This window comes from Homalodisca vitripennis, chromosome 2 (assembly GCF_021130785.1).
Source record: "Homalodisca vitripennis isolate AUS2020 chromosome 2, UT_GWSS_2.1, whole genome shotgun sequence".
NCBI lineage: Eukaryota > Metazoa > Arthropoda > Insecta > Hemiptera > Cicadellidae > Homalodisca > Homalodisca vitripennis.
Window position 1 is genome coordinate 211510691 of NC_060208.1, and position 72089 is coordinate 211582779.

Below are 72089 nucleotides of genomic sequence, written 5' to 3' on the forward strand. Positions count from 1 at the left end.
GAGAAATACATTTAACAAGCTTCTGAAGCTTGTCTCGGCCTCGTTTCAGTTGCCAAACAACTTAAATTGCTTTCCAAGTTTTTGCGTACTCCTTTTGTACATTTGTCCCAAATTTAAACTAATAAATATTTACTCCTTATAATAAAATACCTAAAACAAAACGCTAGTTCATTATTATACTCAATATATATTTTTTTTATTTTTTAATAATTCATAAATACGTAAAAAATAATTAAATGGTAAAAGTACTTCCTTTGGGTACACCTATGGTCTAAAAAATTAGTATTGCTGTGACTACATCTGTAATAAGTAAATTAGCAATTCATATCCACTATAGTATGTGAACGTTGCAAAAGTACATAATACTATATGCATAGAAATCGGGCGTAACACACAGTTACATAAACAAACATGGAACAGATACAAAGATCTGAAGCACTTTCAAACATAACGTATTATTATCCGAAGCGGTTTATAAATAGCCATGAAATAAAATTACAAGGAGATAGAATTATATTATCACACAGTTGGCAACTTGAAATACAAATCGCGTATTGTTCATATTGATTGAGCTTTACTTAACAAGCTTAAGCTCTGCAAAAGCTACCTCCTACAAAAGGAACAAGAGTAAAAATGTTATTGTTATTAATTTAATATTTGTTCATATAAACTTAAAACATTTAATATATTTGCATACTAGTTTAGTCGGTCTGTACAGATTTTATTGTTGCAGAAGTGAAGAATGAATCAATTGTAAGATCATTGCTAATTTATGAGAAAGTCTGTTTTAATAAGCAGAAGAAATATCATAGTGACGTAAGTAATGAATTACCTGTCTCTTATTAATTATTAAAATATGTTTACTTTGCAATTACTATAAATAAGTATCACTGAACTAAATCCTAGAATTTGGTCACTGATTGAGAAATAATTATTGATGGATTATCTAAATTGAAAATAGCTTATATTTAATGAAACCCATTGTTTTAGAATAAAAAATTTTAAAATGTGTTTTTTAATTGGTCTGAAACGTTTTCTACAAAATAATCTCCAATGTTAATGTTTCAGTGTGTGGCAGCAGCAATGGAAATGCTAGAGGCTAACGTGATAAATACTGAATGAAGGTATGATTGAATCAAGGTATTGATTGCAGCCCACAAGCTGTGGTAAATACACTTGTTTTCTGCTTTATTTTTATGTTTACGAATTGAATACATTTATTGCAATATCTTATGAATGAATATCAATATGAAAACTTGTTGCTAAGCGCTGATTTTGAGAAGGAGTAAAGAAGTTACCTGGACAAGTTTGGAATTCTGAGAAAATGGTAGTATTTATGTTTCATAATCCAAATTTATCTGACACTATATTGCTGTTGACACTTTCACCGGAAGTTTTACAAGTTGGCTCTTCCCAATTTAACATTTGTTTACATTGAAATATTATAGAACATCGGTTGAACAGACCTATGCAGTATTGTAATGCAGTTAGCAAATACAATGTTAATACCTAACTTACTCGACAATGCACCAAATGACGCATTAAATAAATATAATGCGTTGTAAATTGTATTTAAAAACTGTTATAAAACCAACAACAATGAATGCAGTGAATATTTTCATATACTGTACTCCAAACTGATGGGCTTACTTGAAATTGGAATATATTATTTTCATTGTGGCATAAGGGAAAACATAGAAATATTCACAAGTCCCAACGATATGTTTTCCCAGATTACACTCAGAGAAATAAGACTGAACAGTGCAAAACCGTATAATTTTGGAAAAGTTGTATGAATTTAATAAAGATTTTCCCTTATATCGGATGTAGATAGGAAGTAGGTAGGATTTCCTTCTAGATAATAATAGATTTCTCAGTGTTATGTTTGTCTTGTACGAGACAAATTAGACAAACCTTAGACCGAAAGTAGTTTAAAGGAGTCTGAAATAGTCGATTTATGACCGAAATAGTTTTTAGTAAGTAGAATAAGAAATTATATTTAGAAAATTGTCTAAAGCCAAGAGTAACAGCTATAAGAATCCAAAACGCGTGTAAGGTTAACGATTAGAGCTATAACAAAGAAAGAAAATGTAAAACTTTTAAATCATACATAGGGAGGTTATTTCAAACACTTTCTTCAAATTTAAGAAACAAGATGTGCCAACACTGAAGGCCCTGGGGACTAATCACAACATTTTCTAATGTAAATCCGCGATTCATGTCATATTTTGGGGAAGTATCTTTTCAACAATGTATTAACGTTTCAACATGGCGGACTTACACGTATCAAATTGGGATTTATGTAAATCCCACTATTTTCTACATAGATTGAACGAAATTAGTGAAACCAACAAATACTTTACACACGTTTTAAAATTAAAAAACCCTTTTAAGAGTGGTTCAATTTATCACTTGTGATAAAATTCTGCACAATCGTACAAAATTAGTGGTGTTTCATAAGGTTTTACACATACTGTATGTAGAATATTATTAGTTAATAAACCATTACTGACAAATCCTAAACGTTTTGATATGTGAATTTGAGGGAAAGTATGTACAATTTTGAATTTTTATAGGCTCATATATATATATATATATATTTTTATATTTATTATATTTATTTATTTTATTTATTTTTTTTATTTTTTTTATTTTTTTTATTTTTTTATATATATATATATATATTTTTTTTATATATATATATTCATATATTTCTACTCGTAATGCAAGAAACTTATTCTGAAACGCATTTCCTTAGGCCGGTTTCATGAAAGAGGTTTCTCCCATGAGCACTCTCACTTAGGTTTTATCATCAGGCTACTTGTCGACTGATTGGCTGAGCTTTACCTGTTATAGATCCTAAAGATAATATGAGAAATATAATAAGCTATGTGTTTTATATATTGGAATGGAACTTTAGCACCTGTTACGCGACCCTTGGTCTGAGATGCGAATATAACCAGAAATGTGTTCAATGAAGGTACGCCACAGTAGAGAGATATTAGAGAGAATTCAGGAGTAATTCCAAATACTGGAGAAATAAACGAAATTATATAACCGTAGTAAATATCTGACAGTTGAGCTAACTTGTACTGCAGGCTATGTAGAATTCATAAGGTAGCCCGACTGTGCAAACTTGTGCTTACATAATATAACAGTAAAAGGTAAGGTTTCCGGAACTAGAGCAAAAGACGTCGATCATCTTGTATGCACAAGTTCTTCAATCTTAAATGTTAATACTAAAGTTATGCAGGTTAGAGGTGTTTAAAATTTGTACGTGTTCTTTAATTATACTCTATGGAATCTCTACATTTATCTACGTGTAAAAGAATGCTTTTTACCTTATATGGAAACGGAAACTTTTTTGTAACGTAGTAAACAGTTTAAAAATGACACTGCAACTTTTGTAATTATAAATAAAACGAAAATATATAATTAGAAACGTCCAAAACTTCTCAAACGGAAAATAAAAGTCTTCAATGAAAAAACTAAACACAGCACTAATTATTTAAAATGAACTAGAGAATACAGATTACGATAGGTCTGCATTCGCCGGCCAACAACCCACGACTGACTGTTTTTTATTAAGCGCATGTTTTACAATTAGTAAAGTTGACACACAACATGGTTGTTGTGATTTTGTGACAGCGTGTCATAACGCTCTGGTTTTTTTGTTTATTTTAATCTAGTTTCTAATTATGTGTTAGGTTATTTATTTACCTGAAGAAAATGTTTTTCTTTGTATAACCTAAACATTGCACTTTTTGATTTCGGGTGGAACTAATTATTCATTTAGTATTTTATTAATCAATAAACGTTTAATCTTTCAGGTATGCAAACTGATAGAGTTATTTAATAAACACTACTTTTGTTATGGAATGAAACACTCTTTGGTATTTAAAAAAACCGTTCTTTAAATTACGAACCTGACATTCTATAATATGTTTATCCTTTATCTTGCTGAAGTCAAATTATCTCCTAGATCATTATCCTTTTAGTCGCCAGTTATCTGCTCGCCCTGTATATACAGCCAGTTTCACGAAATTGATATACAGCCATGACCTACTTTTATATAACACAAGGTTAAACGCAGGGCAGATTACTCATGCAAATAAGTAAACACTTTATCACCCAGTGACAAACTCTTTTTATATTCAGGCACTAAAAGAATTTTTTCTGTTTTAAATTCATTATCTATGTAATATTAAAAATACTCATATGAGTATAAGCAAGTGTTGATCTTGTAAATATCCAACTGCGTATTATAGCACTGTTTTCCAATTATGAGCTAAGATACAAATTTTACAATCGTAGGTATTCTCAAAATAAATTTAAAATAGACTCCTTGGTCACACCTTGGCACCAGTACCAATTAATTCATCAATATGGTTGGTCTATAAGAAGATATCTGGAGATAGTAATAGAAGTTGGGATAATTCCAGTAATTCTATCATGATTTGAAAGGATCATGAATGTCAAGGTTACTTGAAATGGAAAATAAAAACTGCAAAACATTGTAGTTTCGGGGTCAAAATTAGGTTTCCCCGGAGTTTTCAGGAGAATGAGTTAGCGCCTGATAGCCAGAAATCTGTGAGAACCATGACCCGTGTAAGAGGGAGGGGGGTCAAGAGATCAATCCCTACCCTGAAATGTTTAAAATACAAACATCAATATTTCATCATGTAGGTTGCTCTATACTAGAAAACATTTATAAGGCCTTACAGATCAATAATTTCTCGGAGGAAGATTCCCTAGCTCCGGTTTTTGGATGGTATTTTATACCTCCTAACCAAACAATGTATCAGCCCTCTCCGAACTCTGTATACGCCACCGGTGAAAACGGGTGAGTTTCGCTGAGGAGAAGATGGTGATATGAATTATAGGAATGTGTTAAATTCCAATATAGTTTGTTTTTATTGTTTCGTTATAACATGTAAGATTCACTTTAAAAGTAATAAACATAAAATATGTGCACTAGTTAAAACTAGTTTCATTGTTTACCTTTCATTCCTTGAACGCATTTTTTTTGTTAACAAACAAAGAAAATGAACTAACGAACGACAGATAAAAATGTAACGTCTGATAAAAACACTTAGAGGACAATTTGGAGTGTTCGCAGCTAAACGAGAGGCCGGAACCGGAGATGTCTGTTAAATGTTTTTACTTGACATCATTCTACTCACGCGCGGCTTTGTGCGTTATTGTCGTGTTTCCGGTGACCAAATATTAATTCTTTACACGTGAAACACAACCAAATTATGAATAACTTCGCCTCAGCAGTCTCCACCAACATTAGATATTAAGTAAAATTTCGTATGTTATTGATGATTCTAAAATAACAGGAACAGGTATTTGATTTAAAAAATGTATATAACCCTGTGAGCCTCAAGGCTTGTATTGTACAGATATAGTCGAGGAGCCTAAAATCAATTTGTAGTGTGTGAGAACCTCGTCATTTTTACCATTATACCCGACTGTAAACCCTCAGCGGATTATTGTAAATAATGAACTAATGAATTTAGTAATTGGTGAACAATTTTCGATAACCTGTCTTCTGCGCGTAGACGCGTAAACGCGTTGCCGTTAACAATGGCGTATCAAGCGTACGAACATTTGGTAAAACAAAAATAAATGTACAATTTCCTAGTTTTTTACTGTGGTTGCGCACCTATACTTATACTGTATTAAATGAAACAAAATGAGTTATAGAATTAATGGAAACTAATTTTAACATATACACATATAAAGCCTATTGTGCATTTTTTGCCAAGAGATTAAAGTTGGTGATATTATTTTTATAATAAACAGTTTTTAAATACCTCACTAATAACAGCTGGTTTTGATACAAATAGGTGCGTGAAGTCTTTTTTTATCTTATAACAAATATCTGAAAAATAATCTGGCACACAATCATGTTTTTCAGTACGCTTACTAAAAACTTTGTTATTGTTTCTGTTAACGTTACAAAAGTTACAACTGTTACAGTGAACTTGTAACGTGTAAATTTTAATTTTTCTTTCGGTATTTTAAAAACAGTTGTTCACCACGTGGAGAAAAAGTGTCTAAAGACGCTTTACCGTATTTCAGACCTCGGCTTTCTCTTGTTTGTAAAACAAAATTACGCACCGCAAACAACTACTTTTCCTCCTAAGGATTAAAACTACTATTTGCTAAACATAGAATTTATTTTTATTTCTTTATTACAAATTACAAATTAGCTCTTCAATGATGTTACTGGAGGCTTTCTTTCTTATTGGAAGCAAGGGACAAAACTAGCAACAATAGTTATATACCGACAACCATCTACGGTTTGCAGATGGACCTTTGTTCTTATTTAAGTCTCAGCGTCTTAGCTATGCTGGCTTCGATGTTCACTGGTTTTTATTGTCATGATACCAAAGTCAAAACAACATAATTTATGTGATATGATCTTATGTGATTAGCTGAAAGTTACTCTCTAACCACCGAGAGAGTAATTAGTCGAGTGTTAACGCGGGTCTTATCACCATTACTCAACAGGCTAGTCAAATTTATCTTCTCTCAGTCTGGCCGCAGGATAACTTGAGAATGAAGTTTCGCTAGAAATTGCAGTTCTGCTTGGACACATAATTTTAGATGTTCATAAATGCCTCTAATAAAGCGTGTTACACCAATAGCAGTCTAAATTACTGTTTCATTTTCTTGACATATGTATCTAATTGTTTGAAACTATATTATTTCGGTAAAAGTTTTTCTAGTAAAGAATAAACATTGAACCTGTATTTTGTTTAAAAATAAAGTATACGAATGTATGTATTCAAAATATTACTTAATTAGATAATAACATGATGATTAATTGTGAAAACGGATGTTGTTGGATATTCATTATGTATGACTTATTTTAAATATGTTATTTATTTTAGTTTGAATGTTAATATGAAGCAGTAAACCGCTTTAGTTCATGAATACTGAAGGAAAAACCAACAATTTTAAATTCTCAACTAAACCTTGTCAACAAGATTCCAAACTATTCACTATGTTGTATTGCTGGGAGTCCATAACGTAATTACGTTTATTAGCCTAATGGAACCGGAATGCGACAAGCACTCCACAGGTACAGTATGCCAGCAATGATACAACACAATGGCGCAACACTCGCATTCATTAATCAGAGCCGCTATTTGTGAAACACAGTTAGAGAACAGTATTACACAAGTACATGTAATGGAACCGGAATGTAGCACGTTGCGACAGGCACTCCACAGGTACAGTGTGCCAGCAATGATACAACACAATGGCGCAACACTCACATTCATTAATCAGAGCCGCTATTTATGAAGCGAGTGATAGAACAGTATTACACAAGTACATGTAATGGAACCGGAATGTAGCGCGTTGCGACAGGCACTCCGCAGGTACAGTGTGCCAGCAATGATACAACACAATGGCGCAACACTCGCATTCATTAATCAGAGCCGCTATTTGTGAAACACAGTTAGAGAACAGTATTACACAAGTACATGTAATGGAACCGGAATGTAGCACGTTGCGACAGGCACTCCACAGGTACAGAGTGCCAGCAATGATACAACACAATCCTCCCCTGCTATCTAAGATCTATTCAAGTGGATATCATTTTCTAAAGTAACAAAAAATCAATCTTATTTTGAGGGTAATGTGAAGACTGATTCAAGAAAGAGGGGACTTACTCCATCAGCTCGATATCGAGAGATTTCAATATTAATACCAACAGCTATCTTTAAAATCTCCATTTAACAGACGTATAAAATTAGTCGTAGTAATAAGTCTTATAGCAAGTGTATTCTTCTATAGATTCTGTAATCCTGAATTATTTTTACCTTTCGATTCATTAACCAAATGGTGATTTAAAATTATGTTCCTTAATTAATCCTAATTTTCAACCTGTAATTACAAATTTTATCCAAATACGGTTTCTAAAGCTCACAATTTATCGCAAAAATTGTCTTTCTGTATTTTGGTATAGGTAAGTCGCGAACATGATGACTGCTACCTCGGGCATTGATGCCTCGGGGGTGGGTCCTGTGATCTCTGTAACTTCGGTGCCAATCGATAATTTCACGGTTCGAGCTATCTAACTGAGCGCAGTAAGGCAAGGTCGAGTGAGGAAATGGCAATTGCTCCTAATGATCATTGATTTATCGGGGGTAAGTCTTATGATCATTGTATTATCAGTATCAATCGATAATGTCCCGCTTGGATCTGTATTATTTATTTTCTTTCAGAACAAGGAGTTGCGAAATTTGTGGGTAGGGGCCGCCTCCTCCCGAGATACGTGAAGAAGGATTTTGATCATGTCTCCTTTGAAGAAGGTGAGGCCAGCTCTGTACTAACTTCTTCAGCCAAGGGGTAAAGGGGCAGACCCAAATGTATAGGATATCAACTTGTACCCCCATATCTAAACATTTACGGTTAATGATGTGCCACTCCGGGACATCCATGGGGTTGCCCAGATTTAAGTAACACATCGTTTTTGCTGAATCCAGTGTAGGTTCGACTGGAAGGTATATAGTGAAGTGAATCCTTCTGGATTTGGAGCTGGCTTACTGAGCAGAGAGACAAGGTCGTGTGCAGGAATGGTGTTTTTTTTTATTTAACTTAACTTTAAATTTTGATTTTTAGTAAAACTCTGTAATTATAACAGTGCCAGTCTCTATTATTACACAAATTTAAAATAATAAATTTAAGAAATATGAATTAGAATACTACATTTAGGCTCTACAATTACTACGAAAACGGGCTATAAAACATGTTTTTGTTTACAATTGCTTGAATAGGATATAGATGGTGCCTTCAAGAACAAAATATAATAAAATATTGCCTTCTTTACATTAAACACTTGATCTTAATTTTTTTATCACATTTGGTATGTATTAATTTTTGGGTCAATAACTTACTAATATTAAATTTACTGCTTTCTCTATTAAAGCTCCTTGATTACTAGTGAATGACTGAATGACAATTTCCTTAATTCAAACTTACATAACAGTGAAAAGCTGTAATAATGTGAGATACACTGTATATCACAAAGCGCTGATCACGAGATCGTCTCTTGAGATCTGTAGTGCTCTGTCTGAGTTCAGAAATGGCCGCAAAACGTTTCCGCTTCTAGCGCTGTGTCAATAGCGGGAATCTTCTATATTAAGCGCTGCTTCTGTCAGCTCTCTCTATGTCCCCACATTCTTACCACATAAAACTTCCCTTGAGAGTTATCATGTGAAGGTAGGTACTCTGTGTATTAAATTCTCATTTGAATTTGTGTTTATTTGTTCTTTGAAAGAAACGTATAAATATTTACTTTGTAATAATTTCTGTTTACTCTAAATAATTACTTCTATACACTATCAACAATATAAAATGATTTTTTTCAAAAGTAATACTAACATAATAAGTACTGTGTCAAAAATACAACTGTTTATACGTAAAAATTGGATAAAAGAGATTTAATTAAAGAATGAAATTAACGTAGGGTAGGTGTTTTTCCAATGACCAATATTTATTATATATAGCAAACATAAAGTTTAAACAATTATTTTTTACAGTCTTTCCCTCAATTTATCTAAGTTCTTCAAATATATAAAAATAAGTTGAATATTTTAAGGTTCATAAATGCATATCGTCAGAGTTTTGTAAAGGACCTTATAGTTTTTTTATGAATATGCGTGCAATTCGAAAAAATGTTTTTCATATAAAATGCAAAACATGGTTTTCATTCGTTTCCTACAGTTTATTTCTATAAAATTAAAAAATTTCATTTCATTTACAATATACTTTTAATAGGTAAACTATTTATAACCAGTACAATCCACTCTAGCTTGTTTTAATGTATTGTTCTAACGGTAACTTAAATTTTTATTCAAAACTTTCCTAAAACAGGAATCATATTCATAATTAGGAATCAGGAAACTTCAGGGCTTTTCCGCTCTTTTTAAGGGAAGTTAATTAAAAGTTTTCGGAGAACAGAGTTTCGCTGTTGAAAAGCTTGCCATTAAAAAGTGTGATAATGTTTGCATCCCATCAAATAAAGTTTGTCTCTGATTTCAATTATGTTAACGTCACACACAATAATGACATTCTAATTAATTCCATAATGAAGTTGCTGCAAAAAAAATTACTTGGGAACTTTTAAAATTAAAAATCTGTAATATTCATTAACCAAATACATGTTTATTTTATGTTTAATGCGGTACCAATGGATGCTAAATGACATTTAGTGCCTTATAAGTTCTAATTGTTGTGAATTTGCTAAGTACATCAAATAATATTCAAAGTATTTTAAACGTAACTACATTTGAGTCATATTTAAAACTTCTGTCCATTACATGGAACAATAACTGTTACGAAAAAATCTTGTTTAGTACTATATATATATATATATATATAGTACACATATATATATATATATATATATATATATATATATATGTATATTAGTATAATGAAAATTCAACTAAAACTCTATATATAGCTAGTAATGGAAAATTGTAAAAATGGAAACCTACACCATTATATTTAAAATAATTTTTAAGATTATTGCAGTCAAAAATGTGTGTAATGTAAAAATACGTGGCACCAGTTTTAATTTACCGTTTACAGTTAAAATAGAATAGTTCACATATTGCTAATTACAGGTAAGTTAAATATATGTTATTTATTATAAATAAGTTATATATACTTAATAAAAAATTTTTTTTAGATACTATATAAGTATTTATTAACACAGGTCTATTTAAGTAAAATATTTAGAATTTCAAAGCCTAAAATTATGCAAATATCTAAACCAAAATTATTTGTCACAACATCCTAGGCTTTGGAAAAACTTATAAATAATATCAACAGTGATGGCTTGATCAAAACTGTGATAATCGCAACTGTATCACCAGAGAAGTTGGAAGGATACCGGCCCGGCGATCTTGTTCTGTGTTCATAACCTCACGGCATGAGGGGATTAAATGTTGTCTTGATTTTAGAATTATTGATGATAACTTGTAAAAGATAAACGAACGGTACTATCAAAACATAAATCCGAGGCACTTTGAGTTTTTTAAATTAGTGAAAATGAAATTAGTCTAGCTTGATGTACTTGTTCATCTTTGTCTTCAGCTGTAGAAACTTCACCGTTACAGAAAAACAAGTCAATGAGTTCTCAGTCAGTGTAATATTTTTATTATTTGAAGACAAAAATTATGTATTCAGGTAAGGCGCATACAACTTAAAATTAAAAAATCATAATTTCAGAATTTCCTTTATATTTTTTTCATAAATTTTGGAACTAAAATTTCTACATATAGAGTTTTCTTACTGTTGTTTGGTTTCACTGCATGTTCCTGCACCGAGAGTAGACCAGTGAAATCCAATAACTTCCATTGAAATATTGTTTGTGTGTATTTTTACCCCTGTAAGTTCAAAACTTTTGTCTGTCGATCAGTGAAGAATGTTGAGGGTAAACTAAAAATGATTTTGACCAAAGATTGCCACTTCTCTTACTCTGGCAGAAAACATTCGCCAATTGGTAATTTCAAATTCTGAAATATTCAATATACCTGTTTTTAAAACCCGTGTTCGTTTAAACCTAGTGCGTCAGGATGAAGTTTTTCGCACATTACGGAAACTGTATCCCCCTTATTTGTAGACAAATGAGCATTTTCATACACAAATGACACGTGTTTAAATGTGTTTTTCTAATTAGAACTTTTTTATTCTGAGTTAGGTACACTTAATGGTTAAATCAGTTATGCACTTTACGAAAAACTTGTATCTAAAATTATTAGTTCCCTTTTGTTTTTATCTACATTATATTTCTAAAAGTCACTAAAAATCTATATCTATCTATATGCAATATTAGTCGGATCTTTTAATACACTTTATGATTCATACCACCTTATGAAAAGTAACAAATGAGGATGTATTAGGAAAAATGTTTAACGTAACCTTAAAAATGTACCAAAAGATCCAAGGTAAATTTATCGTACAAAATAGTGAAGTAGTACAAAATGTCATCTACAGACGAAATAGTTTATGCAACTTTTACGTGTAGGTATATTGCTATTTTAGAGTATATCTGAACCTAAAGTATTACTGAACACAGCCCGCACTCGTATATATACTCTCATCTCTCGTTCACATTCATTTCCATATTCATACGTATTTCATGAGCAAAGTGAAGTGTTAGCGGAACTTTCAATGTGTATCATTCATAATGAAGATGGACGTGGCCAACCCACGTACGGGGAGTTCACACACAACTCACACGTTACTGGGATCCCTGTGAGTTTTGTGATTTTTAATATGGTGAAATACGGCTTTAAATGGACTTGGCTTTTCAAGAGCACATTTACAATATAGTGGCAGCATTCGCAATCATGGTATCATCAACGTATTTGAGAATATACGTGGTAATGGGAATATGAAACTGATTCAAGAGCCACCTCAGAATCAATCAGTGAGTAATTTGAAACCCGAGTATCGAATTTCTGAAATTACCTAGTAAATATTAAAAGACTACATCAATATTTGCAAAAAATCACATCGAGTTATTTTCTAATTATTTCCTTGAAATAGTTTATAGATACTAAGTTAATTGAGGCACACCCTGAAATATAAGAATACTGATGCAGTATGATTTGAAAGAGTAATTTTGTGGGTCTATGGTCGTTTTGTGTAATTTTAATCAAAGCGAAGCGGTTAATTTAGTCGATGTGCAGCACAAAACTGCACGTAATCCAATGCAATGTTAACACAAGACTGGCATTGGACTATTCTATCCCATCGGATAACGTTTATCTGTGCCTATCACGTTCTCTGACAAAGGTTACAGTAACGTACAATCGGTATTGCGTATCACTGAATTAGTCCCAACGCGTTTCGCAGTCAAATCGTGAAGGAAAATTGTAAAGCCCTAAACTGCATTGTTTAATTTCGAAATGATTTAAAAAAATAAAACACACAAATTATTAGTTTGTCTGCACGATATTTCAAGAACGAACTGATCTATAGACTTGAAATGTTAACTAAGCTTTATTTCTATACAGGCAACCTTGAATTCGATGATGGCGAATATCACTCACATGAGATTTGGCTGAGCCTTAGTGAAAACTTCTACATTGTTTTTATTACTAAAGCACTGATGATAAAACCTAAAAATTAATAAATTTGTACAAAATGAGTATAGTCGTATGACATTTTAATATATGACATTTCGACAGGCACATGTAGCCTAACCACGAAATATGTGGAGAAATAAATATCAGTGCAAGTCTACAGGATTGTAATTTATTATGAAACTTTATTTCTAAATAGAAAAGAATTAATTCTATGGCAACGCATCTCCATCCTTGAGATTTGGCTAATAATCATTAAAGCTTATAATTCAGTATGCAGTATAATTTCTTTTTTATCTGTTGGAGAAAGAAGAAGTATATTTTAATCAGTATCCGTCTGTCTATTTATAGGCGAGAAATTTCAAAACATTAATGAGCTATAGATCGGATGATTTTTCACATGCAACCTCAGTGAAACCTGTTACGTGATCCGAGATGAGGTGTATGGATAGGTAAAAAGGGCCAAATGTATATTAAAACTGAAAAATATAGTTTAAAAAAAATTAACCTACTAAGGGTACCGTTTTTTGAATCCTCCTTTATGCAGTGGATTAATTTCACCAACCCCAAACATTGTTAGATATTTCTAAAACCTTTACAAATATTATAAACACCTATACCACGTATTATCTTAAATTGTATCAATGTATCTAAATTGTTTAATATGATTTAAAAACTTATATTTGCACCAAGCAGGCAAATATGCTATTTTGATGAGCCAAGCCTATTACGTATAAAACGGCTCATCACTAAAAACTAGTTTCTGCTTGGTATCCAATATGCAAAAACTGAGCAGAGATTTAATGCACACGCGCATACACTTACAGCGAGGGTTGGTGTTTGCTATAAAATTTGGTATTTAATCACCTTTACAATGATCATTTCTGATACAGGCAAATCTATCAGAATTATAGAATATACAGAGCAACATCTAAATTCTCATAATCCACTTAGAAAAATGCGGAAATTCGGAAAACAGAAGTGTGGGTAATTGCAATAAAAGTACATAACAATATAACAACTATTTAAAATGACATACTTTAGTCGAGAAATTATTGTTTCAATATATATTTACTATTATCGTTGGTTATATTAAAATTAGTAACTTTGTGACCTCTATTGTGTTGATAGAAATCCTGATACCAAAATCCCAATTTTATGACCGATACAACCTTGTTTACCATCCGAGAACAAAGGTCAAGTTAACGAAATAAGCCTGGGTTGTCAGTAACCTCAGATCTAGCTGGAAGGCTTCACTTGGTATCACGAATGAAAATAATATTAGTTGAATATTAAAGGTTCAAGTACTTAAAAACAAATAAGCCGCTTTTCATATTTTTAATGCGATATATTGTCTGTCTTTAAGTACAAAACTAATCTTTTTTCAATTAAGTTCACATAAGTTTGTAAATGTATGATAAACTTTTACACAAATAAATAGAATTTAGATATTGATAGATAGAATTGTGATAACTGTCCATTTTCCATGGGTTGGTCGTTAAAACGCTATGCAGTCGTGAATTTCCCAACCGTAAGCAAATCTCGAATCGTATAAGGGTTTGTCCAGGAGAGCAGTACATAAAGCTGATTACAAAATAATTACTCGGTTAGAAATTACAACATTTCAATTTTAAAGAACGCGCTAATCTGAGATCTCTGCAGTCACGACAGGAATTAATGTAATACACAGTTAAACGAGGAGTAAACGTTGATGAAGAAATGTGCTATAAATTATTAATGTGTTTTTCCCTTGTTATCGTGCAGAGAATAAAGAATTTACGAAGGATTTCTTCAATCATCATTTCTTTCACAGCTTCGAGAGCAAACGTTAACATGCAACCTTCTTAATGAGTCAGTACCCTATGTTTCTCTATTGTTCTCTGTTCTTGTCAACTTCGAAATCTGTTTAAGTTGTTAAATTCTTATGGGAGTTTTCAAGCTGTGTCTTTACCAATTTCTTACTTAATATCATCAATCTTATTTTATTTGTTCCAGGGTACGGAATTCGTTGATAAAAAGTCATTAAAAGAAATAGAGCACACGGTCCTTTCTTTTCATCAAAGTCTTTACAGATAAGATAATAGAAAATTAGTCACCTTTTCATTAATTAAGAGTCAAAAAATATATTGTTATTAAAAGTCTGTAGAATACTTCAAAGTTTTCATGGAAATATAAGCTAAATTATTGCAAGCGAACAAGATCGTTTGCGATGTATATCAACCACTTAAATTGTTTAGAAACACTGCAGTGTTTCATTGAAGATCTTTCTTTAAGAAAATGGGGTCAACATATTGATTCAAGCAAATAAAGTATTACAGGAAATTAAATTTCCTCCGTTTACAAATATTTTAATTTGAGAATTGAATATAATGGACCCAATCATGTGATTGAATATTATGAACAATGATGAGTTGCCCAAATGTTTCAGTTATGATTATTTTCCCATTTTGATCTTTTTTTGTCCAGGTGTTATAAAAATGATACTATTAATGGGTAGGATATTCATTGTTTGTGGGACCAAAATTGAAATAGTGGGGGTTAAACGAATAGGCCCGAAATATGATTTATTCAACAGGTAACAACATATAATTCATATATACATATTGATTTTTTATTAGACACCTAAAAATATACTTATTATATCTAACCTAAGAGCTTTCTTAGACATAAAGTTTGAAAATGTATGGCTACAGCAGAATGGAGATCAAACTATTACGTAGATATAAGACAACAATGGAACACATGTTCCCTGACAGATACATTGGGCGCAGGAGTGCTATCGCAAGAACTCCAAATTTATTAACGCTTCACTACTTCCTACTTTAAGAAAGTTCTTAAACCAAGTGATCTTGGATTGGAAAAAATCTTGTTACTGTTGAAAAATAACTAAAACCATAGTCCAGCAGACGAAAAATATCCCACAATATAACAAGTAAATAGTAGTGATTATTACGTATTATATTAGTGATTTGATCATAATTACAGACAATATTAGATATAGTTCACATTTTTAAATAACTTGGAGGTTTACTTTAATTTCGTAGGTCAAAAAAAAATTAATCATTTGGATCTTTTGTTATGTTTAACGTATCAATTTTAAATCATAACTGGAACAAACATTAAGGGTAGCAGGTATTCTTGTATCACCTATTATTGTTATGATTCTAGAATAAACGTATCCAACTCTCTTAGCATTAAATGTACTAAGTACTTGATATAAAAATGTAACATTAATATAAGAATGGGACTTATTAAATATAAAAAAATTCTCCAAAAAGGGAATTATGTGTCTTGTAAACTATTTGTATTGATTGAAAAAAGATTAAAGACCTAAACATTCTAGTGCTACTGCCCTTTTCAATTTGTTAAATAATGAAGATCAAAACCGTATACAAATTCATAACAATTTAAATGTATATTAACATGTGACACATAAGTATAATATATATTAACACATTAAGTATATTAACACATAAGTGGAAGTCTCACGCACAATTAGACAGACAATATAGACAAAACAGAGAAAACATTAAGTTTTTCTAGCTTCACTAGTGATATATTTTCCTCATATAACGCTCAGCCAATTATAGTTGTAAGTACTAAGATAAACTAGTACATCAGCAGTGCACTTGCTAGATAATAAGGATCAAGGAGACTGTGGTGGCACTATCGTGTTAGTGATATACAAAGCTGAGACAACAATAGAGTTGGGAAATACTCATCAACAAGCGGCCGCATACAGTTGGAGGAATTTAGCTGTGCTCGTAGGGTCCTAATACTACCCTTTCAACAAATAAACGCCATCTGTGTGGCGGGTTGCGTTTACGTGCTAACCACTGAGATGAAGGCGCAACAATCTCTTCAACGACTTTAAACTCACGATTTCGATTTGCAGATTAGTATTGACAAATACGTTATTTTTAAAAACACGTTAAACAACACTATAATAAGTTTAAAACAAGGATAAGTCCTATTATTGTTATTATTTGGTATTCTCTTATTATTTAATTCCAAAAAAAATCAGCACTGTCACAAAACAGACTGATTGTAGTGAGTGTGATGAGTTATTTGGCTCAATATGATTCCTGAGAGGAGGGTTTTACCCGTCACAGAAAATGTTTTCGGGGCGCAGCGCATAATGCTACCTCGCCACCCCTCCCGCCAATAACCACGCAAGGTCACGCGCGCAGCTAAAGTCCTCGAACTGTACCTGCAGGCTGGAGTTGAGTCTCAAGTGAGCGTTCCTATTGTTGTCCGGCTTGATGCACAAACTGAGGAGGAAATATGCGAGGAACTTTAGCATATCAAAAGAAATATATTTTGTTTAATAAAGTGTAAATACATTGTCTCTAGTAGAATAAATCTATTATTTAAAAAAATAACAAACGCTAATTTTATTTTTTAATGTTTAATGTTCTAAGAACTAAACAATTGCTTAACTGTAAGTCCTTAAAAATCGTAGTTTCTATTAATATAGTTACTAATAAATCATTTTGAATTATTACTTCAATGACTTGTGCTGTTAGTTGGCATATTAGTTATTACAGGCAGTATTTAAATTAAGGCAATACCACATCAAAATATTGAAAATAAAACAGTTGTGACACACTACTCCATTGTTTCGATCTTATTGGATCACTTCCGTTTCCAAATTCCAGAAGTCAAGTCACAATGACAGTGTCAGATTACAGACTCTGATCAACATAAGAATGAATTAGAGTATTAGTACATAAGCGTTTACCTCGCCCAGAAAAGCTTGTGCTATGCACACCGTTGTAAAATGTACAAGAGAAGATTTTCATAAACATGATATTCACTGTATATTATGTGATGTCAATTTTTTAATTCAATCATTTAAAAACATAGTATTGTAACAATGTGTAATAGTTACATGTGTACTAAATTACAACATTAAAGCTCATTAAATAAGAAAAATATACCAGGACAGTTAAAATCCACACGGTTAACACTAACCGGCACAGGATCTGATCATTTGTTAAGCATTTATTCTTAAGAAACTATTCTTCCTTGTACAGCTCTCAATGTAAAATGGTTTGATGTTGGATGTAATCATATTATTACGTATATCAGAGGGCCAGAGTGAATGTTATTATGACAACCTGCTCCGAACCTAGAAGGGATATTTCTGCAATATTTCCGCTTCGACAGTGATGGATGACGTCACCGATTGTAACATTCTGCCCAGACATAATCTGCCCTTGCAATTGTTACATACTTATGATATCGGCTATGACCTGTCCCAACAAGCTCAGCCCTAGTTTACGTTTATTTAAGAGTAAAATATGCGGTTTTAATTAAATGCCAATAATAATTGTCCCAGGCTTTGATAAAGGTACGTTAAAGGTGTGATCAGCGTCATAAATACTGTCCTACTATTTTGAATATTCATAGAACTTATGAATATTTTTATTACACATTCCAGTATATGCAATATTATTTTTTAAACTTATTTTAATAAGATGCTTGAGTATTTCTACAATACATACACTTTCAATTTTTAAGTGCGCAGTTTTTAAAATGTCTAAAACACTATTACACTGTAGGAAGATTAATTTTAATAACTTTTATAAATAATTGCGAAAGTGCTGAAATGGATATGAACTAGAATGTAACCAGTAAGGTATGTAGAGCTACACTGTCCACAAACAAAAAACAAAATATGTTTAGAATTTAATATAAATGTTACATTAAACCTAAACCGAATAAACCCCATTAAATGTTTAGGTTAGTTAAATATTTGCGATTGCACATTACACAAAATATAAAACAAGAAATTTATTCAATTTGAATCAAACAATACAAGTAAAAACTACAATGTCAATTGAAGCAGGTCATTATTGACTCAGCTGATAATTGGTATAATTTATTAATTTAATTATTTTTTTGTATTCGGAATATTTTTGAGCCAAATTTGACTCGCCAATAACTTATTTTACTCAAAGAAGCTCAGAAAAAATACTCCAAGGTCACTTTTTGAAAATGAAAATTACTGAGTACATATAAAGGTTCGATGTATTATTGTTTGTTAAAGATTTTAATTATTTTTACCCTATCTAACAACCACAATTGTAATAAAATTTTGACAGATTTTAAAAGTAATTACCTCCTAATACATACGCATCATGACTAGTTTATGGAGCGAGATACAAACATAAACCTGATACAGTTTACATGCCCGAGGCATATAAAGTAATGCCGGGGCAGAATCATCGCGTGTAAACAGGCCCGTAATTTTTGTTCTGCCACATTAACCCTTAACCGGTTAGAGGGGAAAACGTTTATGTTAATTGTTCTGCATTATTCACACAGGTTCTTTCTCTTCGTACAAGCTTTTCTCTTCTTCCATGTTCGTCCATTACATTCTACTGCAAGTTTTATCTTTCGAATGATGTATGAATAGTCTTCATCAATTTGCACCGGTTATTGTTGAATTGAGCAAATATGTAAAATATAATATATTTTTACATAATTTAATATTTTATAGGTTTTACATAATATGTAAAACCTATAAATTAATTACTATACTCCGACCCTATAAAACGTAAACATTGGGTAGGTGAAAATTGTAAAATTTTTATTTTTTTAAATAATTTTAAATTTAGATTGTTGTACATATGCAGAACGTGTTTGAATTAATCGTTGAGATGTCGTGGGCAATCCCATGTTTCTACATATACCGTAGTTATGATGGGAAGGGTTTATTCAATATGAACGTTCAGTTCACTTTCCTCCTAAAGCAGCGTCTGGGATATGACGATGTTACAGACTTGAAATCTGGTGTCACGTTCATATGAAGAGATCAAAAAAAGGTCGAAAAAATATCCATGTTTCTGTTGATGAATCTATCATATATGGCGAGTGCAAGGCGTTTATAATTAATCTCATTATAATATTTATTGAGAAAGGTGATTTTATTGTTACTGTAGTACAGGCTGAGGTTGAAAACGAAAATGATGCATAGATAAGCAGAAGTAACTAACATAGCTGGCTTATACGGTAGACAATAACATTCCACCACCCTCTACTGTTAGTTCAGTCTGTACCAGCTGCTCCGAGTATTGTCTTAAGCAAGGTCAATACTGTTACAGACATGATCTTGGAACTGTTGCAACTGAAGCGAAAACATCATAATGTGGATCTACTGAACGAAAGGTTAATTAAAGTTTCAAATTGAGAGTTTAAAAGAGTGTTTCCAGTTTTATATTAAATTTATAAATGACTGACATTTCTAGGCAAATATTCTTTCCCATTCTGCAGAATGGTGGCCGTGAATATTTATTCTTATTCACAAAACGTTCTTTACCCTCGCATTCTATTTTTTTTTTACTCAGTAGTTCAATCCGTACACCACGAATGCTTACCCACGTATTGGATATCACGTTTATGAGCTCTCACAGGTGGTTGGTTAGCCCAGAGCCAAGGCTAGAGTTGTATGAAACTAATCGATAAACAAAGGTTATATATGTTAGAACTGTATGTGAACTTAGAATGTTTAGTTTAGTTTCAGCCTACCTTCACTTAGAATACGACGCTGTCAAAGTAAAGATGTAAATTTTTATTGTGTGAAGATATCCCGAGAAAGAGTTGACCCGTATAAATTAAATTTTCCTTAAAAAAATAAAATTTAATGTTTGAAGATGGTACAAGCCTAACGATAGAACTTGTATTTATTTTGTTTCAAATTCTGATCTTCGTGATTGCATGGCTGCCTACTTGCTAACAGGACATATAAATTTAAGGAAGTTGTAGACTAAATGTCGTGCAACCTCAATAAACCCTGTTGTGGATTGCCGCTAATCCTGCAGCGCGAGATTGTAATACAGACATTTGGAGGGTGCTGCATGTCCGAGAATCGACACCAGCAAGTAAATGACGTCTCAGACAAAGATGTTGATTACTGCCAATCCTGCAGCACGAGATTGTAATACAGACATTTGAAGGGTGCTACATGTCTGAGATCCGACATCAGCAATTAAAATAACTCATCAGACAAAGATGTTGATTACTGCCAAACCTGCAGCACGAGATTGTAATATAGACAGTTGGAGGGTGCCACATGTCTGAGATCCGACATCAGCAAGTAAAATGACTCATCAAACAAAGATGTTGATTACTGCCAATCCTGCAGCAAGAGATTGTAATACAGACATTTGAAGGGTGCTACATGTCTGAGATCCGACATCAGGAAGTAAAATGACTCATCAGACAAAGATGTTGATTACTGCCAATCCTGCAGCACGAGATTGTAATATAGACAGTTGGTGGGTGCCACGTGTTTACGTCTGGGAGCCGACATCAGCAAGTGAGATGACGTCTCGGACAAGGATGTTGATTGCCGCTAATCCTGCAGCGCGTGATCGCCATTTTCTTCCTGCCCACCTTTACAGCACAGCTTGTTCATTACATAGTTTTATATTCCTACACTATTTTGATGAATTCATATTTCAATTGTTTTCAGTTCTAATATTGAACAGCATCAACAACTGCTCTTGTGGTAGTAGTAATAAAACAGTTAGTTTAAGTACTATTATTATTAGGATACTATTATTAGGATTTCTTCCAGTAATATTATATTTGTATTGTTTTATGATTTAATAGCTTGAAGTATTTTACACTATTCCGTTCAAAACCTGCTTCACTAATCAAATCTGTTGATATATTATATTAAAACTGTTAATATATCGTTTTTTTCAATAATTTAAATTGCTTTAAGCAATTTTGAATATGCATTCTTCAAACTCTTTCCTGTTTAAATTTATATCCCATGAAATTATTTCAAAACAACTTTTAATAGAGTTAAATAAATAAATTACATTACAATCGTACTATAATTACGGGTATCTAATTTATTTAGATAATTGTTTTTATCTAAAATCCGACGTCTCAGATAATAAATGTTTTAAAACTAATTGGAAACAAGACCAACATTTTTTGAATACGAATTAAATATTTATTTGGTCTTAGAATTCATCATGTTTTTAAACAAAAAGAAATGATTGCCTGTACAAAACAAATAAAGTAGAATATCCTACGTCTAAGAAGAGAGCGATAGAGAAAGAGCTATTCATGTAAGAATATTCCTTTGGGGGATAGATTTGCATTTGCGATACAAGGAAATCCAACAGCAAGTTTTATTTACTGCCATACTTCCTTTATAAATATTTATTTCGGCTTTAAAAACAAAATTTACATATATACAAATGTTTTATAGCGGGCGACCAATACGTATTTTTTGTTAGGTTATTCGGAACAACGGCGCAAGAAAATAACGCAATATCAAATATGTCCAAATACGTTTTCATAAACCCTTTGAGTCAGAGTGGTAACATTTAGTACACATATTTTTATATGTCATATAAGTTTATAAAATAAAAATTTTCCATTTTTATATTATGAAATTGGCGACTGTTCAGAATCTTATAAATCTTATACATCTTCAGAACGTTTTTTAAATACATCTAGATTAGATAAAGGTGAAATCTTTATAAAAAAAAAAACATTAATCAAATTTTATTTAATCCGATAATATTTATCCAAACATTTTTTGTTTAATAATTAGTTCACTACTGTTTTGACTATAACGTTATAAGCAATATTACACATATACATAGCATTAAAATTTGGGAACTGGGTTATAAGATTAATAACCGCTATTTATAAGAAGTAGGCTGTTGTTTTTATTCAATATGTAGTTATGTTCTAATTTAAATTTATTTGCTACTTAAATGCAATAAAACTTCACATATTCATAATAAAACAAATACGAATTATTTTAAATTTAAAGTAAAGTTATGTTATTTTAGAAAATAAATAATTTAATATTAAAAGCCTCATCGTCGGGCAACATAAAACAAGGCTCGAGTCCTATAACTAAAGTAAATGCTCAACACGTCGCCCTTGCAATTCGAGACTAACCTTGCATTGTCTACCAAGAGATTTGTAAACTTAACATGTGAAGTTTTATTGCATACAGGTATGAGTAGCGTATAACATTAAATGAGGATTGGCAGACAGAAAACAAAGTAGTTTCGGACATAAGTTCTTTTGAATTTTTTTCTTGTCTCGATGCTCTAAACCGATTCCCGAAGTTTTAGTCTCCCTTTATGTTACAATTTTTACAATACGACTTTAACACAAGTATAATATTTTATCCTAAAAATTTTATTATTTTGGTGGTTTTTGACAGAGGAAAGCCGTTAATTCCCATGAAATAATTTTGCTTTTCTGATTGATGCTGTTGTTTATCAAGAACTCCAACGGCACGTGTATTTGAAGTCTACCGTTTTTATTTACACTACTTAGATACACCGATTTTATAATCAGTTTCTACACATTTTTGGTTTTATCTCCAATTCTACTTATGCGGAGATACTGATTCAAGTATATTAGCCACAAGCTACTTTCAAAAGTATGAAAGATCAAATATCACGATTGAAATAATTTGCTGGCTAAAAATTTACAGATTTTTCAAATTCATGCTGTATCCATTTACAACTTTTGTAAATAGGTCTGTCAATAATGTTATAATTGTAATTAAAGATTTATACCCATTTTCTTACCTCTATATGTACTATAATGGTAGAACGTGATGAGGTCTAAAATTCTAAATGGAGTATAAACTTAAAATGCTCGCGTATATGTAAACATTACAGGGGTACCCGTTCATTTTCTATTGACGTTCTTACAAATACCAAAGTTTAATTCGGTATTGAAACGGCAGCCAAAAAGGCAGATACTCGATTGAAAACACGTACTACTCTGATGGGATTATTTAATAAAACATAGCATTTAAAATTATACGGGTTGATTTATCGTCACTCTGTATTAATAAAATAAACCCGAAGATTGTTAAAGTGAATCAGGAGTAATTAGTTATTGGACGGATCTCATCCAAAATTAACACGCATATTCTAGAGCTTACATCTCCAGGAATGATAGTGAATCAGTTGGAAGCCAAGGTAACAAAGTATGATGGTAAAACAGTTTTCAATTTTATATTTACGCGTTTAGTCAGGATTCCCTGTATGAGGTTGACCTACTCATTTTGTGTTGGATACTAAGCTCAGGGCATTTTAAACAACACTATTAATAACGCGAATCAAGCTAACTAACGTGTATGTTATTCTGTAAATCTTAAATAAATTTGTTAAAGAATATTCTGAACCTTATTTACCAACCCGTATCGATACTGAATTTCGGAAAATGGGACAAAGCTCAATCCTTTGGCAGGGAAGAGTAAATATTCTTTATATTATTTATATATATATATATATATATATATATATATATATATATATATATATATACCAATTTATGTTAACGAAACAAAGAAGAAGCGAAGGGCTAATATAGAGATCTGGACCATTAGTTCTTATACTATAATAAATTTAAGATGATTACAGAACAGAGAAAGGGACAAAGACTCAAGATGAAAAGATTTTCACAACACTGCTCTGGTATATACTTTTTAAAGAGCGTGATAAAGTTTTATGTATTAATCCAAAGTTCAGAAACCGAGTTGATTAATATTTTCTCAAAGTAACCTAAGTACTAAAATTTCAATTAATGATTCAAGTATGTTTCGTAAGGATCTTGTAATTGGTGTAGAAACTGTACAGATTAATTATTAACCCAGAGTGGCAAACAAACGCATTTCAAGCCAACGAGGCAGAGTTTCTGGATTTCCAGTTTTTTAATGACCTATTTTTTTAGAAGAAAACAGAGAAGAACATTTAAATTTGGAATCAGTTTGATTGATATTTTAGTGTATGCGATTAGTTGTATAGTTGGGTTAAAAACCGTGTTTAAACTTGTTTAATAATTACACTTTAAAATTTACCTTTTTGTTAAATGTAGTGGAACGCTGTCTGTAGTAGAGTTTGTTACTAGATCTCGTCAGTTCGGAGATCTTGACAAATAAATCTTCCCGTGAAATATGTGAATATAAACTTACAAGAGTGTATACCTAATAATTTAAATTCCCTCCCCATTGCATACCCGATATCAAAACGCCACGATACCAATACGCTTTGCTGAGGTTTCCTAATATCATATGACTGCCTTTAGTTTATTTACAAATGTATTCATTCTGATATTTTCTCAGTGTTATCATGATAACATATAAGACCAATTTAAAGGTGTTTGCCAACTTTCAGATAAATCCCATAATATGAGCATTCAATGTTTTTTATATAAAAATTCAGCTTCATACAAGTTTTTAAGTCTTCAGTTCAGTTTTTCTTGAAATATCGTGCAAATAGACATACAGATAGATAGATAGAAGGACAGAAAGACTGACATACAGACAGGCAGATTGACATACAAAACAGAAATGATTTTCTGTCCCTAGACTGATAATCTATTGTAATAAATCACGAAAACTCATTCCATATCAAGTTGATTGAAATGTAACAAAAAGACTGAAGGGAAGAAACGGAATAAATCAAGCGTCTTGGCTTAAGCTTTTTATATCCAGTTGTCTCAACTCAAATTTATTGAAGAGATTATATTGAAAGTCGTAATATTTTACCTTGATTCATCTTCAAAACAAATTAAATTAAATATTATTAGGGCTCTATTTGAGTATTTTTCTTGCTTACTTAATATTTGTGTAATTCAAAATATTTTATGGTTATACTACTCTGCGACGATGATGACAAATGATTGACACATTATACGTTATGTAATCTTTATCACCTGACAGGTAGAGTTGATTCTGGATCTGAAACGCCACTCTATACAACAACAGTTTGTGATGGTCGTTAGTGAACATACGTAACGAGCAAGAGCTGTTGTGGTTACCCACGTCCAAAATACAATCATTTCTATCTTTTTTCGATCTTATTTTTATTAAACCATTTTAAATAACTCCTGTACCCATAGCTTCAATATCAGGGGAGCACGAAAGAGCAGGACGTTAACGGCGGCTTGTAAAGTCCATTAGGTCTTGGGTTTATATGGGGTAAGATAATTTTAATAAATCCACAAATTTCCAACATTGCCTTCACTTGAAAAATGTTGTTAATCTTTCTTTCTGAGCCAAGGTTTTTAAGTCTTATTACCTTTTCTAACCACTTTACAAATAGAAACCTTATTTGGAAATTTTAATTGTTTGTGTAATTTTTTATGAATTAATTACAAACGTATTAAGAGTATTTTAATAACCCTATCAACGATTAGATTTTAATATATTCTTAGAATATCTTATCTTTGTAATAAACCATCTGAAACAAGTTGGCTGCTGTATCGAACTGGTTTTGTATTGTAATTTTACTGTCTTGTAACCGATGTATGTAAAAAGTAAAAGTTGAGAGTAAGTGGGAGTGCCAATGGCCGAACGGTCTAAGTTGTTGGACTTTGGGTCTGAGTTAGAGATAAGGCAGGTTCAAATCCTGTCTGTGAGCGTTGAACTTTTTATCAGTACAATCAACCTCGTACTGTATTTGTATTGACTCTCCCCTTTATTCTGTTTGATAAGATCCTCGCAAAGGCCAGTGTCCCATGAGGATGGACAGAATACGCTTAAAAGGGGATTGGCCTCTACTTAAAAAAAAGATATAATAAATTTACACAGGTGTATACATGTCCTAACATAAATGTCTTATATATAGTTTCTCGACTGAAGATGATTAAAACTCAATGAAGCCGGCATAAAATATCACACTGAAAGCACTGTTAAGGTACCTAAATAATTTTATATAAATACGTAAACTCAGAAGCTTTCGTTATGAATAATTTATAGTTATTCATTTAATATTTGACAACAGAACTTTCTTTCTATTAATTCATTACCAGAATTAAATAATTTTATTTTGCAAATAAAAAATTTCAAATGTATTGGAATTTAATGAATTTTTTACAAACAACATACTAAATGAAAACAAAAAAAAAGAATGAAAAATGATGTAATAGTATATTAGTGCTATTAAACGGACCAACAAAATAAGCTGATTATATGCTTCACATTAAACAGAATTTACATTTCTTCTTGAAAACAGCAATGTAATGAAGATATGTATCCAAGGTACATCCCACAAAAATAATCTGGTACACTCTAATCATTCAGATTACCATACGAAGAACCATACACTACCGGTAACACTATAGCAAAGGTGTAAGTAACTTCGGTCATACCATTTATTTTTAAGTGTAGCTCATCAAAAATCTGAATGTTCATTCTAAAATAGTTAAAGAACTTGTCACTATCACTTACAAGTCCTCAAAAAGTGTAAAAAAATGCACCTACTTCATTTTCTTCTCAAATTGATTGGGTGTACCCGGTGCAATCTATTTCTTCTCTTCATCTTGATTCGTCCGTATACTACCAAAAAACACAAACTTTTTCCGATCCATGGTTCTAACTAAACTGAGAAGCACTACAAAAACTAGAGGGCACTTCGGTAACCTTACTGCCAAGAATGACGTGTCGGGTGACAGTCGGCCTAATGTGAACGGGTTTATTTTTTGTGTCTTTGACGACAATATGTTGGGTAAACGACCTGTCGTTGTAGTGTGAAGCAAGCCCGTTCACATTAGGCCGAATGTTACCCGACACGTCATTCTTGGCAGTACGGTAAGGTTACCGCAGTGCCCTCTAGTTTCTGTAGTGCTTTTCAGTTTAGTTAGAATCATGGATCTGAAAAAGTTGATGTGTTTTTTTGTTGTTGGTAGTATACAGATGAATGAAGATGAAGAGAAGAAATAGATTGCATTGGGTACACCCAATCAATTTGAGAAGAAATGAAGTAGGTGCATTTTTTACACTTTTTGAGGACTTGAGAAGTGATATTGACAAGTTCTTAATTTTGAGTTTCATTACCTCTAAAACAATTACAAAATATTATTACTAAAAATGTGTTATCACAATGTTTTAGGTACTTTTTGTCACGTTTTGTTTTTTTCAGATATTTGGCTAGCGGTTGTACATTCACGGATCTACACTACAGCTACAGACTTGGTGTTTCCACTATCAGTCAAATAGTCAGAATTCAGGTCTTTAAGATCTGAATGCATGCAAGTCCCCACCACAGAAACTTGGAAAGAAATTGCCAACAAATTCTCGCAACGGTCCAACTTCCCTCATTGCACAGGAGCTGTAGATGGGATACATATTCGCATTGTGCATCCGTGTAACTCTATGTATTACAACAACTACAAAGGATTCTCGTATATTGTGTTAATGGCTGTGGCTGATTCACAATATTGATTTATATATGTTGATGTTGGAAGTTATGGTAAGGACAGTGACTCTACAATATTTAAAAATTATTCATTATGGCAGGCACTAAATAACGGTACACTGGGATTGCCCGAAGAAGAGTGTCTTCCAGGTACGAAGAACCCCAAGGTACCATACGCTTTTGTTGCTGACGAAGCATTTGGGTTGCATAAGAATCTTCTACTCCCATTTGCTGGATATCATTTTACTGTTGGGAAAAGGGTATTCAACTACCGTCTTTCGAGAGTTTGGAGATACAAAGAATGTACATTTGGTATCCTTACAAACAAGTGGAGGATCTTCCACAGACCCATAAATTTGGATCCTGAATTTTGTGCAGAGATTGTAAAGCTTGTGCTATTTTACACAACTTTGTTATTGTGCGCAATCTTTACAATACTGAAGACGCTTTGACAGTAATAGATCTAGAACGCTTACCAAGAAGTGAATCTGTTCGTGCTGCACTATTGGCAAAAAACGTAAGGAATATGTTGACACTATTTTTTAACACCAGTTGGCTCAGTAAAAGGGCAATTATCTAAAATTTAAGGTATAGTGTATCAAGTATTTGCTTTAACATAGAAAATGCCAATTATATGTACACTACTTTAAGTTATTTATTTATTTTTGTAAATTAAACAATACCATATTAGATTTTTTCATTGGCTTCCATCTCTTCAAAGTTGTCATTTAGTTGTTTAAACACTTCACTCCTTGCGTTTTTTGTCTGAATTCTGTCCTTATAATCACCCAGTGTCTCATCCCAAATAACAGGGTGCTGTTGCACCACTGTGATTAGTAATTCTAAATCAATTGTGTTCATGATCACAAACAAACACAACTCAATGAACTAGGATAAACAAGAGCGGTAGCAGCAGACTGAAGACTGTCGTGTCGGATTAGTATGAACAGTCTCAGTGGATCGCGGCGCCCTCAAGTCGTTTAAACGACACCGACAGTCGGCCCGAGTCGAGGGATGTCGTGGCTCCCTCGACACTTGCACGACAGCCGTGAGTCAGCTACACGACCACGACATGTGCCGGATCAGTGTGAAGTGGCTCATATACTCTTCTTCCCAAGAATCTGGTAAACGGCACACGACTCACGACAGTCGTTGTAGTGTGAAGCGAGCCTAAGAGTTATGAAGTATTAAGCATAGAATTTGATAAATGGCGCAGACGACATAAGATTCAAGTGATGTGGCCTAATTCTGCTCCCCGCGAGAGACCTCACGTCTTGTGTGTGTACTGATGAAGAAACGAGGAGACCGCCTGCCAGTTTTAGAATAAACGTTAACTACAACACAGACAAACAAACAGACAAAACCTTTTCCCCTAAAAAAATGGCAATAATGCAAACAACCCCTCGCCCCTGAAGAATGTTGTTCAGAAATACATTTAACAAGCGCCTGAAGCTTGTCTCGGCCTCCTTTCAGTTGCCAAACAACTTAAATTACTTTCCAAGTTTTTGCGTGATCCTTTTGTAACTATGTGAGAAATTTAAATTTATAAACATTCACTGTAAGGCATTCAAAACCTGTACGCTAGTTTATTATTATATTCAATATATTTTTTTATTTTTAAGAACTCTTGATTACGTAAAAAGTAATTAACTAGTTTCAGTATTGCTCTGGGTACAACTACTGTCTACAAAATGAGTATTGTCTTGACACAGTCTACAATATTTAAATTATTAATTCATATCCTCTGCAGTACGAGGATGTAGTAAAAGCAACAATTACTATATACATATATATATATATATATATATATATATATATATATATATATATATATATATATACATAGAAATCGGCCGTAACACACAGTTACATAAACAAACATGGAACAGATACAAAAGATCTGAAGCACATTCAAACATTACGTATTATTATCCGAAGCAGTTTATAAATAGCCACGAAATAAAATTACAAGGAGATAGAATTATACTATCACACAGTTGGCAATTTGAAACACAAATCGCAAATTGTTCATATTGTTTGAGCTTTACTCCACAATCGTACGCTTTGCAAAAGCTACCTCCTACAAAAGGATCAAGTATAAAAATGTTATTGTTATTAATTTATTATTTGTTTATATAAGCGGCTTTAATATTTGTTTTTTGTTTGTTTATTAATACGGATTCACCAAAATATTTATCAGAAAATTTTCATTTTTGGCGGGGAGGGGCGCAAGAGAAACTCGGTTTGGTGCACTAAGTCTCAGAATTTCAATACACAGAACCAAAACCTATAACCGATCCTTCACCGCTACCGCCTGTAGATTATGGAACTCCTTACCAGATCCTGTCAAGCAAATTGAGAGCTGAAACGGGTTTGTGGCGGAGCTGAGACGAAGATACCTGGACCGGATAATCGTGGCGGGCGGCGGGGCTACTCTTTGAATCGTGACTGTGTGAATGGAAGAGTGAATGGAATACCGTAAGTGTAAGTTATAGTTAATAAGCCTTTATTTGTATTATGAAGATTAATTTTTTAAGAGGTTAAATGTAAGAAAGGACCATATGGTCCTAATTTCGTCTCAATAAAGAAGTGTTTCTTTCTTTCTTTCTTTTTTAAGCTTCAAATATTCAATATATTTGCATACCAGTATAGTCGTTCTGTAAAGATTGTATTGCAGCAGAATTGAAGAATGAATCAATTGTAAGATCGTTGCTAATTTATGAGAAAGTCTGTTTTAATATGCAGAAGAAATCTCATAGTAGTAAGTAATGTTTTTAATTACCTGTATTTTATTAATTTGTAAAAATATGTGTACTTTGCAATTACTATACATAAATGTCACTGAACTAAATCCTAGAATTTGGTCACTGATTGAGAATTAATTATTGATGGATTATCTAAATTTAAAATAGCTTATATTTAATGAAACCCATTGTATTAGAAACCCAAATGTTCAAAATGTGTTTTTCATTGATCTGAAACGTATGCTACAAAATAAAGTCCAATGTTCATGTTACAGTGTGTTGTAGCAGGAATGGAAATGCTAGAGGCTAACGTGATAAATACTGAATGAAGGTATGATTGAATCAAGTTATTGATTGCATCCACAAGCTGTGGTAAATACACTTGTTTTCTGCTTTGTGTTTTACGTTCACGAATTGAATTCGTTTACTGCAATATCTTATGAATGAATATCAATATGAAAACTTGTTGCTAAGCGCTGATTTCTAAAAAGAGTAAAGAAGTTACTTGAACAAGTTTGGAGTTCTGAGAAAATGGTAGTATTTATGTTTCATAATCCAAATTTATCAGACACTATATTGCTGTTGACACTTTCACCAGAAGTTTTACAAGTTGGCTGTTCCCAATTTAACATTTGTTTACATTGAAATATTATAGAGCATTGGTTGAACAGTGTTATGCAGTAGTGTAATGCAGTTAGCAAATACAAAGGTTATACCTATCTTACTTTACAATGCACCAAATGACGCATTAAATAAATATAATGCGTTGTAAATATTATTTAAAGACTGTTATAAAACCAACAACAATGAATGCAGTGAATATTTTCATATACTGTACTCCAAACTGGTAGGCTTACTTGAAATTGGAATATATTATTTTAATTGTGGCATAAGGGAAAACATAGAAATAAACATTTACATGTCCCAACGATCTGTTTTCCCAGATTACAGTCAGATAAATAAGACTGAACAATGCAAAACCGTATAATTTTGGAAAAGTTGCATGAATTTAATAAAGATTTTAAACTTATACCGGAAGTAGGTAAGCATTCCTTCTAGACCGTAATAGGCTTGGCAGTCCAAAGTATGTATGAATATTTTCTTTATAGGGTAACAAAACGATCTCAACTATGGATATACCTTTGACCGAAAGTAGATTACAAGAGCCGGAAGTAGGCGGTTTCTGACCAAAATAGATTTTTGAGAGTTACATAAGTATATAATTTTTTGATCGGAGCAATAAGGCAAACTCAATTGCGGCACCCTATGTGATTTTATACGGCAGGAAGTAGATTAAATTTTGTGTTCAATGAAAGTACCGGTGCACCACAGTAGAGAGACATTAGAGAGAATTCAGAAGTAAATCCAAATACTGGAGAAATAATCGAAATTATTTAACCGCGCTAAATATCTGACAGTTGAGCTAACTTGCACTACAGGCTATGTAGAATTCATAAGTAAATCCGAATTCATAAGTAAAACTTATTCGAGAACGAATTTCCTTAGACCGGTTTCATGAAATAGTTATCTCCAATGAGCACTCTCCCTTAGGTTTTATCATCAGGCTACTTGTGGACTGATGGCTGAGCTTTACCTGTTATAGATCCTAAAGATAATATGAGAAATATAATAAGCTATGGGTTTTATATATTTGAATGGAACTTTAGCATCTGTTACGCGACCCTTACCCTTGTTCTGAGATGCGAATATAACACAAAATGTGATCAATAAAGGTACGCCACAGTAGAGAGACATTAGAGACAATCCAGGAGTATATCCGAATACTGGAGAAATAAACGAAATTATTTAACCGAGGTAAATATCTGACAGTTGAGCTAACTTGTACTGCAGGCTATGTAGAATTCATAAGGTAGCCTGACTGTGCAAACTTGTGCTTACATAATATAACAGTGAAAGGTTGGGTTTCCGGAACTAGACCAAAAGACGTCGATCATCTTGTATGCACAAGTTCTTCAATCTTATATGTTAATATTAAAGTTCTGCAGGTTAGAGGTGTTCAAAATAATATTTATTATATATATATATATATTATATACGTGTTCTATAACTATAATCTATGGACTCTCTACATATATGCACTTGTAAAAGAATGCTTTTTACCTTAGATGGAAACGGACACTTTTTTGTAACGTACTAAACAGGTTAAAAACGACACTGCAACTTTCATAATTATAAATAAAATGAAAATATATAATTAGAAACGTCCAAAACTTCTCAAAAAGAGAATAAAAGCCTTTTATGAAAATACTAAACACAGCACTAATTATTTAAATTGAACTAGAGAATACAGATCAAAATAGGTCTGCATTCGCCGACCAACAACCCACGACTGACTGTTTTTTTTATTAAGTGCATGTTTTACAGTTAGTAAAGTTGACATACAACATGGTTGTTGTGATTTTGTGACTGAGCGTGTCATAACGCTCTGGTTTGATTTGTTTATTTTAATCTAGTTTTTAATTTTGTGTTAGGTTATTTATTTACCTGAAGAAGAGATCAGATTGCAGATCTCTAAACGTAGTGTTAATGTTTCCTTCACTTGTTTACTAGCTATGTAATGTTTTTCTTTGTGTAACCTAAACATTGTACTTTTTGATTTTGGGTGGAACTAATTATTAATTTAGTATTTAAATAATCAAATAAACGTTATACTTTTTAAGTGTGCAAATTGATAGAGTTATTTAATAAACACTACTTTTGTTATGGAATGAAACACTTTTTGATATTGTCAAAAATTCATATTTAAATTACGAAGCTGAAATTGTATAATATGTTTTTCCTTTATCTTGTTGAAGTGAAATTATTCCTAGATCATTATCCTTTTAGTCGCCATTTATCTGCTCACCCTTGTCACCAACTAGACATATAGCCACGACCTACTTTTTTATAACACGAGTTAAAATGCAGTGCAGATTACTCATGCAAATAAGTAAAAACTTTATCACCCAAATCTCTTTTGATATTTAGGCACTAAAAGAATTATTTTCTGTTTTAAAGCATTATCCTTGGTATATTCAAATACTCATATGAGTATAAGCAAGTGTTAGTCTTGTAAGGGTCCAATTGCGTATTATATTACTGTCTTCCAATTATGAGCTAAGATACAAATTTTACAATTGTAGGTATTCCAAAAATAAAATAGACTCCTTGGTCACACCTATAACATCATTACCAATGCACTGGAGTTGACTTAATTCATTAATATCCTGTCAATAAGAAGATATCTGGAGATAGCTATAGAAGGTGGGATGATTCCAGTAATTCTATAGTGATTTTAAAGGATCATGAATGCTGAGGTTACATGAGATGGAAAATAAAACCAGCAAAACATTCTAGTTTCGGGGTCAAAGACATATACTGATTACAGAAAGTACATGATTAGAAAATTAGGTATCTCCGGAGAGTTTTAAGCGGGATGAGTTAGCGCATGTTAGTCATAATACTGTGAGAACCATGACCCAAGTAAGAGGGAGGGGGCCAATAGATCAATCCCTGCCATGAAATGTTTAAAATACAAACATCAATATTTTATCATGTAGTTTTCTCTATACTAGGAAGAATTTATAAGGCCGTACAGATCAATAATTTCCCGGAGGAAGATTCCCTAGTTCCTGTTTTTGGATGGTATTTACCTCCTAACCACACAATGTATCAGCCCTCTCCGACACTCTGTTCTGTATACGCCACCGTGAACACGGGTGAGTTTCGCTGAGGAGAAGATGGTGAAGTATAGGAATGTGTTAAATTCCAATATAGTTTTTTTATGGTTTCGTTATAACATGTAAGATCCACTTAAAAAGTAATAAACATAAAACTTGTGCACTAGTTAAAACTAGTTTCATTGCGTACCTTTCATTCCTTGAACGCATTTTTTTGCCAAGAAACAAAGAAAATCTACTAACGAACGACAGATAAAAATGTAACGTCTGATAAAAACACTTAGAGGACAATTTGGAGTGTTCGCAGCTAAAACGAGAGACCAGAACCGCCTGGAGATGTCTGTTAAATGTTTTTACTTGACAGCATTCTACTCACGAGCGGTGTTGTCGTTATTGTCGTGTTTTCGGTGACGAAATTTTAATTCTTTACACGTGGAACCTTTATAACCAAATTATATTTAACTTTGTTCCAACAGCCTCCAGCAGCATTAGATATTAGGTAACATTTTTTGATGCTGAGAACCAATACGAACTGTGAAAGAACCTTGGCTATTTTACCACCATACCCGACTATAAACCCTCAGCCGATAACTGTAAATAATTGACATATTAACGAGAAAATAATTGCCGGTAAACTGTCTTCTGCGAGTAGAAGCAAACAAACAACAAGACAACGAGTCTTCTCCAGTCAAACAAATACGCATAAAAATATGAACATTTGGTGAAACATAAAAAATATTCATCATTTCTTAATTCTTTACTTTAATTGCGTACCTATAGTTTTAGCGTAACATCAAACATTGTTATTAAATCAGTAAAAGTAAATGCAAAAGTCACAGATGTTTTTTTCTATGACAACTTGATAGTTTTATTGTTGAGCTGTTATGTACGTAATAAAATTTATTAAAACATGTAAGTTTAATTTTGCTTTCAGTATGATAATGCCTTAGTTTGCAAACCATACAGAGCAAAAGTGTCTTTAGGTGCTTCTTAATCGTATTTGTGACCTCGCCTTTGCTTTGTGTGTAACCATGATTGCGCATCGAAAGCATCCTCTTTTGCTCCTAGTGATGAAAACTACTATTTGCTAAACACCAAATTTATTTCTTATTATTTTTATATAAGCGCGCGTAATAATACATGACTAGCGTCAATATATGAAACGATTAGAACAATGTTAAGTTCAAGTGGCCTATTAAAAATCAGCTGTTCAATTATGAGAACTGTAAACGATCTCACTAATTGGAAACGAGGGACCCACCTACGGGTTGCAGATGGACTTGTTTTTCCTGCTACATTTTAGACACGCCAAGTGATATACTGTCTCTCTAGTTAAACAGTGCATATTATCAGTTTTATACAAGTTTAAATATAGCATAAGGATTTGTATCATTGGGGTGGGGTTGGAGGTTACAACCATAACTACCCTCTGGATATGCCTATGCACATTATTGTTAAGACAATACTGGACAACGGTCAATTCACTGTAATCTCTTAATCTGTGTTACAATCATTATTGTTATCTGTAGAATATTTCACTACATTATCGTGTATTGTGGTAAAGTAACCAGCGTAATTATCTATCTGGATGCTATAAGAGTGGGAACAAAAGTATTTTATTTACTTTCGCTATCAGGTAGCAGATGACGTCGGTGACAATGTAGAGTCTATGTCGTTTGTCACCAATATATTTGTCAGAGTTGTGTTTCTACGGGTTGATTTATTATATGTATAACACAATATAAATAAACCTTTTAACACTTTTTTGTAAACTTTTATTTTTCTTACGATGTACATTTCGAAATCTGTGATTTCATCTTCAGGTACTAACTAAGGTTAAGTTATGAAAATAAATAATTTAAACCAATTTGTCATGTGTTTTTTCACTAAAGTTAACACTTCACTAAGTGTTAAAAGGTTTATTTATATTGTGTTATACATATTTATAAAACACTTTTCAAGGCTACATCTCTAACATGATTTATTATATTTTTTCTTCAGGGGACACTGAGAGAACTGCCATTACTGGCATTCTAGTTAGAATAAAACATTAATATTGTAAATTCGATTGGTAAGAGTTGCTTAACTGGGAATAAAGAATATTTCACGAGACGTATCTCGATCGGTGACTAATCCTAAATGTACTAGAGTACTAATGTATATGATATAGAAAAAATTACTATTTCACCTTTAAAATCCAGTCATTTTTTTATAATAACTAGCGGTTTTAGTCAGAGTGATTCATATGCTCTATTTATCACTTTGTCCAGCCATATTCATATTATTTGAATAGGTTTGGTCAAAATGAATTATTATGCTTTAATTATTAATATGTAACCAATTCTAGTTTGGGTTATGTTAGGTCACAAAAAACTGTTTTTCACGTTACTTCCCCCACCATCCAGTAAATATTACTTTACTCAACTTGAGTTAGCTATTGTTTGTAATGTTTAGTCCAAGTGATTACCAGGTATATTTTTACTTTGGCCAAATCAGAATAGCTATAATGTGTAGCGACTGGTTGAAATCGTTAATATCTCACATTGTCTCGTTAATGTGTTCACTATGCACGATAACCAGGTATTTATACATAATGACCCAAAGTACCCAAAGTACTGGTACATTTTGTAGCGTCTCACTCTTGATTCAGAAATGTTTTACCCGATCATCCACTCTAGTATCAATTTGTAACGAAGTTTCCCCCATTCCAGCCATGTAATAACCACTGCCAGAGAAACCAGTGTTTCTTTCCTCTCCCCATTACTAGACCATTTTTTCTCTCTTAGGACAAGAAGCTTATAAATTGCACTTAGTCTTGTAAGGACCTTTGCGCTGCTTCCGGAGTGATAGGATATTCAGGATGGGTAAGGTTAGGTAGTAGGGGCCGCCTCCTATCAAGATCCATGAGGAAGAATTACGACACTACATCTCAAAGTCATCCCGGAAGATGGGGAGGCCAGCTCTGAACCAGCCTCTCCAGTCAAAGTAGGCAGGGAGTGGATCACCCATGTTGAGGTTAACAAGAGCCTCTGACGTAAGGGAACAAACCCCACCAACTCCAACAGTCATCTTCTACAGTAGACTAGACCTATCGAATTGCCCAAGAACCCCAGAATCTCAACATTTGCGGTTAGTGGTGTGCCGCTACTGGACATCCATAAGAGTGCCCAGATTGAAGTGGGACATCGGTTTTTCCTGTGCCCAGTCGTGGGTTCAACTGGTAGGTATAAAGACCATTACTAACAACCATTTTCCTGGAGAGTCATACGAAATCGTAAACTTTTTGTAAATATAATTGTTTAATCATCATTACTTGCATTAATCAACCCCATCAAACGTATTTATTTATTTTCCTTCAAACTTCTGGTCTCCTGAAAGCGAACATAAATTAATACTTTTGATTCCATCCTTACAGCAACGAGGTAGATATCCACATGTTTTAGTATTTTTGTATACAACTTGTTCTATTGTTGTAACTTCAACGAGTCAATATTTACATACCGATAAGGTGTTATAGTTATTTCGTGTGCATCCTAAACCTTGCCTTAAGGTTGTTTTACAGCTAAACTAAAGAATGGATTCCAATCCTCTATTTTTGTAACTTACGCGATATCAAATGTCAAAAATTCTGTTATTTAATGCAGTTAAGTGATTTCTAAGAGACAGTTAATGTATCACTACTATCTAACATCAGCGAATACGTTCATGCCAACAAGTATGAGTGAAATGTATCTAGTAAGAGTTTCGTGCCAGCATAAATGTTGATGAGGTTATTAATTGCATGTTCAGTCTAATACCGAAAAAGACGCTTGAGAAAGGAATATACTCCACCAATATTGAATTAAGGTTTTTACTAGGGAAACTGAAAATGTAATAACTCTCATCATTGCGATTTTCATATTAGAGAACCTACAAACATTCAACCCGCAGAATTAATCAGGGATTATACGGATAATTAACGAAAGTGGATTATCAACAAAGCGTAAAATTTACTATTGTATCTGGCTTTTAGTTGCTATATTTTGGTCCTCATGACTTGGTGACTAACACTCATGCACTCAAGTGTTATTTTAACAAGTAACGAAAATAAATATCTTTGTTCTTTGTTATAATATTGATTCACTCATTATACTAAATAATTGAAAGAATAAATTATTTAGTATAATGCCATCCATGGATACTAACAATTCATGTTGGTACTATAATATTTTGTAGAAATATAAATACATTTCTCCTGCGTGTTTATATGTTTGTGAGTGTAATGTGTTTTGTGTTTGTGGTGTACATATAGTTGTGTTTGTGTCTCAATTTATCTGTAATTGAGACACAAAGAAGTCTAGCGTTTGAAAACAAGGTTCGAGTGCAATGATTGTTGTTTACTACTAAAGGGCCTGAATGTTGTAAATATCAAATACAATGCATGACTGCAAACATTTTTTATATCATAGACAAATAATATTTGATAAAAACCCCTTGGAAAAAACTTAAACACATAAGATGGTTACAATAAATATTGCACTATTACAGTTTTTCTTTACAAATCAAGTTTTTTCAATGTTGCGTTTATTATTCGACTATGTAAACAATATTTGGAAATAACAAAATAATTCCGAATACATTATAGAATTTGAAATTTATTTATTTCATAGTATATACATACATGACTTAGGTCAATGAAATTAAGCTAAAACTACATAAAGGAACATAATTAGTTATATCTCTCGCCACTTATTTATCAGTATGCAAATATAACAGTAAATAGAGATACTGATACAAGCTTAAGGTAGCACGAAAAATACGTTCAATCTAGTACAAAGTCAAAATAAAATGAATGAATTAAGTTTAGCAAACTTTCAAGCTGAGTTTATTATTAGTTATATGAAAGCTGCATAATTTAATTTTAAGTTCCTATTACTAATATTTAATACATTTCTCCCATACAAAGAACGTACAATCTACTTCGCATTTTTACGTGAAGTAAGAATGTACTTCATATTAATACTGTATCATTTACATTGTATTTTAGGGCAAAATAAAGCTGTAAAGTAGATTAATTCTTCCCGTAAAGGAATGAGTGAGCTACATTTTCATAATACGATATCAATAAATATATAATATTACAAAATAAGCGTAGTTTGTTTTTCATGCAACCATACAAAACTGTAGGTTGGCTGTTTATTAATCTGTAGGACATTACGATTTTTAGGATGAAGTTGGTGTGAAGTTTTTCATTTAAACGCAAATAGAATATTAACGAGATTTAAATCTTGAAAAGCCATTTTTAAATTTGTTGTGTCAGAAAGAAAACATAATAGTTCTTAGTTATCGCTTAGTATGCAAAAGAATAAATACTTCATTTATAATTAATTTTTTGTGTCAAACCAACCCAAAAGCTAACGTGCTCATATATGTTACATATCATTTTGTATATTGTATGAGAATTCTTTTAGCAGTAAAACAATATTGGAGATTAAAATATTATTGAAGAAACAGATATCATAGGAAGCATCCATGATCATGGAGGAAATGCACATCTGTCATTCTACCCCTCTTCTACTCGTTGATGACTTCATTTGGCTCCTAAAGAGGCGTTACCTGGAGATCTCACGTGGACTGTAAAAGAAGTTACGATCACTAGGACACATGGTGATTGATAAATACCCCTCTATCCTGTTCCTTCCCTGCAGGAAATATTTCAAGGTATTTTCTGTAGAATCTCTCGAGAAATCCATTTATATATCTCAGAATCTCTGCACGATTCTGTATCGCATATTTTATTTATTTACAAACAATACTCACCAGTATTACTTACCAGTTATATATTTTATTACAACAGATTAATACTGTACTAATAATCCCAAATTAGAAATTCAATGTCCGTGAGGGGGATATGTTTTATTAATCAGTTTCAGTAATAAGAGTTTAGTATTATCAGTAATATTTTGAAGTAAGAAGTATTGGACTTATAAATCTTATTCCCGACTGAACGAGTCTCCAGACACTCCATTGGCAGTTTATTAATTGCTTCCGCTATTGTGAGATATCAGCGTTGCGCTCTGGCGGTTATTTGCTGAACTACTCAGTATAGCCTCAATTAAATGTTTCGATGAAAATCCGTGACTTTTTTGACAATAAGTTGATATTCGTTTAATAAGTCGAAATTGCTTCACTTAAAATAATGCAGTTGTTTCATAGTAAACAATACAGAAAACAATAAAATCTGTTTTTTTTTTTTTTATTTTTTACATTTAATATGAAATAGTCGGTTTTAGTATATTTACGTTTGATATCATATCTTTGAGTAGCAAATATTGATAAATAGTAGAGTCAACAGGAACTGTAGAATAACCCGTGCTGTACGCTCTAGAGCAAATACAATCCACGTCCAAACTACTCAGTTAGATTAATAACGAGGTTGTACCATATTACTACATTTGACCTATTTTAAAGTTATATTGTTGATTATTAGAATTAAAAAATTAATTAAAGAAATAACTAAATAAACATTATTAGGTAGTTTGGTATTATCCTGAGGCCAATATGTTTTTAGCAGTTTTCCTTACCAAGGACTTAAAAAACTACATTATTAGAAAGAACAGATTTAACTCGACTTACTGTAAAAATTACATTATTATGATTATCGATTATTGTGTCCTGCTTCCCTAAAGAATCGATGTCGGTGAGAAGGAGGGCAGTCTCTACCAGATATTCTTAATTAGACTATACATGCGTACGTATTATAAATATAAAATGTTAAAGTTGACATTTATGAGCGCTCACGTGATCCTTGAATTCAGGTACTATCTCGAGGGATGTTTTTCCTTCATCGGTAGAGTGCGGTAGAATCTACAGCCTGTCTATCTGCCTACCTGCAATAATATCACGGTATCTATTCAAATACTCGCAACGAATATTCTGTGCAGGATATTGGCTTTAATAAATATCCCAAGTAATAATATTCCGGTAATTTGATCTGCAACCAAATAATAGAGAATTGTGTAAATAATTTTGTTACTCTCTGATAGATTTAAACTTATTCTATTATCTTATTCTATTTAAACCTATAAACTTTACTGATACAAAAAGCCTTATTAACACTTCATGCAAGATCGTTCCTTGCTCAAGAATAAACGAATTTCCGGCCTTATAAATACTTACTGCTCAACCCTCTCCTGTAAAATGTATTCGAATAAAGTTAAAACAAGTTAAAAATCATGTTGAAGCTATTTAAACATTCCATATCATAATATAAAACACAATAGTCAATTAATTTAGATACTCGCAATTTATTAGTTACTTTTAATACGATATTTTATTTATTAAATTTACTGTTAGGAAGAAAATAAACTACATTCATTTCTGCCAACTACATAAATCCTTCTAATAGATTTCACCAGATAGTAGAGAAATACAAATATACACATATTTTGGACCGCTATGCATTAAGTATAACTAGATTTACTATTATGAGTTCAGGTGTTAAAACAATTTCAAATCATAGGAAAACCCGAATGTAAACAACTCATATTGGCCGTAGTTGTTTTTATTGTAAGACATGAACAGCCCTTTAAAATCTAATATATTTAATATTCTACTTCAACAGGTCTTTGGCCTAAGAACCAATAAGGTTAATTTTTAAAGTACTAAAAAAGTCATATAGCCCTGTAAAGTAAGGCGAGCTTAATGGCATATTCTATTGTATTTATTTATCTAGGAATTTGTTTAAGAAACCCGGTTAGTCGTTAGTTCTATAGAGGAAGACCGCGGCAAACTATAGCAAAACATTCAAGGTAGTATGTCATGTATCTCAGAGTATAGATTATAGTATCAAACTTTAGCTAAGTAGTAAATAGCTCAGTCGACTAAGTTGTCCACAATAGGTAACATTGCAACTACTTAACCTTTAATATTAACAGTACAGGCCCATGACGATCCCTCAAAAGCTTCACAAACTTGTGAAGTTAAGATAGGCGGACTATGTACCAACAATATGTGATGTGATTATTTAAGAAATTACTAAACTTAGCTTTAGGTTTACTCCATAACTTTATTTGTACCCTTTAAATATTTTTCCATATTGGAATAATGTATTCCATATATGTAGCTTAAAATATAAAATAAGATAGACTCTTTCACTATAAGTTATTCTATTTTATAATTTTATCTATTATTTAAATATTCCATTTTGTTGCAGAAAAACCTGACATTTTCAACCAGAACTTTGTGCCCATTTTAATATTGTGAAAAATTAGATTTTTAATAAACGCATAATGTCTGAATTTTTGAGGACGTAGTAAAAACTTTTTTGCCAGTGTACGGAAAAAACTGCCTAACTGCGATACCTATTGTGTCATAATAAAATCAGTTTATTAAACGTATTATATGCTAGATTTATGTTGCAAACCTAGTTCATAATTTTCATTTTAATACGCGTATTCTTGTATTGCGTATAATTGTCCTTAAAATTCACGCAGGTTTCCACGCTCGTGTGTTGCAGCACTTTCACGAGTTGTTATACCTGTGAAATCGTGCTTACCTCATTGCTACGTCTATAAAACCTCATTACCAACTCATTAATGAACTATAACGACGATTTATTAAGTAACAATTAATTCAGTTACACATATTTTACTACCTGCTCCGCCAGTAATATGGACTAAATGTAATATTTTTAATATATTCCTTACTTTTCACACTTCCTGCAAAGTAATTCAGAGTTATGTTTAATATTACAAAAATTCAGTGATATATTGAGTTATAACCTTTTACCATAGACAATAAGAGTGATACATTTGTCAGTAAATGTTGTAAATGCAATTTGTAGAAGAACGTAAAAATGTAATAAATGTCACACTCTTTCTCAATGCAAGGTATTTTAAAGTAATTGTTATGAAAAGAGTTAAACAGGATAAAATAAACAAAGCATTCCCTTGATCACACGTCTTAGCTCGCTTTGTTTAGTGTTTACTTGCTAGTGTTACTTTTATTTTAAAAGTTAAAAACTAATAACTGTTTCATAATTGTGAATAATACTCATCTTTATTTAAATGGTAAAAAATAATATATATATATAAAATATTTATAAATAAATTATATACAAAATTTAATCATATAAAAATATTATATACATTTTATAAACAGTGCAGCTTAAATAAATTAATGTTCTCCACACTAAAAACACCTGTGATCTATTTCATTAATCCGTAACAAACCTGTTTGTAACCGCTACATTTATCTCTCTCGAATCAGGTTTCCTTATCTCGTGTCAGACATAAAATCCAATTACTTTATCTTTAAGAGCAGGCTCTAGTGAAACGACCTTGACCCCATTGAAACGCCTTTTACCAAATAAAACTAATGTTAAACTTTAACCACTACTATGTCGTTATATTTGGTTTTCGAATTTTTGGAGATGTCTTGTTACAAAGATATTATAAATAAGCATTTCTGGATAGCCAGAAAAAGAAACTAAGAAACTCTTGATATCGTATTACTTATACTGAAACTTTACAATGGCATATCTCATAAAGTTCTAAGATTATAATTTTGGGCATAAGAGTTTTTGGGGTTTAAAATTGTTTCCAGAAAAAGAAACTAAGAAACTCTTGATATCGTATTACTTATACTGAAACTTTACAATGGCACATCTCATAAAGTTCTAAGATTATAATTTTGGGCATAAGAGTTTTTGGGGTTTAAAATTGTTTTATGGGGTTTAAATCAAGATAGTCACCTGTACAGCCAGATATTGATAGTCATTTAAGTTAGAGGGTGAAGATTAAATTAATTTTTCCGACATCTGAACCTCAATGTTTTTGTCGAATTATGTGTTTTTGGAATAGATTAAAAAAACAAAAGGGTTTATTTCGCAGGTGGTATAGAGATTAGTATTATAACAGACTATACCATATACCAAGAGACTAAATTTATTGTATAGCATAAAGGACTGTTTATTAATCTTTGGTTACATGTAGAATAAATAATTGTAATTTTAGATAAGGAAAAGAAGTTTTTTATATTGTAGCCATTACACAATGAGGTATCAATTAAAATGTATGAAGAATATCAAATAATTTCATTTAAACTTTATGTTTTTATCCACCTTTTTATCCTGCTTTTAGCATGAATAGATTGGTTTCTATTAACTTGTTTTAATCTGGTTTGTAAGTGGATGCGTCACGCAGTTTAAATTTAACTACTCGTAAATTTTACTTAATATCGGTAATGGGTGGATAATTTTGAAATCCAAATTTCCTAGACATAATTTGTATATTTTAGTGTAGAATTTTCTAACGAATCCAAAATGGGCAGCGTGTATTGTAGAAAGTAGTAGTATTACTTATATAATTATGATATATGATATTCGTTATTAATATTATTAGTCAAGATAGTTTATAATAATCTGTTTCAGAACACAATTTTTCTATAACAAAGAACTATAAATAACTAGTATCAAATAAAATAAGTAGTTATTTTGATACTTATAACGTATTTATTTACTATATACTCTTACATTAGTCTTGTAAAAGCAAGTATGACTTAAGTTTTACATAACCTAAGCCAGCTTGTGGAAATAATGTTCACTTGGATATCTGCTTTATGATGGTAAACGTTGAGCTGCAATTTCCTCTTGATCACCTAATCTCAATAATCTCTTCGCCAATATCCTCTACGTAACTTTGTCTAAATCTACTGACTTTTATCAGTCGTATTTAAACCGCTTGAACTGATCAGTGGAATAACTCCGTCTCTGATCAATGTTGCAGGCGAGTTTCTTGATCTTTAAATAACACATAATAATCGGTGTGATGTTATCTTGTACAGATTTATCTTATAAAAACGTGTTATCGGCCAATATGCCACTTTTCATGGAAATTATAATAAAAAAGTGTGTTACGTTACTATGTACGAAATGGCTTATTTATGTATGAGGAACCGAATAATAAATTGACAATTTTACAAACCACATTAAAACTTCTCAATTTTTGTTTAGCTGTCTTTATAAATATTATTTACAAAATTTAACAATAACATAAAACTTTTTAAAATATACAACTTTAAATTTAAGATTACTTTTAATTCTAATTGTACAGCTTACTATGATTAAACAATCTTTTAGTTTTAGTTAAGAAATAAGTAAATGTTTTGTGAGAAAAAGAACTAATGCAGTTTTACCGATCCGCCCTAACATCTTTAGCAATAAACATAATATACAAATACAACGAAAAAAAACGAAATAATAAATTTGTGTCATGTTAAATATTTGTGTTTGATAGACCTATCATTGTTGTGTGTTTCGTTATTATTTATTTATTTGCTGTGTTTTGTGCTGTGTTCGTAAAACTACTCGTATAACGACTCCAGATGGATAATCCTAGCTTTTAATACTAATTGGCGCCAGAGGATGACTTACTACAAGTCGAAAACTAGAGTAGCGTTATGTTTGACTAAGATATGTGTTCATATTTAACAAAGAGTATTTTCCAATCAATCAGAGTGACGTCAGAGCCACGTCATAGCGGGAATAGCTGGTGGTCAGGAGCAACATAGCCACACCACCTCGAATGCTATTGGACTATTTTAGTATGGATTACACTAGCAAATTCGGCTGGCAGTACATTTTTTTGGAAAGTGAATAAATTTATTCAATTCATCTAGGAAAATTATTCTACAGCTTTTCTCATGTAGATGGAGGAGAGTTATTATACACTAAACTGCATATAATGTTGTTTAGTATCAATTTCACTTATGTAAGGAACGAAAGTGAATAAAAGAGCAATAGTGACATATTCCTCCGACTCTTTACTCTTTGAGTTCCTGCATCATTTCGTCACTCAAGTGCTTTGCGGTTATATACCCACATACGCAGTGCCGAGCTTTGTACCGCAAAGCATAGAAAGTTTCATTGTATCTGAATATTGCATAATCCATATTGCAACTACAATATTGCATATACAGCTAATTTCTTTTGTTGTCAATATTTCATACATATTTAACATTTGGTTGGTGGTCATTTATTTCTAGTACCATTTCCTAACTCATTAACATTTATTGACACAAATATTACGTTAAATATATACATAATAAACATTAAGCAAAACATGCAGACACATATGAATTTAAAAAAAACATAAAAAAGAGGTAAGTAATGAGAGACCCCATGTGAGAATTTTAGTTTTTTATATTTTGTCATCTCAAAGTGTATTCTAGAGGATCGTTACACATTTCACCCTTTTTAGGCCTGAAAGCTGTTACCTCAAGTTAGTCGCAACAGCTTATTTCTAGTATTGGATCTCAATATGCTGTCCGGCCCAGTCAACGAGTTTTCAAATTGGAAATTTGTCTTAATTAATTCTGAAAGAGCTGAATTTCTCACTATTAAATAAGTGATATTAAGTACTATACACCAATATTATCAAGTTTCTGACGGCTGAAATTAAGAATATTTTGGATATTATTCATTAAGAATGTACAAAACCAATTATATCATTTCCAACATCATAAATCTTACTTACATAATTGTAGATTTAAAGTTACGTTTAAACTTTGCTTAAAGAGAAGTTACTAAGCAACAACAGGGAGATAAATCATTTGGACATACCTCTCTCTACCTACTTGAGAATCTTCAAGATGCGAAGATAGCCGAACTTGGCCGAAAATTTACGAGCCTAACCGATCTGCAAGAGCGTCATTATTCTTTTAGAGGGAAACAGTACCCTCTCCGAGCTTAGCCAAAATTAGGATCTTGTGCTGCGTGGCTGGACGTATATAAGGGGGCACAGTCCCCCTCCGAAATATTAAAAGTCATACACTAAAATTGCAAACAGTAGTTTCGTTTAAGCTAGAACAAATTTATAAGGGCTTACAGTTTAACGATTTGCCGTGAGAAAATACTTGAGCCCCTATCTGTGGAGGTTATTTTATACATGTTAAACAACCCAGTATGACAGCCATACTGATATAATTTTTACATACGCCACTTTATGAGCCACGTACATTTTGATCATACAACTAGATATTTTTTGTTCAATCGAGATAATTTCCGTCTCGATTGAACTTACCTTTAAATAAATATGGGATTTTGCTGAGCGCTAGTGAATATTTTTACAGTGGCCTTACGAGTAACCTTGACGATAAGGTGAACATAGCAGAATAAAGGAATGTTTAAACATGTTCAATACAATTATGTGAGGTTTTAACACATGATATACTAATACGTGCAGCATACCTTCCCCAACAAGATTTGGTGACTTTGTGTCTACACTCTTTTACATCGAGTATAGAGAAAAGATACAACACAGTGGAAACTCTACATTAAAAGTCGCCGGTAGATTTGATTTCAGCACGCTGTAGGGTTTTAATACCCTTTGTAACTCACCAAACCGTTATTATTTAGGCACTGCTGTGAAACAGAACTTAACGAACAAAATATGAATTTATCATATGGCATGAATAAGTTCTATGATTGTACATGTCCATTCATGTATCATCATGCTGAGTGTCATCATTTTTCTGAATGACTGCCTGTCTATGTGCTCACAGGAAATTTCGAGAATAAAATTAGTTATAAAAACTGATCAGTTTATTGCAACCCCAGTGAAGCATGTTACACGACACTCTACTAATTAATTAAAACCTTATTCTATTAAATAGTCTAAGATACTAAGATAATTAAAAATAAAAAGATCTAATGATTAATATAACTATACTAATAAACTTTAAACACTTCATTGCTTAAATAAATATTTCGTTTTTTAAACAGGAACAAGACAAGTCGGAAACACATGTTTACGCTAATTATTTACAGCACAATTAAACAACTCTTGCCTTAACAGCAGCTTCATACGGGCAAATACAGACTTTCATTGTACAGCTAAACTAGTAACTACTTATCTTTCATGGTTATCTTTTACAGGTCTATTTGATATCTTAATACCATTTGTCTCCTTACATAGGAGTCATATAATCTCTATTAGTCTCATATGAGATATGAGCCTATTATTTATAAAATATACGTATCATATATAGTTGTACATTTTTTTGTAATCAAATTGGAATGGGAATACGAGCTGTTCTTTTTGTAACACTATCCTTACGTTTATAACTAGGATCAATTAATTATAGTGTATAGTTTAGTTAGATAGTTATAAAGTATATGAGGTTATAAAACGGAAAAATATCATATTAAAAACCGTTAGGAATAATATTATAAAAGATATAGGTAAAATAAAACTCCTAAAACGTATTTACAAATGCATTTCATCACTTGTTTTTGTAAAGATAATTAAAATGCTTATTATTTTAAATCGATTCAAATCAAATAGTAAGAAACGTTAATGAACATAGAAAAAGCAATTATTTCAGATAAATCCTTTCCTTTAAATATTAGTATTCAGTTCGAGTAGCTTATTTTTAATCGTAGCATACATAATTAACCTAAAAGTATATAGTTCTTTGTTTTATACAAAATATTGAAAAATATAACCTGGAAATAATATTCCGTTTTGTAAATAATTTATTTTCACTTTGTGATGATTTCTGCTGGCAACGGTCATATAACAATTAAGTTAATCACCTGCAGGTATTTCCTTTTGCCTCTTTCCATTTCTGAACCTCATTGCCTTAGCGCGGCAACCCCAATCACTTGAGGGATTTGGAAAATATTATTTCTGTCTGTCTGATCATGCGATATCTCTAGAATGGACTGAAATATAAGCTTGAAATTGTACTTGAAGCATTATTTGTCTATAAGGAATATTGATTTTCACGATGGTGCAAGTTACTGTATGGAATATGGTTGGTTGTTGGTAAACATTTTTATGGTATCTTATTTGTAACCATAATGGTGAAGAGAAAATAAAATAAAAAATAAATTCTATAACAAAACTGAAGTAGCAGCCGTACAACATTCTAAGATGTACCGTAGTGACACACGTAGCTGTAGATTTGAAGTTTTGCATACATCAACTCACCTTGTGACGTGACACGTGTTGTGATATGAGACTACTCCTACCTTGTATAGCAAGGCACTGACGAAATTGTATCATTATACGATTCTAAATTCACATACCATACGTATTACTACCATAAGGATTTTGTATGTTTTGCCCGCTTGCTTGAAAGGATATTTTAAGGAGAAACCGAGTTCTTTAACAATTTATTCTGCCCATACAAAAAAGTCGACTGTACGATTTTTGTTGTCGATACACCATAGGGTTGATGATATACCTGAACGATAACATGCACTACAGTTTAATTTCGTTATTAATAATCATATTAATTTTTACACAAATAAAAGCACACGCACACACAAAGATGACATTAAATCGTGTTTCGAATCGATACGTTTCGTACATGATTATGTATTTTTATTGAAGTTCAGTATAAATAAGAACCTTATGTGTCCTGATATTTGCGTGTGCTTTGATTTATTAATGTGATGTTACAAGTGACATTTTCAGATACCAGTAAATCGTGCATTACACGCAAAGCCTCGCGTAATTAATTTGATGTCACGTAAAACAGACTATAGGGAGGTGATAGTCATGTGGAGTTCTCACTAATTGTTAAACCCATGTTTTGCCGTTTGTATTGTCAAAAGTATATATATATATATGATTTCAAGCATAGAACAGTTAATTATATTTAACAGGTTATTTCAATTAATAATATTAGCTGTAAAGCAGCTTTTAAGACTATCGTGAGATTTTCACTAATTTAGAGACCAGCGGGTGTAGCACTAAGGGAATTTCGAAATAAGACTTGGCCTACATTCTAACAGAGGTGATAATAATGCCCATGTAAAATATCAGTACAATCGGTTGAATAGTTTACGCATTAAAGCGTAACAATGAAACAAAGTCACTTTTGGACGTATAATATTATTAGGATTATATGAATAGATGATTGAAATGTTTTGCAACGCTCATATAAACTGAGATGTTTTATAAGTATTTGTTTGAGAATTTAATACTACACTTTAACAGTACAAACACGTATGAACTTGCCTCGTAGATGTTACAACTCTTGGGGGTAAACACGTTTAACCAGCCGTCTAACAAGACATGAGCACCGCCACTCCAATAAAGTTGTGTTACTGCAACTGGAGGTGGCGGAGATAACGTAAGCCAGGATCTCGCCAAGTCTGGTTTATTACTTCTGCTAACACAGGCATTCATTGCTCGTTAAGTACACTTCACTGAGACGTCAGGGTTTATCAGCTTCAATTCTTCCAACAATCAAGACCTCCGCCTCCCCCTCTTAAAATGTCTAACAACGTATCGTATGCATAATTGAAAATATTGAACAATAATATGAATATGAGCTAAACTGGTAATAAATTGATTACCTCATTCTCATTAACGGCGATAATCTTTTTATTAAATACAACCTGGACAGCCTACTAAAAACCAAACAAACTCCCCATTAACTTTACAAAGAATTTTGACCCCACTTATTAACTAGGTTATTTGAAACTTAGGAAATTGTTTAATAAAATATAGTTTATTGGCATAAAACAACTGAGTTAACTTGTTTTTAAAGTAATACATTACATTTTTACATAAATCATACAGTCGCAATAATTTCATTTGCGTATATAAACAGGGAGTTGTGTTACTTAGTAAGTCTTTAACTTAATTTATAACTAATAGAAGAATACTTTGCAAGAAAATACCTCTGATTTTATATTTTGCTTTGTTAATTAGTGTATTTAGTTATTTTACTCTTTGAATATTTCAAGGATATATTTTTAGGTTTTGTACAAAACACTGGATTAATTTTTTTTTTCATTACAATAATCGTATATTATAAGCTAATATATTTAGTGTTTTTAATAAAATTTAAAATACAGAATGAAGGAAGTGTACAGCAGCTGTGTAGTACCTTTGTTCCACACAAATAAAAAACTTTGTGCACGAGATCTCATATTCTTAGATTATAACTGTTACCTAGTTACGAATAATTAAAACATAAATTTAAAAAAACCAATTTGTCTTTAAATGAATATCTGCATGAGAAAAATTCCAATAGGCGACGTTTAACATTATGTAGGCTATATTAGAAACTTTAATATGGCTAGATATGATATAACACTTAAATCCATTCCATCAGTTTATTCCAGCATTATTATATAGAAAATAATATCAAAACCATTACGACATTTAGAAAAGTTTATCCTTCTGGATATCAGTGAGAAGAGATTTATTTTTACCAAAACGAACTTATTAAAATACCCTCTTCTGGATATGACATGGGTCTGATTCATTACTATTCCTTCCTTTGTTTTTCTCTCTGCCTGTGATGCTTTAATGAAAATTGTTGGGTGACTTGAGCTTTTGGGAAAACGAATAAATACACAATATAATAATTGCATTTACAAAACAAAAGATGTCAAAGGAACATCATTAATGTAATATTGGTCACAGTCTTATCCAGCGGGATAGTGATTATTAACTTTAGCAATGTTATTAACATATTTAAAACAAGGTCTTGTGTTTTCTGAAATGTATAATGTATGAAAACGACATCAGTTTTGCACGTTATAAGTACACAACCAGTTTTTCGTTTAAATCGATGGAAGGATATTTCCTTAGAAAAAAGTCAATCGCCATTCGCGTTGTTTTGGTGGAGATCGAAGAAAAGAGGTAATAATATTGTAACAAATATAAAATGATAATCTTTTCTATCAGTCGATTTTATATCTACGTATTTTAAACCAACGTTCAGATAAGTAAATACATGCTATATTATTTAGTTGTCTAATGGTGATTTTAAACCCTTTTGATGCCTTCCCTTTTCGACCTTCACCAAAACTAGCGTCACTGACGACCGATTTATATCTTAGGGAACATTCCTGTCTCGACTTCAATAGAAACCGGGTGTGTGCTTATATACATTGAAAATTGGTTTCTACCTCTTAAAACTAACGAGAAAATCCCACCTGTATCTAAAATTTTTGTATATAGAGTCAAATAAATTACACTTATTTATGATATGTATAAAAGCTCTCATTATATCGGATTTGTGAAATAAGCTATCTTTGAAAAGTCATATCAACGCATCAATGAAAAACTGGAAAATAAAGATAGCAGCTTTGACATAAATAGTTTTACAATTCAGATTTGATACGTCTAAATACATAGAAAATGCAAATTTTAAGCATCACAACGCTTGTAGTCGAATAGTTGATCTGACGTTACGACTGAGTAAATATTTGCCTTATTTTAAAGCGGCTTAATCACTCAAGCGTTTCAAAACTGAGTTGTACGACAGTAGCAAGCTGTACATAATGAAATAAAGCATAATTTAAGCTAAGGCTTATGTGGCCGTTATCAAAAAATATTCAATAGTTGAAAACTGATACATTCAAATGTAATATGAAATGACATGTTATAAGTTGTTTACCAATAAAAATATTTCTTCTGTGCCTCTATTTTTTAACTTTAATTGCATAACTGTGTTATATTTTTCACATACCACAAGCTCATTTTGTTTGTAAAATTTAGAATTTCTGATTGTAACTAAACTACGTGGAATGAATTATTTTTGACTTAGTTATAGAGTTATCAATCAAAAAGATGAATGTTGTTGTACATGATAATGTAAATTTTAAAGACATAGAGGCTTATTTTAATACCTAGAATGGAATGGTTAAAGATTCCAACAATAGTTGAACAGTAATTACAATTTTGTAGGCGGGAAAAATATATAAATGTATAATGTGACCGTTTTTATGTGTTTTAGTTAAGATCGTATATATTTAAAATATCAAGAGGGTAAATGTGCAGAATAAAACAAGGCCACTATTGTTCTATCGAGTCCTCCTGTTGCTGCACAATTACTTTGTAACAGGTGGTCCCTCTGTCCCACCAGTTGCAATATTCAGACCACTTCAATTTGGTTTCAGTGCGCATTGCATTTATATGATCCATTGAATTTATATGATCCATTAAGCTCAATCTATAATTTGTCATGTTACTAATTTTAGTTTCATCATTATGTTTCATTATTGGATTCCTGTTATAAATATCTTTAAATTTTGTAACATATCATTTATTGTTGTATACCTGATGATATATCTACGTCGTCACACATTCCCACCCCATAATCTTAATAAAAGTGCTCCACAATGATTATGAATTTCTGTGTATTATCGGGTTCAATATTATATATTTATACTATTTATGACAATAGTTAATGTCTGATATCAAAGGGCAAAGAATTGTGTGATATATCAGATTCTTTGATTGTCTGAGTAATATTTCATTGTATTTGGTTGAGATATAGTTTTTCAAAGTCAAATGTGGTAGAACCTTAAATCTATTAAAAGGTTATTATACATATCACAGCAAAACTGTTTCTATATAATTGCAAGATAGAACATTAAAATATTAAAATTCATGAGAGATAGATAGCTATGGTTAAATTAGGACAGAATGTGCTATCAACGCGACTGGAGTCGGGCAGTATCCTGCTAAAAACCTCAAGACATCAGACATCTGTCTAAAGATAATTTGCCACAGATACAGAATTAATGTGATCATTCTATGTCAACCCCTTCTTACCCAGGCGTACTCCAAGAAATTTCGGTGATTTTGAAGAACAGACGGAAAAATTCACAACAATATAATTTAAAAGATTTATTATGAATTTGATATTGTAGAACAATTGTATGTAATTGTTGACTTCTAAAAAGATTTGAAGTTATAAGTTTGACTTTTTTTGTGCTGAAGCAGAGAGTATTCAACATACTATACGATTCTCCTGTACTGTAGTGATGATCCTATGTCATTGAAATAAACCTAAAAGAGAACTTGACAGTGAATAAATCCCTGAGGGACTCTGTAACTGAGATTAATTGAATCTGAAATATTTAAATTTGGACCTTTTGCGTTCTGCGACTGATAAATGATCTTAGCCACTTGTGAGATCACAACTCTCGAATGGCATAGAGATTCGAGTTTATATAACAGTATACTGTGGTCAACATATAACATGTTTCGAGAATGGATAGCACAGTTATACTACCATTTTTTGAATTTTCGGGAAATGGTATTAGACATATAAAAAACTACATATGTTTTACCTCGTTTCTTTAAATGTCTGTTAGTAAATATTCGTTTTTCATATTCATAGTCATATCTATAAAATTGAATAACTTAATATTTGTCATTTATTTTAAGCTAAATAAAGAAACGTAAACAAAAATATTAAATAAATTTACTATTTTCGATTCGAAATTAGACATTAAAATATTTCAAATTTACAAATATTAATACCGGTATGCCTATGCATACCGTTTTGTAAATGCTCATTTTGCAAATGTAATGACTAAATTAATGGCATTATAGTTTTATAATTAGATAAAAAATAAAAGCATTATGAATATTATAGTTTTTATTGCACATGCTACTCAAATATGACTTTTTCTTTATATACAATTTTCTGTTTTAATAAAAATTATGTACTAATAGTGCTGAAAAAAATAATTGTAAATCTTAAAGCACATTGGTATAAGTACCCTTTTTATGCGCATAAGAGAATAAATCCATAAATGATACTAGAGAGGAAATAACATAGTTATATATACGTTTTGGCAACACGTGTTTACTATCATTTCCAGAGGTTACGGAAAAATCTTTCTAAGAACCGTATGTAATAAAATGTCTACGTTAGTTCATATTTCTTCATGAGGGCGCTACCTACTGTAAAGCTAAAGTAAAGAAGTTGACAGAAGCTATGTTTACAAAGGAAGCAACCAAAGCATTTTTTACATCACCTCTTGCACAATCTTCTGACAATATCTGAGTTACTCGCTTAAATATATATCAAACCAGTATGTTAAATACATAATAGTTCAAACACACTGGAAGCTACATTAGGAATTACAGTAACTAATTGAGAAAGAAGTGGTCTGTTGATATATCATAATATTATATTTAAAAAACTTAAAATCGATTTAAATATTATTGCGGTGAATAATTGTGCCCCAGATAATGCGTAAAATCCTTAACAAGTCAAACAAAAATTAGGTATATTGAAATACAGTTATTAAATATGGAATTATTTATGGTCAACAAAATATCTAAAATAAAAAAAATATTTCTATAACATATGTTGGATGTATGAGTTTATTCCAAGTAACTCATGTTATCATAAGTGAATTATTTTTACGCCGATGGTATTTTAATAGCTTACTCTACAAATTTAACGAGAAGAATCTATTCGCAAAGTTCTATTGACCTCTACGAGAATCGAACTTGTAACTATTCGGTTCAAAAGCAGCAGCCTTACCATTACGCTAAGGTGAAAGTCTGTTATAAACTGAGAAGAACTTAACTTAACTTTCGTTGCAATCAAGCCAGTATTGTTGAACTGTATTGTGTCTGTAATTTATATGTGGGAAAGTTTAAAATGAAATAATAATTAGAAATGTAACAATAATAGGGTTCTGTTAAGTAAACATGCAGAACCCCAATCCCCGCAGCACAAAGCCCTGGGGACTCCCAAGTTTTGAGCGCGGCGGCCGCGGTACGAGGGAAACTAAGCAATTAAAATCTCGTCCGTAACTGTGGGCGGACTCTGGCGCGGCGGTTTGGTGAACTTTATTCCCTTGGTGTACACAGTTGTATGTAACCCATTTTGTGGATAAATTGTAATCAGTATTTTTTTAAGCCAGAACGATACTAACATTGAACAAACCAGCGTAATCTGTTCTATTGTACGTGTTGAGGCGTTGCTGTGGAATACTCTTTTAACCCAATAGCAATTCCTTGATGGTAAATTTGTATATACAACTGGTAAGCTACCTTCAACGTTCGATGTAGTTTGAGTCCCAAAAATCACACGTCTGTTCTTTTGGGTAAATTTTTTATACAAAACCAGCCCATTGAAAATATAGCATTTGCCGAACATTTCTGCGTAACTTCACAAAACATGACCACAGAGCCAAAAAACTAATTTCTTTAAGGGGAGTCCGACTCCCATAACAACGCAATGTTAACTATATGTTGCATAACTTGAAAACTATTTAAGATAGCTTACTGCTTTTGGGTTTATTTTAAAGATCGTGTATTTTTCTAGTGCCCTAGGAGAGGTTTTTCGTTTTTTTTTCTTTTAATAAGTAAATTATGAATTTTTAAAATGTTTGTGTTTAAAAATTTTAAATTTTTATATATAAATATTTTTAAATCAAATTAGGATAATTATATCCCAAAACCCTCTCCTAGGGCACTAGTATTTTAGCCAAGAAATGTGTGTTAAAGATTTCATTAAGATATCTCAATCGGTGTAGGTTTTATACAGTTACAGTTTATAAAAATTCAAGTTTCGGTAAACAGCAAAAAACAAAAAAAGTATGTAATAAATAAATTTTCTTACTTTTAATAATGTCCAGCACAGTAACTAGGATTGTCTGGATCATCTTCTGCCTCATACAAGTACTCTAACTTCCTTTTGGCAACATTTCTTGACTGTCTAATTTTTTTCCATACCGGAAACAGCTTTTTCAGCTTTGGAAACACGGTCGAAATCGAGACGTCTTGCAGTTTGAAGTAAATTCCTTCCAATTTGTAGGCCTAAGTGTTCCATTAATTTTACTTTAGCTAAGTGTCCACTGTTGAATGTCAAAACGGCTTCAAATACACCAAATTTCAGGTTTTAAAGATTTACAAATGTTCTTTTAGCTATTTTACTCCAGATAACATTGTTCAAAGATTCATTGGGGTTTTGCGATTTACCTCTGAGACATTTTTGCAACAGTTCTGGCTTGGCAAGATCCCTGAATATAGGTTTGATCTCTTGAAGTATCACCTCAGGCAAATGGAAGTGCTTGGTGTGGTCATAGGTATCATTTTCACGGGTTGCTTTTATGAGTCTGACTTTAGTAGCGGGGCTGGATCGACTTTTTGGTTTACAAGGTTATTTTAAATAAATTTTTTTCACTTATTTAGAATTTTCTGTACCATATGTGTTATGTATCGTTAGAAAGAAGAGATTCCAAAGAAAAATAAAGTGTTATAAACTAAAAATCACACACAAAAAATTTCTTCGGTCAGACTGCCCTTAAAAGTATATAAATATATGCTATATGATGTGGAAACGATAACTGTCCCAGAAATGACAAACAAACTGAGACTTTATACCAAATTTAATCTTACTAATATGTTAAATCATTAAAATATGCTGAATTGCATTCTTATAAACTTAAACGAAACTTTGTTCTAGAGTGCTTATAAAATACCCAAAACGTTTTGTTTTAATCCATCTTTTGAATCTCAAACGGTTTTTTAGTTATTAAGTATATGTAAATATCATTATAATAAATTTATAATATTTATTATTTCACAAAATCTACGCTATTCGTTCGGCTAAGTTATAAGGACTGATTTAATTAATACTAAAGTTTAGGTTTATACTCTAACAATATTAACTGATGTCCTAGTGACGTGTTACCAATCTAGGGGCAAAAGAAGAATAAACATACACAACTAGGAAAACACTACAGCTTTGTATTTTTTTTAGTGAAGAAATAAGATAATTAATCGTGTGTGAGAGAAAAACAATCTTCGGTTAAATTGCATAAATAACACTGGAAAAGATAATGTCAAGATATAACAACATCACACTCTTACGTTAGTGGCAAACTAAGCAACTAATAGTATCTTCAGTAACAACCACGCTTTATTTGGCTGCATTAAACATGGTTTTGTAATTATTTGAAAATTTACTAGGTAGAGTAAATAATACACTGTTTACATTTGCACCTCTTATGTTGTCCCTGTAACATTTACTACACGTGTTGAATAAATGCACATATGTGCAAAGTACTTTATTTACATTCATAGCACTGATGGCTAGTATACGATAGGTTCATTCATCGCTTCCTTGTATCACGAACAGTTAATTATTGGAAAAAGCTACAACCATCACACCACTAAAATTAATTTCGTTATGTATACTCTCACAATATACAAGTTGTTTGAATCTGTTATAATCTCTTGCGGTATGCTATTGGGGTCAAACTAAGACCCTCTTTATTTACAATAAGTGAACAGTGACGAATATTATGTCTTCACTTTTAATAATAAATATTAATAATAATAATTTTAATAATATCTTAAACTGTAAATGTGAGCAAATGTTCTACGAAATTAGAGGAGCTTAAGTTATCTGACAGTTACTTGTACGAGATAAGAATAGTTTCATAACATTTTTAACAAAAAAATAGTGTTTCATATACTATAACAGTGCACTTTAACATTATATGTGTCTGAAATGCAGCTAGAAACTTACGTGAGATAACTGAACTAGAGATAACTAGAAACATACAACACTTTTCAATGAAAAATCCATTTTAAAATAACGATTCATCAAATAATTCAAAGTTTCTGAGTTCTGAAACTATCGGTTTGCCACTATAGAGTTGACGCACACAAGAGAATGCGTCAGTCCGCTAGACATGCCACATAGGCCACATAGCTGCGGACAAAGCTAGCATGCCACTGTAACATGCCATCGCCTCTGCTGTCTGTCCTATAACATGTCTCGTCAGTTCTTTTGGTTCCCCTTTGGAAGCATTTTACAGCAGCACAGGCTTGATTTCATTAGAGAAGATTATATAACAGTACTGTGATTATATATTAAAAAGGAGACACATTTTTAATTATACGATTATAAATTTGACTTTCGTCTGTTATTTGAAAATATTTGTATCTGTGGTAAAAGTTACTAAAATAAGTAAAGCAAAGAATGACTTATTTTACCAGGATAAGTTACTGCTAGTAAGCCCTCTATAACGCAACCTCCTCAGACCCGTAGTGTCAATATTGATACATTGTTTTATAAGGCTCTAAACAATGTACTATTAATAGTAGAGGGTTGCAAATAGTTCTCATGTTTGCCACTAGATAGCAGCGCATGCTGCAACTCACAGATTCAGCTTGAAGCCATGCTTTGTTGTTCTGGAATTCAATCAAGATGACGGAAAACCCCTTTGGCAGTTTACCACGCCAATCCCTACGTAAGTACTTGATTATAATAGGTATAAGTTAGTATTTTAGCTGAAAAAAATGATAGTGCTCTCCAAACACAATACTTTTGCACATTACAGTCAGTTATGAGCAAACTTTATTTCTTTATCATTTTCTAAGAAGTTGAAATTGTATGTGTCAACTTTGACACTATGGGTCTGAAGGACTCGTATAATGCGACATGGTTATTTTGTTTAGATTCAATTTTAGCATTGTAACTTGGTGTTAGGCTATAAAGTTAAACCTTAACTTATGGTTTGGTAAGTATAAATACATTAAATTGTTTTTTTTACTTATAAACCTAATGTTTCTTTCTTTAGAAGTTCTACAACAGTTTTGTGACCAGGAGAACTTCGGCGATGTTCATCAACCAGTCGTCTTAGCATCAACTCATGGAGCTGAGTCAAAGGATAGGTGTAAGCGATGGAGTAAATCTGAGGGAGTTTTAAACTGAAATTAGTTTTTTTTTTTAAGTCTTGAACTTTAGTTTTTCTGAAAGACTTGAAGTGATCAAGGTAATTTATTGATACTGGAAAAAAAGTAATTTTCAACTCGAATATTATGACAAATGCAAAAAGTACGGAACGGAAAATATGATAAGAAAAAGTGGCAAAGGATGACACACACACACACACACACACACACACACACACACACACACACACACACACACACACACACACACACACACACACACACACACACACACACATATAGTTTATTTTTATTAGAAAATAATATTAATTTATTTTCTGTAGTAAATACTTATACTGATATACTAAATAATCTACAGTAGTTATTGATTGTTTATGATAATTAATTCATTATTAGCGTACTTTAATTGCATGCCATTAGACGTAATACAATTATAACACCAGAGGTGAACGTGTATAGCAAATCACATTGTACATACACGCGTTCATTCAACAGATGTAACAAATGATACATATTATATATATATACATTGACAACAGTTATTTAGTGATCCGAGCAACCCTGGAAACGAATGCTTGCATTTCCGATTTCTAATTCCTCCTTTTCGAGTAACAGGTATTGGTAAATACAAATTTAATAAATCCACCAAACAGGTACATTTATGTAATATTTTCCATGGACTACACCTAGTAAACTGTAAGACATGGTTGAAAAGTAAATGAGAAGGTTTATTTTGGTTGCAGATCAAAGAACAATGATGTGCTATTAATTTCTGGACACAGACGATACAAAAATAATAGCAAAATAAGCAATACCTTTAATAACGCAGGTATCAATGCAAGATAGTACAGAATTGAACTTCACAACTTTTGTTTGCAAACTTTTATTTCATAAAGAAACGGTGGCTGCAAGTGTCTTCTCTGTGTGTGATTGTGCATAGATTTTGTATACATAACCGTGCAAAACAACGTAATTGGTGTAATGTAATTGTGTCACTTTGAGTCCCTAATTCTCTATGGTCTGCTAGGTAAAAAAAAAGTTCCCTAAGACTATTTCGTTGATCTAAGTAGCATTTATATAAAAAAATAATTATTCCTTTGAAGGCAATTCATTCACTTTTGTTAGCATTATATGACCTTTAATAAACTATTATATGGGTTTTTATTGGCAACAGATTTACAAGGTGGTCTGAGGTTGTTCGAAACCAAACATTTGGTATTATTTTATGTATTATATTTATGTCATTTCCATGGTCATATGATTATACTAATTATCTGTGTAGTTCACACGCTGCAACTTATTTCATGTCCATGTACTTTATGCAAGGCAGTTTATGTTTATCCATCTACTAATTAATTAAATACTTACACTCAGTTTTAATTTATTAAAATAACTACGAACACGAATTTCTGTAAAACCCTATTTTCAAGCCATGCTCTAACTAGAAGACAAGAAATTATAATAATTAGCAAAAAATTATGACGTGTTATTTTTTTTAATTTTCAAGTTGTGGTTGTTTATAGTTAACCAGACTTTTCTCACGACAATACGTTTTGTTCTAACTACTGGGTTGATCTCAAGGTAGAGAGCTTGTGTGACTGCAAGTTATGTGATATACGACCCGAAGTGACGTCAGTGACCCAGAAACCCTGGAACCACTAGCTCACATTGGGTTATTATTACCACAGCTTTCTGGTGGTTGTACACATTAGTTGTACTTAATCACTATAATTGTGTTAGTATATTAATCATGTCTATTATTTACTGGAATTCTATGCAAAAACGTATAAACTAAACAGATTTACAATGCATTTTGTAAATAATTGCATTTCAATAATTGTACAATTAAATGTATTACTATATACTATCGTATGTAAGTCATTTTAATATTTCTTTATTAAGAAATTAAGAGCACGATAAAACAAAGTATACTTTTTTGTATAAAATAGTTATTAGTAATGTGAAAATCACGAAAGTATGATTCAACAATCTTAACAATACCCAATTTTTATTCAATGTTTCTATGATTAAAGTAAACTGGTAACTACAGTTTAAATTTCCTGGTTCACTCAGCGTTGAAACTTGGTTGCTAAATAGTTCAGTCTTACTGACGAGAGCCATCTTAAGTAATCAGGGCTAAAGGAAAACTGATATACAGGGTGAGTCAGACTAGGTGACTTAAACGTATATTAGAATAGCGGTTTGATCTATTATTGGTCTATGTTGGATAAAAAAAATACAATAACAAAGCTGTGCTCTTACCTCTATAGAATGACTATAAATTTTGACATAATCCATCATTCAAAAGATCCTTTGAACGTCTTAAAAAATTAATTAACTGAAAGTTGTTAAAATGTTCAGAATGTAGCAAAATATGCAAAAAAAAGTTCGAATCCCAAATTCATGGAAGCTGTCAGCCAATAACTCAGATGCGAGAGAGAGAGAGAGAGAGAGAGAGAGAGAGAGAGAGAGAGAGAGAGAGAGAGAGAGAGAGAGAGAGAGAGAGAGAGAGAGAGAGAGAGAGAGAGAGAGAGAGAGAGAGGCAGAGATACTACACTATTACTATATCACATAACTGTATTCAGCTTCTTTCAAAACTTATTTATCCTGTAACTTTTGTTGCTTGGTGTTATGGTTGCCAATGTCAAAATATATCAGTTTAAAAATCTATAGATCTGTTAGATTTTAGATATCATGTAGACAGAGACACTTAATTTATATTTATCAATTCTCGAGGGATAGGTTTCGCTAATCCTCAGTCAATGAATATGAATATTTTCACGACCACAAAGTTTATATCCCAAAGGTAATTATTTATAACTAATGGAAAAAATATAATAACTGACATTCAAAACTGGATCATTAAGTGACATGAAATATTACACAGGCTGATCAATTAAATTTTATTCAAAGCCCGTCTCTTAATGAAATACTGGAGTTTGATATACCTCTGAAGATACTCAGCAATTAAACGGTCTGAAGAGAGCCAGCGATTGAATTGAGTCCGTTGTTATTGCGATTCACATCGTGTCTCTTAAAATCACCTGACAATCCTCTTAAAGACCTAAATGTCTCTCGCTCTTTATTAGTGGCAATCTTCTCTGCTGGATCTCGCCTCGGTGGTATCTCTTTGTTGAGTTGATTCAAATAAGGTGGGTGCATTTTTGGTTCTAAGATTTTATTATATTCTTAGGAAATTTGTGTCTATAAAATAAACTAAATTTGTTTATTTACAATAAATGATGATATAACTTATATAGATTCTTTGCAACCTAGTTACATTTAAGATATTCTGAATTGATTTAATACAATGTTCAACCAAAATAATTGTTTGTAAAATTATTTCTAAGAGTAGACTATTTAGTTAGATAAATTAATAGAAATTGTTCAGTAATATTCTGAACTGGTGCCTTTAAATATTTTAGTATTGCACATATTTTGCTTTTTGTAAATCATATATAACAGGTTTTACTAATGTAACTCTGACCTCAGTATATGCAGGAGTGTAATTACACTCCCTAACCAGGATGTCTACAGATCACTGCAAATAAGTATGTTTACAAAAGTTCATTATTTTTCAAGATTTAATTAAGGCATAATAAGCTAACATATGATATATCTGGTTTCCAGTTTATGGATCATACTAAACATAAACATTTTACTTTTAAAGTTTTAACTTCCTGCTGCTTATTTCATATATAAACTTCTCCTCCATTATTATATAATATAAATATGTAAATTTACATAACGAAAATGTACGCTGTGTTTAAAACTATGTGTAACGGATATTTTTTCAGTAAATCTAAAATTATTCTTATATTAAAATATCCCTTCCGGAAGATTTGTAAGAAAGTTTTATTTTCTCATGTGAAATTTCTCACTTTCTAGTTTTACTTTAAATACATAATAACTGAGGTATTAGTATTATTTTTCCCACGTTAGAACGACCATCATCTTGATACTTTAGAGTTATTGAAAAATCAGCAACAACCAAATTTGTTCTAAATTATCAAATACATATATTGTGTTCACTAGTTATTTTCCCAAAATGTTGTATAGCCTACTACCCAAAACTTTATTTTGCCGCTATCTGGAAGTTTCAGGAGATATAAAACTCACATAATAACCAAAATTATTGTAAATTCATCTGAAGTTTTAAAAACTTTTTCTATGTATTGTTTTAGGAAGTTCTATATAACCATCTGGAGTACACACAGTAACATTAGTGTTTGGATCATAGTAATAGTTATTTTTCAGCACACCCTTGGTATTTTGGTAAGGTACCTAGAAGTGATGAATAATATGTTTTCATTCACCAAATATTTACATCTCTGGCTGGTTTTATGTGTGTCAACATGAAAAAAATATAATCTGAGGAAATAACTATTTTTTATTGTTTCAAAATCCTCTAATATTTTGGCTCTTACTAAAACTAGCGAGCTTAGAATCGGTTTTTCAAAGACTAATAAGGGGTAGACTGTCTTGAATATAAAGCGCTAAGTCTTACCTTTGCATAGCGGTAATTGATATGGAAGTACTTTGATCACTACTATTCTCTAAAATTAATGCTCATTAGTCGAATTTCAGTTATCCTTTCATTAGGAAAACGAATTGATTAACAGGTTTAACGATTCTACCTAATTGCAATGCAGAGCTTCTCAGGTGTGTACCCACAGCACCAAAGTAATTACAATAGAGCAGTAGAACTGCAGTATATTGTAGACACAATGGTGTACGGTACTTATAGTTAATTACAGTCTCTCTGATTAATGCCACGTTTGTTGTCCGACGTTACTAATTGACGCTTGCAGGTGAGCTGATTAATGATAGCCAACAAGAGCCAAGCACGCTGAAAATTGCTGCAAGCTGGGTACGGAGCGCTTAATACGTTTGTCTGTCATGGGGATGGAAAATATACTGTAACATTTAATGAAAGTTTTAGTAAAGCAATTTAAGAAATAAATAAAAGTAAGAATTTCAGATTTCGTTATTTAAAAATATAATTGCAGGATTTAATCTATCCCCGTTATTTGTATACATTAAGAAATTGTATTTATATTGAAAACATTACATTGCTTATAACTAGAACATAAACATAGAAATTGAAAAAAACCAACTCTCACTTCTTCCTTTCCTCTATTGTTTCCAATAGAACAATAACTCTGATTGCGATGAAAATATCGAGATTCCAATATGCATATATTTACATATATCCCATATATGAGTCTATCATTCACTTTGTTTATTCCGAGATAATAACTTGGTCTGTAAACCTGAAATAAATCATTAGTAATACTTATAGTGTATAAGTGTATCACTATACGCGTTTGAAATTCATTTTACGTTTTATGTATTAACTAATTAATTGTAGCTTAGGCAACATTGTGATTGTAATTATTCCTGAGTTAAGTTGTACAATATCCTTGAAACAAACATTTATATATTTTTATATAGACCACAACTTCGTTTCATATCATTTCCAAGTATAGTTATATAAATTCATCCATTTACAGGAACTGAAAGAATATAAGACGGATTTTAAGGTTTTATCATATGAAATTTAAAATAGCTATTAAGTGCATAGTTATAACTTTATGAAAACACAATAAAGTTAATCAATATTATTTGTAATGAAGGCTATTTGAATAAAACTATTTTGATTTTTTTTCTCAAGAGCAATTTATTTGTCACTATCAACATTTTGCAATTTTATTACTACATGAGCAAAGGATACTGAAGAGTGTCATCGGCGTACCAAACAGCATTTAAGTGAATGTCGGTTGGAAGATCACTTACCCGGGAAAAGAAGAGGACTCAGTTACGAGCCTTGAGGAATTCTAAAAATAACTGCAGATAACTTTCAAAGGCGTTGACAATTCTTGAAAACAATTAAAGGATTCAAACGAAGAGACGACACATGCTACTTGTTAAAATATTACGTAAGAATAAGTAGGACTGGTTTATATAAACTAAAGAGAGCTTTCGCATGGTAATGACACAGGTGAGGAGATTTTACAGCATTCACTTAGACCAGACATGAAGATATGATAAACCTCTATATAGTAACCAGAGATGTGAGGGAGTTTTGTGTTAAAGGGGAACTTTATGAGGTAATGAGGCTTTTCTGGGGTTATAGAGCATTCCCTTTGAAAAGTGAAACTGAATGGAAAGATAAGCATGTTTTACGTTGAGTTCGTTAAAGGCCTTGTCATTCATATTGTTATACATTTACGCTTTGCGGCATCGATTAGATTTACGTATGCCACTACGGATTGAGTTATTTTAGATTTTTATTTCTTATGTAGTTATCTTGTGTTCCTTATTCTAAAAGGTTTATGTATTTTAGGGAGGCTATTCAATAATGTTTACCGACGACACGAATTTCCCCTACACTTTACTCATATTTTTCGTAAAACACCAATACAGAACACATCAATATACGTAGAATTTATTATGTATTATTTATTTGAAACAAGACACCTTTTTTGCAAGATAATACATTACTACCATATTACATATTAGATTTCAATGCTTATCAACGCTTTTCAAAGAGGGAAAAGTTTTAAGAAATATTTAAACTAGTCTAAAATTGTATGCGACTTCTGCATTGCAAGAAAACCCTTATCTACATTATGTAAGAATCTATTTTTGAGGAAAACTTGTAAATATAAGATGTTTTCGTATTGTTTCTTAGCAAGATGTGTTTGTAAAACGGGATACGCGAAGGAAAATAATACACCTCCTGCAGAAACCCTTGGCCGGGTACCTTCGTATCTGTTACTATTTATGAGAGGGAACTATGTATTCAATATAAGTGGCCTTATTTTGTAGTTGAGGTTGTTTGTATCCTTACTAAAGTGATAATTATTTACATTTTCTAAGAAAGATAAGATTTTGTATTGGCAACCTTTCATTTCCAAAACATATACCTCTATTTAAAGAAAAGTTATAATATGGAGCTGATTAGGGATGAAATAAAATAATCCCTCTATTTCCTTCAAAAAAGTGCAACTACTACTAAGACGGGATATTACTACTCAATGTTTCGATAACAAGACTTAATTGATAATTACAGACTTAGGACATGTAAAACCCTACCACCTTTATATTGTGCACTATTTTGAGTATTGTTAATGTTCGTCTTACAGTTCATACCACAGAATATACTTATATGGAAGTCTCATTGAAACTAATTTTCTCAGCACTATCCGACGGCCGGGTCTAGTGTTACCATTACCGGGATAACACATCACTATGTTTTGTGTTCACCAATCCAAGTTCCTAGTCCTGGTGAGATATCCATGGATTGGAATCCATTAGTTCAGACTAATTGATTCATGGACTATTAATCTATGCTGGTATATCTTGGCTCTCAATTGGACTAGACAACAACTCTCAGTAGATGTTACAGTGTCTACGATCGTATTGGACAACATACTACTCACTCAATGATATAAATTAATACACGGCAAAAATGTGTAACAAAGTTACCTGGCTCAGCCCTAGTGTCAGATTTCTGAACTAACTTAAATAATCTCTATGACTTCAGTACAGGTCAGTATGGATAAAACCGTCGGTTGATGTATTTCCTATATACATATTACAATAACAGATATAAGTCCTTAGCTGCAAATGTGTACAACCATCTCTACTACAATTTTATTCTCTTGTCCAAGGTTGGAGCAGCAGAATGCTATATATCTCGGTGACTACGGTTGGCAGGTAAGTCTTAAACTACAAAAACTTGAGATGTGTAGTGTATACTTAGAGTTCTGTTTCAAAACACCCATAATGACTATTAGCAACTCTTATTTAACTCACATGTTTAGTTAGAAGTTCTGTTAGTTCAGGAATAGCTGGAATTTAGAGTTCAAAGTAGGCTTGTTTGTATATATTTCTTAAGTTCAGTGAAAACGCTAACCAAAATTACAGGTTCAACATTGTTTTGAAATATAACAACCAACAGCAAACTGCTCCCAACTTCTTTAAAACTTTCGTTAAATATGTTGCAATCTAGGATTTCACTTTTAATTGGTAGCGGTAGCCTGTAAGAAATGACCAGGAAATTTCATTTTTTCATTTAAATTTCAGCTACTATCTATACATAAAGATATAAAATATTATACACCTTCAATTCATGTTTAATAATGGTTAATTCATTGTACGTAATTATAAACAGAATGAAATATGTTATTGTTGTGTTTACTCTGAAAGAATGTAAAACCTCCAAATTAAACTATTTAATTATTTTTAAGATTCGTTACCTCTCACAACAAAGGTCTGAGAGCAAGGTATTTTGAGACGCAAAGACTAAAGACACATTGCCACATCAACCGTGGTAACAGGCGTATCGTTGGCCGGCCACAAATATCACCTAGTGCGTGATAATGTGTAGTGACTTTCGCACTTTCCTTATTACATCCATTTTACGTTATATTTATTTCCGTAACCTGTGTCTACAAGAATGTGTACTTTGTTAACCTATTAAGATATATTTTTTTATCTGTATTTAATATTAAGTTACAGATACATTATTTTTAAGGAAGAGTAGATCAAATAATAGTAAACTGTGAGGCAAAGGTATAGATTTTTTTATTTCCTCGGTTTAAAGTTATCGTATGAACTTGCAAAAGATGCTTTCAAAAGTTATTTGTTTCATATATAAATATATATATATAGGATAGAATGAAAACTCCATTGCAATAGCCAGGTGTTCCTAAAATTTAAAAAACATTGTAAGTGAGAAACCTATCATTTTTCACTAAATAAACAACTTCTTTATAGGGGATATTCATGAAAAATTATCTATTTTACTTCCTACTACACTTATAACTTTTGATTGTGTAGTATGTTACATGTGTTAATATGTCCCTTGCTACGATATCATACGCTTATATTCGTTTTGTTTACAAATTTATTTATCATAACGGTACATTGAAAATAGCAGAATAAATACATGTGTAAATATATTTTAAATAAGTATATGAGCTAATAACAAATGAAATATTACACGTGTAGCCTAACAACGGAAATACATACAACTTAATGATTTGTTAAGTTAGTAACTATCACAGAGTATAAAGAGGCTATAGACTTTATAATAAACCTTACTATAAAAGCTGAATTTAATGATAAAATCTATTTATATTTCAGAACACTGGGACAACTACAAGAGATATAATTGCATTTCACACTTTCCCTTATCATGTATAAATAGTATAGTAGAGGCGAAAAATCAAATGGGTTATGGGAGAAAAAAGAGCGAATGGATAGAAATTTAAAGATACGTACCTTACTATCTGTATTAGTTTAAAAACAACAATTTAATTCATCAGAACTAGAGTTAAGGGCAATTTTAATATGATTTTCACATTTATGGTGAAAAAAATATCACGACTTTATCGGTATTGATAATGACTTTACCTGCAATATAAATTAATTAATTAACAGTCTACTTAAAATTAAAATCTATTCGTTTAACATTCTCAACTGCAAAGTTGAAAATATTTTAAGTACAGTTATTTTGATAATAAATACTTATAAATATAAAGTTATTCCTCATAGAGTTTTTATATTTGTTTGTTAGTTTTGAATTAAAAATATACTTCAAGTTATAAGTATGGTATGTTTACTATTAAGAATTGATGGGTGACTATGATAGCAAAAAGAAACTCAAAAAAAAAAATAAGACATGTTATCATCTGTCGTCGTAATACATGTAGATACGGACTTGAAACTTCAACTTCATCGAAGCCTGTTACGCGACACGTGGTAGTGCGTATTTAAACCTGCTAATATATTTAGTTATGTTGCAGTGAACATACATTTCGGGTTTCATAGCCTATTTGATTATTCCAAATGGAAATGAAGTCTTAGATATGAAAGTGCATATATTTCAAAAACTCAACGAGATTGGATTAACAGTTAGGGAATTCCGTTGAAACGCAATGAGCTACCAGTTCTACGCAATAACCGTTATTTAGTCTAAGAAAGCAATGTTCAGAAGAGATCTATATATTATAATAAATATCTAACATACGTATTATTATCTCGTATACAAGTAACCAAATAAATTAAACTTCGCAAATCGTACCTGTAAATTAATTATTTTCAGTGTAAAATACAAATCCACAACCCGTCAACAGAATATAAATCATATATATTTATAAAGAAATAAAAAATATCTCAACTGCAATTTACCCCATGACAGATGTGTGAATGGATAATACGACCCACAAATGAAAGAATGCTAATATATATATTAGGATTTTAAAATTGCAGAAAGGGGATTTTGTTACAGCAAATACAGCAACATTTGTATGTATTTTCTAGTTCTACCACTGGCTGTACACTAATATAAAAGTTGTTTCTGTTATTACCGGAGTACTACCAGTCTTAGTATTACAAATGTAGTAAAATAAAAAGGTTTTCTGCAACGATGACAGTGAAAAAGGAAGTTTATTTATGAAGATTACGGAAGGTTTATTCATAACGTTGTTCTCTTGAGTGCACCACTTCCTGTTCAAGTAACTACTTCGTTATATTTCTGTGAAGGTTTTATTTCTTCTACGCTGCAACTTTAGTGCCATATTTTTATTTCACTTTAATTTTGTCTATTTATGACTTGTCAACTAATATTATCACTTGTTATGGTTATGTTGTGATTTCTATTTATTTTTGTTGTATGCCAACGATTGTTCGATTATTTCTTTCAAATCTATATGATAAAATATAAATAGTGAAACCTAAAATATAAATTGAAAGTGTATATTATTCATAGAAACACTTTTAACGTGAATTTTAAAACTAACTTAGAAGACTATCACTAGAGCCTGCTGTCACTCAGGGAACTGCTGGTTTCTTTTTTTTGTGCCTATAGGCTATGTGTGTGCACATTTTATACAGAAAACGAATTAGAGCTAAACATTTTAAAATTGCAATGAAGTCTTATTTATACAGGAGTAGCACCGAGTTTGATGATATACGGGCCAAGAGTGACAGTTAGTTAATCTCGAAATAATGCGCAAAATAACTCTAGACTTGTGCTTTATATCCGCTTCATAAACATTGTGCTTGGGTACTTAATTTAAAGTCTACTAAAGCGGTTTCAAAGTTCAAGATCGAAGTAATGTTGCGGATATAATGCTAATAAACCCCAAATAAAACTGTAAACGTAATTACAGAATGACTAAGGGTGTGAGGTACAGCGATAAGTAATAATTAAACGTATAATTTTGTTTAAGTCATAAAGTGATAGAGAATAATTTAAATACATTATTTCACGTTTTGTTAGATAAACCTAAAAATGGCAATATGCATTGTAAAAATAACCTCTATAGTAACAATGACTTGGAACCTAGATATAAAATAAAATAAATTCCAATAGTTGATGCTGAAATAACAGTTGTATATGAACACAACCAATATTTTTACCATTATGTTGGTTATCTAATATGAATCATGACTAAATCTTAATTAAGTTATTTTTTATATTGTGGTATAAGTGTATTGAAAACAAATAAAGCTCATATTTTGCAAATTATTTAAAAATAAAATAAAAAAGGGCATTTTAAAAGTATGTTTAGGTCGGTTTCCCCCCCTTTTTTAGTGTATTTCGCCTAAGGTGTTAAGAGCAAACTGTGATAGAGGCAACTTTACTAAGCTTGCAGCCCTTTTGTGATTCGGGAATAAACAATAACATTGATGATTGATTTGGAGATTTCTGCGAAAATTTATTCTCTTGTTTCTTATTAGGTTAAAAATACTAACATAAAATTTTAAAAATAAAATAATAAATTATTTATAAGTTCTGATAAATTTGCGTGAAAGTTCAAGACATGAACAAGTAAAATTAAGCGTTTGCAGGCTGAAATAAATCACA